At 39.7% G+C, this 71,475-nt stretch overlaps 4 protein-coding genes, 1 long non-coding RNA gene and 2 pseudogenes across 9 annotated transcripts; 3 read left to right on the forward strand and 4 right to left on the reverse strand.

The window, feature by feature from the left end:
- Positions 1–9,028: 9,028 nt before the first annotated feature.
- On the reverse strand, positions 9,029–12,732 carry LOC133735054 (uncharacterized). Of its 2 annotated transcripts, XR_009858756.1 has the most exons (5): positions 12,173–12,732; positions 11,162–11,555; positions 10,789–10,847; positions 9,766–9,966; positions 9,029–9,649 (listed from the first exon to the last, which is right to left on the reverse strand). It is a non-coding gene; the product is annotated as an uncharacterized LOC133735054 (long non-coding RNA). The 2 variants fall into 2 exon arrangements; XR_009858755.1 differs by lacking the exon at positions 12,173–12,732 and having other exon boundaries at positions 11,162–11,909.
- Positions 12,733–16,214: 3,482 nt separating this feature from the next.
- On the reverse strand, positions 16,215–21,991 carry LOC133724603 (dolichol kinase EVAN). The gene is made up of 14 exons (XM_062151362.1): positions 21,585–21,991; positions 21,387–21,499; positions 19,904–20,110; positions 19,696–19,800; positions 19,219–19,289; positions 19,050–19,124; positions 18,761–18,975; positions 18,026–18,215; positions 17,863–17,928; positions 17,532–17,620; positions 17,324–17,438; positions 17,185–17,236; positions 16,999–17,099; positions 16,215–16,756 (listed from the first exon to the last, which is right to left on the reverse strand). The coding sequence occupies exons 1-14, from the start codon at positions 21,764–21,766 to the stop codon at positions 16,643–16,645; spliced, it is 1,695 nt and encodes a 564-aa protein (XP_062007346.1). The 5' UTR covers positions 21,767–21,991; the 3' UTR covers positions 16,215–16,642.
- A 2,173-nt stretch (positions 21,992–24,164) lies between these two features.
- Positions 24,165–26,827, forward strand: LOC133725860 (flowering time control protein FY-like; annotated as a pseudogene).
- Positions 26,828–35,177: 8,350 nt separating this feature from the next.
- LOC133724604 (uncharacterized) lies at positions 35,178–36,677 on the forward strand. Of its 2 annotated transcripts, none has more exons than XM_062151363.1 (2): positions 35,178–36,193; positions 36,299–36,677. In XM_062151363.1, the coding sequence occupies exons 1-2, from the start codon at positions 35,657–35,659 to the stop codon at positions 36,512–36,514; spliced, it is 753 nt and encodes a 250-aa protein (XP_062007347.1). In that variant the 5' UTR covers positions 35,178–35,656; the 3' UTR covers positions 36,515–36,677. The 2 variants fall into 2 exon arrangements, with proteins under 2 accessions (XP_062007347.1, XP_062007349.1); XM_062151365.1 differs by having other exon boundaries at positions 35,179–36,198.
- Positions 36,678–36,918: 241 nt separating this feature from the next.
- On the reverse strand, positions 36,919–48,643 carry LOC133725868 (uncharacterized; annotated as a pseudogene).
- Positions 48,644–56,229: 7,586 nt separating this feature from the next.
- On the reverse strand, positions 56,230–61,127 carry LOC133735070 (probable disease resistance protein At5g66900). 3 transcript variants are annotated; one of them, XM_062162541.1, is made up of 7 exons: positions 60,879–61,127; positions 60,604–60,703; positions 59,438–60,494; positions 58,310–58,707; positions 57,713–58,065; positions 57,367–57,578; positions 56,230–57,235 (listed from the first exon to the last, which is right to left on the reverse strand). In XM_062162541.1, exons 3-7 carry the CDS (start codon positions 60,114–60,116, stop codon positions 56,439–56,441), a joined length of 2,439 nt encoding a protein of 812 aa, XP_062018525.1. In that variant the 5' UTR covers positions 60,117–60,494; positions 60,604–60,703; positions 60,879–61,127; the 3' UTR covers positions 56,230–56,438. The 3 variants fall into 3 exon arrangements, with proteins under 3 accessions (XP_062018525.1, XP_062018524.1, XP_062018526.1); XM_062162540.1 differs by having other exon boundaries at positions 60,604–60,707; XM_062162542.1 differs by lacking the exon at positions 60,604–60,703.
- Positions 61,128–61,754: 627 nt separating this feature from the next.
- On the forward strand, positions 61,755–64,093 carry LOC133735106 (senescence-associated carboxylesterase 101-like). The gene is made up of 4 exons (XM_062162543.1): positions 61,755–61,956; positions 62,043–62,382; positions 62,547–63,077; positions 63,166–64,093. Exons 1-4 carry the CDS (start codon positions 61,943–61,945, stop codon positions 64,000–64,002), a joined length of 1,722 nt encoding a protein of 573 aa, XP_062018527.1. The 5' UTR covers positions 61,755–61,942; the 3' UTR covers positions 64,003–64,093.
- The last annotated feature ends 7,382 nt before the right edge of the window (positions 64,094–71,475 follow it).

The following is a 71,475-nucleotide window of genomic DNA, read 5'->3' on the forward strand; positions in this document are numbered from 1 at the left end:
AACGAAAAGCACTTTGTGAATATAATTTTTTTTTTTTTTTTTTTAAAAGATCTCATGAAGGATGTCAACTACTTGCACGAATGGACCCAAGCCATAGGTTCAACTCTTGTAACTCATCTCCACATCAAAGGCTGTCCCATCTTAAGGATCAAGAAGGTCCTCTCAAAGGTTGTAATGGGGCTAAGGCTCAAGGTTTAAAGAAATGAAAGGTAAGGATTATCAAAGTGTCCTAAAAACCTAGTAGAGCTCATATGAATGTAGAGATCTCGAAATATTTCACCAAGGCATTGCAAAAACGTCACTTCCCCATAGAGGTAATATAAGAGGGCCAAATGTCTTCATGTTGGGCCCAATCTTCAATATAAACTTCCCTTGAACTCTAGTGAAATGGACAAAGGCCAAATTTTTCTGTAGTGGGCCTTCAATTCAAAACAAACTCCAAAATCACTAAGTATGGGGGATGAAAGTCCATAAACATATATATATATTTTTTTCTTTTTCTTTTTAGCCGTACACAATTTTTCTCTTTTCTTTTCATTTTTCACGGCTTCAACATATCTTTTTCTTTATGGACAAGTCTATCCCCACACTTGAACTTTCACCTCTTCTCAATCTTCATCCTTAGCACCAAACCCATGTAGTATGTCTCAAAAGATAGCTCCACTAAGTCCTTAGAACAAAGGGTAGGGTTGTAACTATACTAAGCTTCATGGTTAAGGATTTTAAGGGTGATGAACGAAAAGGCTCAAAGTAGGCTCAAAGGGGCTTATCTAGGGGGGTCCCACGACGGGCACAAATGGGGACACAAGTTTATTTGGCAATGGTGGTAATTCCTAGAGAACCTCTATCCCTTCCAGAATCAGGGCCATGTATTGATATCACGTCTCAACAAGCACAAGAGCGAATTCTAGCATTCTCTAGTCCATTAAACTTAATCTATGGCAAGCAGTCAATCAAGATGAAAGAATAATGAGATCATCAAAACATCGCCAAGAAATTAAGAATATATTTTTCATTTCACTCCAAGAAAAAGGGACATGGTTCAATTATCTCACATGGCTTTATGAATCACAACTCATCTTAACATGCTCATATTCTGTACCAAGGTCATGCAATCCATATCCACTACAAGGCACACATTTTTCATATATCTCAATTAACCAAAGAATACCATGTTTAAAATCATCTCTTCTCAATGTTGTGATCCTCTTTTAGTCATGATTTCAGAGATATAGAATCATCCCAGACAGTTGAAAGGCATCCTAAGACTCAAAACAAAAACAAAAGCAACGAAATTTTTTATATTTTTGACATTTTTCGATTTTTTTGTTTTGTTTTCTTTTTATGACAAAAACTAACTACAAGCATTAATCCTTCCCCCCACACTTAAATCATACATTGTCCTCAATGTTAAACAAGTTAGAGCATGCAATGAACAATTATCATGTGAATGGGATGATTAACTCAAGAAAACCTAAAAACAAAAACTAAAAACGCAAATAACAAAGATACAATCAGAAAATAGTAATAGAGGAGATAGAGTTTAAGAGAGCAAATCTGCGTTGATGGCTCCTCCACAGCTACGGTTGAAATGGGTTGCCTCCCATGCAGCGCTTAATGTTTAAAGTCTTTCAGCCTAGACTTGTACCTCCATTTACTCCTTTGGAGGAGCGGTATGCGGGCGAGTGGCAGCCTTCTTGCTGGTTTCAGCCTTCGGAGGAGGGTTCTGATGGAGTGACATAAATAAAAAAAAACGGGGGAGGCAAGGTTCGAAACCTTAACCTGCTACACGAAACCTTTGTCCCCAACCACTGGAGCACAAGCTGTGCTTAATATAATGTGTACAAATTTTATACTTATTATGTCATAAACGAACATAATAAAAATAAACGAGAGGCGAGGTTCGAACCTCAGACCTCTTGTACACGAACTTTACACTCAACCACTCGAGCACGGCTGCTCACGTTATTATCCATACCAATCCTTTTATTTAAACCAACTGTTTCAACAATTCGGCACAAAACATCCAAGACTGTTTCAGAAACTCGGCCCAACGTATCCAAAACTGTTACAGAAATCCGGCCCAACTCATCCAAAACTGTTTCAGAAACTCGGCCCATCAGGCCTCCACCCACAGCTACAGTGATGCCTTGATTCGAGACAGGCCCAAGTACGGCCCACTTGTGTCACGGCTTATCCCTTCCGTGATTTACGGCAGTCAAATCTGCTTTCGGCTACAGCTGTCCGCCACAGCGCCTCGAGATTCCCTCGGTCCCCTTACACGCTCTCCACGCGCCAACAACTTTTCCGGGTTTCAGGGCGACTTTAATCCAACGCGTAGAATGAATCACAGGAATCGTCCATCCAACGGTGGAGATCTGCTCACCTCGCTCTATAAATAGGTGCATTCTGAGGGCGCAACTGTTCACTCCAAAGGAACGAAAATCTCTCCTGAGTTCCAGCCCCTCTCTCCCAACTCTTCAGCTTTTCCTCTTCTTTCAAAACTCAAAATATTTCTTCTTCGATTCAATCCTTCTCTTCTGATCTTCTCTCCCATCTAATTGATTCAATCCCATCTTTCCTCTGAACTTTCAGATCTCCAACACACCATCATCATCCTTAATCCCTTTAACAACAACTCCTTCAAACACTTGACAACTTTACTCTTCGATCTTCACATCCCCTCAACCCATCACCATGGAACCACGAACTCTGCAACTGATGGAGCTACAAACCCAGCAACAAATCGAGGATGGAGGAAACAACCAAGCAGCCGGGAGTAGTGCCAACACAGATTTCTGGCGAAGCCGTGCCAGGTGGGTTCCTACTCCAGATCAAATAAGGATCCTCAAGGATCTTTACTACGACAAGGGAGTTAAGCGCCCAACTACAGAGCATATTCACGAGATCTGTCTCCAGCTGAACCAGTATGGACATGTTGAGGGCAAGAACATTTATTTTTGGTTCCAGAATGTCAGGGCTCGAGAGAAGCAGATGAAGAGGTGCAATCAGGCTGCTCAAGTGCCCATGGGAACTAGTTCTCCTGGTACTGGTGGATCCATTGATCTCAATTTTGGGTCCACTGGTTCTACTGGTGCTGGTGGATCCATCGACATCAATTTTGGGCCAGCTGGTGGATCCATTGACATCAATTTTGGGTCCACTAGTTCTACTGATGATGGTAGATCCATTAATCTCAACTTTGGTTCCACCGATTCTACTGGTAATGAAGGATTTCTTGATTTAAATTTTGTTTCATATTCTTCCTCACACTTCAACACTAATACCAGTACAACTCTTTTGGCACAACAGGAGGACAAACATCCCTGCAACAACGAGGAGGAGATCACCAGGAGATTGAAACCCTTCCATTGTTCCCCATGCATGGTGAGGACATCTTGGGCATCATGAAGACTACTTCCGAGGGAGGTAGCGGTTATGGCGGTGGCTCTCACATTTCCCTTGAGCTCAGCCTCAACTCCTACAGAGATGCAGACATGGCTTAGTATAGAATATTATTATTATTATTATTATTATTTTTTTTTTATTATTATTATTATTATTATTATTATTTTTTTTTTTTTTTTTTTTTGTAAATAGCTGAAATTAATAAGACTGAATGAATGCATTTTTTTTTTTTTTTTTTTTTATTATTATTATTTTTTTAAAATTTTTTTTTTATTATTATTTTTTTTTTTTTTGTAAAAAGCTGAATTTAATAAGACTGAATGAATGCATTTTATTTTATTTTTATTTTTATTTTTATTTTATTTTTATTTTTTTTTATTTTTTTTTTATTATTATTAAAAAATATAGGACTCAAAAATATTTATAGGACACAAAATGAAAGACAAAAATATTTATAGGATTCAAAATGAAAGACAAAAATATAAATCCCTTCCCCCACACTTAAATATTGCATTATCCTCAATGTAATCAATTAAAAGCATGCAATGAAATAAGTAAGCATATAGGGATGGAATTTACGAAAATAACTACTAAAATAAAAAGAAAATGGAGGAGTAAAAGGGGAAGAGAAAGCAAATCTGATTATATTCTGAATTGGGTTGCCTCCCAAGCAGCGCTTGTATTTTACGTCTTGCAGCCAGACGGTACCTACATTAAATAAAGTTAGTAACTTAATATTAACAAAGAAATACAAAAAAAAAAAAACAAGTAACTATGAATTACAAACTACAAGTATAATTAACAAGTATTTTGTACACAAGACACAAGTTAGGTACACAAGTGAGTAAAAAAAAAACATGAAAAATATTTACACAAATGTTTTTTTTTTTTTTTTTTTTTTTTTTTTTACATTAGTGTATCACAACATTTTGTTACATTTTCTTTTGTCATAAATATTATTGATATCAAATCTAATTCCAAGCGGTAAATCAAGTGGACATGCGGCCCAAGTATAGTCGCCTAGACACAAAGTCCCTCCTACATCCGTTGGGCAACCTTACTGAAATGGCCAGGTAGGGGAGGGCGAACACAAGAGGAAAAATCCATTTTGGCATGAGCTAGGCCCATTTATAAGCACTTCTGGATTCAAAAACCCGTCATGAACGTTGTCCCCTTCCTAGACACCATCTCACATAGGATATTCTTACTAGGATGTAAAAGGTCCTAAGTGTGTTAGACAGTTCAATGAATGTTAATAAAGGCCGCCCTCAACCTTAAGGGACCTGAACTAGGTACCAATAAGGGGTTTAGGCCAATATTAATAAACACGACTTCACCTATTCCATTCAATTTACAACTTACAATTAAAACTCGTGTTCAACAATATAAAAAAAACAACCTAAGTAATTAATTAACTAAGTTTCAAACAGTTTATATACAATAATTATAAACAAAAACAAGTGATTTTTCAATTCCCCGGCAACGGCGCCAAAAATTGATACGTCCCCGGCAACGGCGCCAAAAATTGATACGCTCAAAGCAAGCGCATAATTTAACCCTGAAAACATCGTTAGTAGTATAAGCAAATAGGGATCGTTCTATTCCGGGGATTGAGGGTACACCTGTCATTGTCAAAAAACAAATAAAAAATTAAAATAATAAAGTAAAAAGTATTATGTACAAAAATAAAATAAAGAATAAAAATATATACAAGTTAATATAAAAAGGGGGGTTTTGAGATTATAGAATTGGAATTAAAATTAAATGAAATAAAGAAAGTGTAAAAACACATATACAAGGGTGGAACACAAGAAACAAAGATCAAAACTACAATCATATGAATGAAATCCAATTACAATTCCTATAGTTGATTATCTATGTCATGAGAAATAAGTTGACCATGTGAAACATTCGAAGCAAATGATTTCCCATATTTTACTTTCCTTGAATATTTAATCTAAGTGAAAGCACCTAAATTAAACCTATTGAACATGCAATCATAGTCTAGAAAACTAGCTAATCAAGAACACATTCAATGCATGAAGAACAAAGAAAGGATGTCAACCAAAGTGCACAACCTAGTATGAAAAAGTCCATCTATTTGCAATCCTCCTTAATTGATTTCGACTTTTGTCCAAAGCCTTTACTACTTAAATCTAGCACCAATTACATGCATATATCCTAAGTTGGCCATCAAAGAACACATACATATAAAAGTTTTCCATAATCCAAAATCAATTAAGCAATCTCACATAAGCAACATAAAAATCAACATAAAGAAATCACAATTTTTATTCAAACATAGAAATTGGGCTTAAACTTTGCCCTTAATGTTATTGTTAACTAGAAACAAATTCCTACGAAATTAAATAAGGAAAAAAAAAAATGAATGAATTACACCGTGAGTTGGAGATGGAGATGGAGTGCTTGAAACGTTGAAATCTTGAATCTTGGAAGCAAGCCTTCAAGGTGGACGATGGAGGATATGATATTCCCGGCTCCTTCTTCTTCTTCTTCTTCTTACTTGAAAACGCAGAATTTTGCAACTAGAGAATGGAGAGAAAAATGGAATGGAAATGGAGAGACAAAGAAGATGAAATGGATGAAGGAATATCTTTAGAGTGAGAGGAGAAGGTGTTTATATAGGGAAGAAAAAGAAGAGTAAAATGATAAATGGAAGAAAAATAATGAAAGTGGTTTGTAAAATATGGAAAAGATGGAGTAATGATGAAATGAAAGCAAGGCATGAATGTGCAGAAGTATGGAAGTGATGATGATCTATTGGAGCAGAAAAATATATCCAAGGAAAAAGAGAAAAGCATCTAGCTTTCTTCATGTGGGTAGGAAACATGAACATGTGATGTTGAGCTGTTTTTTAGATCAGTTTCTGCCCCTTTATTCCTTCAATTATTTCTCCAACAAGCATTCCCAATTTCACTATGACCTCTTCATAAAAAATGTTCCATTATGAGTGTAGATCACCCTGGTAAAATTTCAGATTTTTATTCCATGTGGTTGGGCCGAAAATGCTGCTGGACCTCTTACAGGTCCAGTTTTCCAGTTTTGCTTCTGTAGAAAATTGGGCTGATTGTTTGAAGGCCTTCCACTCAACAAAAGTTCTTGCACTCTTCATAAGAAATGATCCTTGGGCTGTCTAGAATGGATCTGGAAAGTTTCAGCTCATTTGAAGTTCATTTGGTCCGGCGGCCGCTCCTTCTTCCTTGCTTGGCTTGGTTTCTCCTAGCCGGAGTAGGAAAATGTGTAAAATTGACATTTTAGTACATTTCCATTTTTCTCCACCATTTATAGGTAAGTGTGGACCTAATGCTCATTTCACCATCATTTACTCCAATGTACCTAAGAAAATAGAAATTGAGTTAAAAATCGATTCGTTAAGGAATTAACTAAGCAAAATGTGAGGAATTAACTATTAAAATACCACATTAAAATGCTCCTATCAGCTAACAGAGAAGGCTGATTTAGGTGTGTTACCTGGCATTTCTATTTGTGATGGAGCTCCCATGGTTAATCACCTTCTCTTTGCAGATGATAGTATGTTGTATGCGAAGGCTAACTTACAGGCTTGTCAAGAAATTAGTAATGTATTGACGGTGTATGGGAAAGCCTCTGGGCAGCAAGTAAATTTTCGTAAGAGCTCTATTACGTTTAGTAAAAATGTGGACCGTGAAACTCAGAATTGGCTAGCCAGTTTTCTGGGGGTTACTGTAGTAGAGTCTCATGAGAAGTACCTTGGTTTGCCTACATATGTTGGAAGGAATAAAACTAGTACTTTTCAATATATTCAAGAGCGTTTGGATCAGAAACTTCAAGCTTGGCAGGGTCGGCTTCTTAGTGGTGCTGGCAAAGATATTTTGATCAGGGTGGTGGCTCAATCTTTACCTACATATGCTATGAGTTGTTTTCAATTAACAAAGAATTTTTGTGATGATCTTCAGCAGAAATGCGCAAGATTTTGGTGGGGGAGTACTAATGAACAAAGAAAAATTCATTGGAAATCCTGGCAATTCCTTTGTAGGCCAAGGAAAGAAGGAGGTTTAGGATTCCGAGATCTACATGCTTTTAATAGGGCTATGCTAGCTAAACAGGGCTGGAGAATTGTTCAATTTCCGAATTCATTGATTGCCAAGATGTATAAGGCTCAGTACTTTCCCGAAACTTCTTTTTGGGAGGCAGAATCTCATCCATCACCTTCCTTTTCTTGGCGGAGTATTTCTGAGGCTAGAAGCGTTTTAGTCAAAGGGGCACGTTGGCAAGTGGGAGATGGGAATGATATATGGATTGGTGATCCATGGATACCTAGAGATGCTCCATTTCGGTTATTACCTGTTCAGAGAGGTCGGGATGCTGCTTGGAAGGTTCGTAACTTGTTGAATAATGATGGCAGCTGGAATGAAACTTTAGTACAGCAGGTTTGTCATGTTGATGATATCCCCTTCATTTTGTCTATTCCTCTGAGTAGCCGAAGGGTCAAGGATCGTTGGGTGTGGCATTTTGATTCTAATGGGCGGTTTTCAGTTAAGAGTGCTTATAAACTCTTAATGGAGGAAGAGATGGTGCAAGAGGTTTCCTTGCAAACACAAGATCTATGGACGAAGCTATGGTCAACCAATGTTCCAGGTACAGCTAAAATTTTTCTATGGAAGGTGTTGAACAATTGTTTACCTACTATAGTTAGATTGTTAGAGAAACAGGTTCCTTTGGAGATTCGGCCTTGTGTTCTTTGTGGAGTGGGGGATGAGACAATTGAACATCTTTGTAGGCTATGTCCGTTTGTGAAGGGAGTGTTGGAGGCCGTGCCTGGGATAGAACACATTGCCTATTCTTCTAGTGCTAGGCAGTTGCAGTTTATGGAGTGGTTTTGGAGTTGTGCGTCTAACTTGCCTCCTAATTTATGGACAGCTTTTGTTTATAATTTGTGGGGTATTTGGAAGGAGAGAAATAATAGGGTGTGGGATAAGAAGAACATGGATGTGAATCAAGTGGTTTTGCTTTTGTCGGCTCGTCTCCAGGAGTACCAGAGACACCATGGTAAGGGCCAGGGTGGAGGAAGTCGGCGCGTAATTCCTTGGAAACCTCCAAGTGCAGGGTGGGTGAAGATTAATGTTGATGGTGCCTTCTACAAAGAAACATGTACTGGGGGGATTGGAGTCATTATTCGTGATGATATGGGGAGATGTTTAGGTGGTTATTATGCCTCAGTATCTCATGTTTCCTCTTCAGAACAGGTAGAAGCATTGGCAGGGAGGGAGGCAGTCTCACTTGCTATCCAGCGTGGCCTCTCTCCAGTTATTTTTGAGACCGATTCTCTTACTCTTTTTCATGCTACTAAGCAGAGAGTCATTCCCCATACTTCCTTCATTGGTCGTGTGTATGATGACATTACCTTTCATCTGCAGCAGATGTCGGGTTCTTATTTTACTCATGCTTATCGTCAAGCCAATGTTGTGGCTCACACTTTAGCTCGTTTTGCTTGTTCTTCTTCTAGTTCTTTATTCTGGGGCCTAGAGCCTCCAGCTTGTATTGTTGATGTACTATCCAAGGAGTTTCCCTCCTAATTTATTTACGTTGACAGTTTCTCAAAAAAAAAAAAAAAAAATCTTAGCAAGGAAAGAAACTCAATTTTTATTTCATACAACTGAAAAACCAACCAAGCACACACCTCTTCTTTTGCTGAAAGCTAAGAATTCCCCCCGCGCGAGAACCATAAAATCCCAAACAGAGCCGACCCAGAAAAAGTGATTATCATCATCGTCAAAGACTGATATTGGGGTTCGTTTTCAGAGGAACAGTGTTTCAAATCAGCTTCCCAGGTGCTAAAAATCATACCTATTTCAAGTCCACTGCTAGATAATCCCCCTCGCGCGATGCTGCGAGATCAACAAAAATGATTTTATTTGTGTATCTATTTAAAACTGTCTCCAAGCGATATTCCAACTTTGGGATATCCTCGAGATATCCTCTGGAGGCAATACATCTCAGACCTTTATCATTTGAATGTATCTCATATTCTTTGCAATAGGCTGTTGTGCAAACAATGAGATTTAACCTTAAATTTCTTCAAGATTAGTGAGGAGTTACTACAACTTCTCTCTACACTTGCTTCTTGGGTCTCCAGCCACATGAAAGCTTTAATAGAAGATCCAGTGCTGAGTGCTGACTTCTCCAAACAGGCCAACATCAGTTTCTTGAATAACTTCAAAAAGTTAATACTAAAAAGCACCTGTGTATAACCAAATAACCCAAAATCAAAACAAATACGGACCTGTGGTATGAAATTGTTGGAGATTAAAGGGGAAAACAGAGGATGAAAAAACAAATTAACACCAAGTTCTTTACCTTGCATCTAGCATTTTTGAAAATTATGGTACTTATCAAATTGCTCCAACAGTTTCTTTATGTCTACTATGGCCTTGCCAAATCCTTGTCTTGATCAGCATTAAAGAAGCATTCACAACTTTTGGCATAAAAAACCAAAGCCTTTCAAACAGAATCACTACTGCATAGAGTTCTTCCATTGCTCAAAATCCAGAATCACCACTGCATAAAAACCACCCCTTATCATAGATTCACACTTCACAATAATATCTTTCATGTAGTATGGTTTTTTGAAAATTGCAAGTAGCTATAAGACAGAAAAAATTAATAAGAAACTCTGCATATGCGTTTCATAAGTAGTAATGTTGGATCCAGTAAGCTTATTTCATAAGAAATCTGTTTCAAAGGAAAGATCCATTTAGTATCCTATTATTCTTAAGTTGGTTTGGTCTAATAAAAAGGACATTGAGATGGAGTTGCTGACTGCATCATATTGTTTGAATCTATCAGGCCATGTTGGATCCAAATCCAGTCTGCAGACCATCAGCTAAAGAGTTGGATGAAAATTCAATTTTCCACAGTTCGGTTTTTTTTTTTTTCCTTTTTCTTTTCTCAAATTTGTAGTAATGATCACAATCGTAAGCTAAAATCAATAACTGAAAAATTTGTCATTTTACACATTACAAAAGAATGCAACTCCTACTGATATTGTCTTTGCAAGTAAGTATTGACTTATATTGAAAAAGAATGCTTGCATATTTACCAACAGAAGAAATCATGTAAAGCTATAAAGCACAAAGGAGGTACATTAATTCTCTGCCACCCCCGAAAGTTTAATCTTGAAAACAATATAACATGCTTCTTTCCGCTGGGCGCTGGCAGTAGCTTAATCAACTGAGTTCTTAGCAAATTCAATCATCATCCCCTACTTAGAATTATCATTTTAATGATGGAATTAATGTGATCTCCTCAAAACATTCAAAAGTAGAGCACTACTACAGGAAGCAAAACAGTTTAAATGTACAGTAAAACGCTCTAATGTACCTTAACAATAGGAGATCATTGTTGGATTATAGTCATTGCATCAGAAGATGAGCCATAAGCTGCAAACACCAAAGTTCACTTAATAAAAGAATAAATAATATCTAAGTTTGATTTGACTCTAACCTAATCCTATTGGACAATTGTTTTATTAGAAAACATACATATGTAGTACTAATTCTATGTTGCCGCTTTTCTAGAGGAGATCTATTTATGCAGTAGTAATCAGAATATGGACATGATTAATATTCCTATGGTGTTGTCAAATCAGATTTACATTGGAGAAACAGTTGATTTCTATTTATTTATTTTTCTAGTTAAAACTGAAAGTGAGTATCTCTGATGCTCAAAAGGGTTGATAACATAAAGGTTATACCAGTTCCAAGACAATATTTACATCTCTGATGCTCCTGCAGAGAAGATGCTACTATGGGATCAACGTCACTACAACTTGACAGGAAAGCAAGTTAGTCAATGAAACTGGAAAAGACATTATTATTGTCACGCCCCGATTTTTGTACAAACAAAAACTCAATATATATAATCCCATAATTATACATGCGTGAATAATCAGTCATCAATATCAAATACCTGGAAATCTTTTTCCTTTTTAAACCAAGTACACTGATGCCCTGATACAAACTATAATACATACTCGCTCACAGAGTTATATAATACACACCTTACAAAAGCAAATGCGATAACTCAAATACTGTTACACTAAACAGCTCGATCACCACCCTGGTTCTCCTGACCTGCAGGATTACCCGCTACACAATTTGAATAGTGTACCGGGATTGCAACAACATCAAACCCGGTAAGCTTTTGACAGCTCGTATGAGTAAACAAGAATGAACTGTTGATTTATTAAAATACATTTCATTTAACTCAAGTATAGAAATGTAGAAACATCACAATCACAACGACCACCACAAAACCACTTCACTTTCTCACTCTCATATATATATATACACTTATGAGTCACTACCCGTTACCCTCATAAGATCACTCAACATTTGGCAGACAGACTAGAGCTCTAACTGATCGTAACCATCAGCTCGGTGCGAGAGCGTGGTTCACGATAATAATGCTATTAGTAACCACCTGCTGGTACAAGAGCGTGGTTCACTGATAGTATGCCATGGTCACACTCGTGACCTATTGATCTCCACAGATCAACACAATTTATTGTTCCTCAACAATAAGACTCAACACCTCTCTCAATATATTGTTTCTCAACAATAAACTCAACACAATTCAACCACAAATATAAATATCATCACATAAATATTTATACATAGACATTCACACAGGAATGTCTATTATTACCAAATCAATATGAATTACTAAATTCGGTTCGTAAATGAACCATGTGCGATTTACTCACCTCTTATCCAGCTGCGTCTTCTAAAAAGGCAAAAATCACAATTATCCAATCGCTCTTCCAATCCAACCGTTAAGTACCTAATCAGATACGATCTCAACCTAGCAAATCATAAACCACACATATACGGCAATCCAACGGTCGGATTCTAAATTAAATGATGATCCAACGGTCAGATCGAAATTAAATGATGATCCAACTGTCGGATTGAAATTAAATGATGATCCAACGGTCGGATTGAAATTAAATGATGATCCAACGGTCGGATCCTCACAAGTTATTGACATCGTTAGCTTAATATTTGTTATATTGCTTCACTTTTTACTTATACTTTTGAAATTGTTCTTTTCATAATCAGTACCGAACTTCAAAAAGCAATATAAGAACCATTGGTACAAAAGATTATCAGATGCCAAATGAAGCATTATAGAAAAATGGTTGTTCTCTAATTACATATCATTGCATATAATCTTAAAGTTTTAAGCATCGAGTTAAATACTAATAAAAGAGTAGTATTTGAAGTCCATAACAGACTACGGGCATCATCAAAATAGAAACAGAATAGTTCAGAGAGGAAACTCACCAAGGGAGACATCAATGGAATGAATGGTGTAAAGTTCAGAACATTTTCTTGCTCCTCGGTTAACATCCTGAGCTCTGCGCTTTTAATCCTCTGTTGTATCCTCAGCCTGCAAACATACGATATTGAAGTTTAAGTGAAAAACCAAAAACAGACCCTCTATAGTTTAGAATCTACACATTCATATTAGAAGCACCAAACTATAAGCCACAATTTTATCTCTCAAAATCATTGCTAAGGCGAATTTACACCAAGAAAATCAATTCATAAACTAAGCATTAAAAGAACAAAGATAATGAGAGAGCTCTCTATGCATTGAATTATGCTGGTATAAGAAACAAACAGAACCATCACAATCACTTGATTACTTTAAATTTTATGGCACAGTACTTGCTTTGAACCACCTATCATTCTCTCTCTCTCTCTCTCTCTCTCTCTCTCTTTGTTATTTTTTGTTTTTTTTTGGGTTAGTGAGAATGTTTCTGACTTTGTGGTGCTAACTGCTATTTTCTGTGTTCAAATTTGTTTTTTTCTCATGAAAATTTAGTATGAGAATTGATTTTTCTTCAATTTGCAGCAGACCAGTGATTGAGCAAAGGAGAAAAGAACAGCTTTGGGTCTGAGTTTGTGATTGAAATTATATGCCTGTTAATTCAGAGATTGAATCGACCAGTACCTCGACTTGATGTGAGCGTCAAAGTGTTCATCATTAGTAAGCAAACAAACCCGCGGCATCGCGCGGGAGGAATTGCCTAGTAGAAACAATATATATAATAATTATATATATTGTTTCTATTTCTCATTTCATCTTTTTTTTTTTTTTTTTTATAGGTTTTTGTCCATTTACCCCATTTTTAGGAATTTTTTTTCCCATTAACCCCATTAAGTTTTTTAAATTCCCTCTTACCCAATACACTCTAAGGGAGTCTTCCCTAATACCCCATTAAGATTTTTTTTTTGTTTTTAATTTTTTTTTAATACCATTTTACCCCTCACCCCTTTATTACTGAGAGCAAGGTTCTAAAAAACGCTAGGCGCTAGTCGGGCGGTGACCCAGGGACTAGTGCCTAGGGGCCTAGGCGGTTTTTTTTTTTTAATTTTTAAATTATTTTAATGACATATAAAAATATAAATGACAATATTTAAAGTCTAAAAATTAATTATAAATATAAAAATAGTCAAAATATAGAATAAATTAGGGTTTATGACCGCCTAGCCCGCCTAGTCCCCGCCTAGCACCGCCTAGTCCCCGCCTAGCCCGCCTAGGCGGCCTCCTAGTAGCCCAGCGCCTAAGGGAAACGCCTAGGCCAAAATCGGAGCGGTTCCTTGCCGCCTAGCGCCTAGGCGGCCGCCTAGGCCGTTTTTTAGAACATTGACTGAGAGAGAGAGAGAGAATGGAAGAGAGAGAAACCATAGGAGATTTCGCCGGAGCCCATCACCGGTCGCCGGATTCCGGTCACCGGCCGCCGCCCACCGGATTTTTTTGAAAACCTCTATTGCCCCCAATAGACGTTTATTGCCCTACAATAGACGTTTATTGACCCAGTAGTGTATTGCCCCCCAATATAAGGGCAAAAAAGGTCTATTGCCCCCCAATAGACATCTATTGCCTCCCAATAGACGTTTCGATTACCGAAATGGGAACCAATCTTCCTAAAATTACACAAATAAAACTTTGATTAAAGAAAAAAAACGAGGAGATTACGTCAATTCAAAACGTCTATTGCCCCCCAATAGACGTATATTGCCCCTCAATAGACCTGTATTGCCCTTGGCATAATACATTTTGTAGCTTGTTACTCCAATAATTTACATTTTATATTACCAAAATTTCTCATTAAAAGGTCAAAAAGAAGAAAAGAGAAGAAAAAAGAAAAGAAAAAAAGAAGGACCGGCTGAGCTGTTTAGAGGTACTAGTCGCCGGGGCAGGTGATGAAATTGATTTGGGCACCCTTCTGCCTTATGTGAAGTTGTGAAGTCGTGAAGCCGTACTCTATCTCACTGGAAAACCGCCTCAGGTGGGCTCGTTGGTGAACTTTCGCCGGGGGAGGGAGAGAGTGATGTCACCGTCGACCCCGCCGGAGCTCCACCACCACCCCCGCCACATCTTCGCTTATTCTCAACAAATCAGCCGAAGAATCTACTCCTTCGAAGCTGAGTCAACCAAAAGCAAACTCCAAAACAACGATCGCCGTCGTCGGCGATCCCAATCGGAAAAAATATGGACGAAAATCTGACGAATCCTCAGGATGCTAGCGCAGACCTCAGAGAGCTCGGCCTCGACCTTGGATCTGTACTCCTTGACGAGTGCCACGTCCTCCTCGTTCTTGCGGCCCTCCTTCTTCTGCTTGATGCGCTCCTCGACTGTGATCTCCGACGCCGTGGTTGACCCATCTCCTCGTAGCGTTCTGCCTGCTCGGCGAGCTTGGCCAAGTAGACGTGCTGGTCTCTGGTTAGGTTATCGGGGATGGAGGACGCCATTGAAGAGAGAGAGAGAGAGAGAGAGAGAGAGAGAGAGAGAGAGAGGGATGAGAGAGATTGATGTTTGAGTGGCATGATGGTAGTTTGTTAATTAGATTAAGGGTAAAATGGTCATTTGATTTTAAATTGGGTTAGTGGGAACAAAAATATGTTGCTGGGGTAAGTGGGATAATTTTGGCTTATTTTGGTGCTATTGGTCAAGAACCCTTTTTTTTTTTGGAAGGGAATGAAAGAAATTTTCATTGACTTAAGGGTTATCAGGGATCATGATGGTTCTCCCCTTTTTGCTGGTGCGAGAGCTATTGGTCATGCTTCTGTCCCCATTGCTGCAGGAAGTGTTGTTCGTGATGGTCTCTATCATGCCCTCCTCCTTAACTGTCGAAAGCTTTATGTCAAAGGTGACTCCAAGTTAATTATAGACTCTATCAACAAAAAATGTGCTCCTCCTTGGCGTCTTCGTACTCTTGTGAAAGACATCCTGAGTCTGGCTAGCAATTTCGAAGCTGTTTTCTTCTCTTATGTTCCCAGGGAAGCCAACTTCGTTGCTGATGCTGTTACAAATATGGGTCATAGATCATCTACTCCTATCACTTGGGACCAAAAGTTGCCGTTCTCAGCTTTGTCTGCTTTTAATTTTGATCAGTTTAGTTCTGGTTGTAGTAGGGGCTTCAAGTTGTAATTTATTTTCCTCCTCAAAAAAAAAAAAAAAAAAAACAATATATATAATTTTGCTGTAATTTGTTTGAGAAACATTAATTAACGTGAGCATTAATTTTACTTTATTTTGCTAGTTTCTCTATAAGTATTTTAGAGCAGTAGTGTTTATTGTACAAGGATAATAGAGCTTGGACATAGACTTGCATTGATAGACTACTTTATATATTAGAAGTACGTAGGCAAAGGATTTCAACCAATTAATGCAGCCTCATCTATGTTATTTATTATCTATGGGGAAAACTAAAGAACTACGAAAGGGGGGAAAAATCAAAATCAAAACCAAGTTTAGTTCAAAGATACATTCATACATAGGTTCTTTACAACAACAAATGGTGTCAGTATTCATACAGAAATCTGCTACGTCGTCTCTACAATGTGACTCTCTCCCTAACCAACCTCAGGCCTCCTTTCTCTGACGGAAGATGAAACTAAAAATTACAGTGTGGTTTCTTGTATGCTACATGTAGAGGCACAATCAGTGAAGTGCCCTTTATATGTATTCCTAAAGTCTAAAACAAAAACTATTTCAACCTGATTATGGGTACAACAGGCTGCTTGTATCCTACATCAGTAGATTAGTTGTATCTACAAAAAGTTGCTCCCAGGAAGCAGATAAATGTAAAAGATGACTGTATGCAACTGTCTTCGCTGCAATTTGTATTCTGATATCTTCCTCCAAGGAGTTGGAGCAGCACTTACAAACAGAGAAGGCTGTAGAAAATGAGTGGTATGAAAGCATTGTCAAGTTGTGCTGTGTAAGCCTCCAGCAAACCACTTACAGTCCCAGCTACTAGAATAGAGATCCAATGCTGCAAAATGCGGCATCAAACTCATAAATAAACGTGATTTAATATTACAGTTACCACAATTTATGTATCATATGTTAAATTACTTGCACGTGACTTTACTTCCTATTCATGAACCAATCTAATTGGTGATTCCTTGTTCAAAGCAATTTAACTAAACAACCAGTTCAGCTATCCAAGTAATAGGTTCCATGAGCAACAATGGTCCTGTGCCAATTTGGCAGTGTCAGAATAGAGATGCATACCTCGGTAACAATATATCCAGTAGATGCTAGAAGGGGAAGCAACACAGAGCAAGCAGCTAGGACAGATGTTATACCAGCTGCAGTCCCTTCGACGGTTTTCTCTACCAATAGAAAAAAATTGCACACCAATAAGCAAACTAATGGGAAAACCTTCTCCGGTAAAATAAAATCAATACAAATACGTACTTCCAGTTTTGCTCCACCTGAGTACCCCGTACTTGTGCCCAACAACTGATGCCTGGAAATACAGGTAAAACCATTACAAGAGAGTATGCTATGTGTAAACTCCTGTCCCGTTCTGTTCATCAAGTGTAAGCAGACTCACCATTGTATCTCCAATTCCAAGACTTAAAATTCCAGAAAAAGGGGATAGAGGTCGATCATTATACCCAGAAGACATCCAAATAGGAAGAGCGCATCCCAACAAGAGTGAAAAGTGGCTGAAGAAAGCATACGACATGAAATATTGGGAGTTCCTTATATCATACTAATGTTTAAAAAGCTTTGATCAATCAGAAGAAGCCATGCCATACCTGACAATAAGAAAATCTGAGTCGCGATGATCGGTGAAAGCACTCATGAATTTATGTATAAATTGTCCCAGTGGCCAAATTCTCCATACCTTGTCACAAAGATATGGTCAAGCAAAATGAAATAAGACACATATAGACTTCAAAATGACTCATTCTTTTTCAACACTAATTCCCAACATTCGAATACAATATTTTAATTTAGCAATCTTTTCTCCTCAGCACATGCATTTTGCTTCTCACAAATACTATTCTTATGATAATGGATCTGAAAATTTGTGTAATACAATTAAATTTACAAATATGGATTAAACTGGCCATTCTGACAACTTACTCGAACAATTTCCAATGCCAAAAAAACTGCCAAAGCTGCACCAAATGCTAGATCAAGAAACTCTGGCTGGAAAAGAAACATAGAATAAGCATATGCACACCACAACAAGAAAGAAGAAGCTGAATATGTACCAAGATGACAGTTTATCATTAGTCTAAATCACCTGGAAGATAAGAGCAGGCACAAACATTAACACAGCCATCAAATGGTAGTATTTTCGGAGTAGAATTCTCTCGATCTTACTATTCTTTGAAATGTTGTAGAACCTCAAAACAGACACACATATCACACAAACCCAGTAGCCACACAGAGATAATCTCTTGAGTGGTTCCGAAAAAATAAATGACAGTACCCTGCAAAAATAAATTTGACGCTGATTAAGATGGTCATCTGGCATGGAATAGCTTATGTACTTTGGTAAATAGAATCAAAAAAATTATTCTATTGTTATTTATATTTTGTAATCAAAGTACTATTACCGATACAGAAAAATCAAGCTATGCATTAAAATGAGAATGCTCAAGTATCTCATACAAGTGTTTAAGGAATTCAACTCATGCATATTCAAAATTATCTTCATGATTTGATACGTAGAAAATATAGGAAAAAATATTCAAGGTTGTCACTCTGACAATGCCATTATGTCACACATTTGTCAAATACGAATTCTCCGTTTAGCAGCGTAATAGTGGATACCCACAAGGAATCAGAGGCAAGTTATGCCATAGAGTTACAAACTGCAGCACCCCTCAGAACTGCAATCTGGTTAACACATCCCAATACATGGTACTTCTGGGATCCAGTTTTCCAAAACTGGAATCTGAAATACCATCACATATGGGAAGAAATAGTAGATAAATGTCTATATTAAAGAACATTTGAGAACAGAAGATGTTACCATAAGAACGGATGCATATGAAAATCCTGAACAAACTGCATCCACGCTGGAATGATCACAATCAAGATAAATCCGAGAGACGAAAAGAATATAACTGATCTCCAAGTTTCATTGTTTGTCCTCACTTCAGAGCGGGCCGTACTGAAAGAGCATTCCCACATTCGGAGAACAAGTTTAAAGACCACTGGAAAAAGAAGAAGGCCAAGCAGCAAACCCTGCATAAAATAGAACAACCTTTGGCATCCAGCCAGAATACTTGCAATCAATTTCATCTCTTAAAGAAACATACCTGTATAATAATATTTATCTCGTTTGTTTTACTTCCATATTGTACCATATCTGATTTAATTGAGCAGCCAGACACCTGTTTGAGCAATGTTACAAAATTAAGATGCAAGTATAAAGCCAGTGTTTCTAAAGAAACAAAAAGGAGCTATCAAAAGCAGAAAAAAAATAACCTTTGCAATAGTATATGCCAACATGTCACCAAAATAGAGAACAAGACCTGAAGCCACTAGACATGCTTCCCCTGCAAAAATGAGAGAAGTTATTAATAATAAATGATCAAGAAATTATTGCTTAAACTGAGTTAAACATAAGAATTCTGAAGATGAAAGGCCAGAAAACAAGATAAAATGACACCCACACACACATAGAGAGAAAGATATCTAATCATTTGCGGGAGCTAATGATAAAGCAATTCAACTTCAGGTACTCACAGTCAATTGGGACATTTATTGAACAGAAGAATATAAAAATCTGCCGCAACATATCAACTCAACTAATCATGTTTTCTTCGTTGATTGGTTGAAGCTAAGCCAATCATTTTGGTTTAGCAGTTACATTTTTTACTAGTTCTTCAAACTATTAGAAAAATTCAATTGCATTTTAAAAGAAAGAATAGGTGAAAACAGAAGAAGTGGCATGGCACATACCAATCGAAGCACAAGATGGAAAAGTTCTGAAAACATGTTGAATTAATTTTACAACTGCCAATCCATGACAGAGCATCCACAATAACTTCAACGCAGCCTCAGAGCCTGAAAACAATTAGAAATGACACTCAGTTGTACAACAATCAATTGACTCGATCGGAAGCAGAAAACACTTCACAAGTTTGTAATTCAAGTGAAGAAAACTTACTTGTAAGAGATGATGTGCCAAGAGTTACACAACACACTGCTGTGTGCAATACTATGCAACTTAAGCTTAAAATTGCATGCCAAACACTGCGTAAAGAAGGGGGAGGCTTATTCCCAGGTGCACACCATATAGTGATGCAGAGGAATATAAGTACACTCAAGGAACTGGCAGAAATGGCCCAGTATTGCATTGTCAAAGATTCAAGCTCTGTGCAGTAAAATATAGAAAAAATCACCAAACAATTAGAGATGTGAAGCATGAAATCCTCCCAATACAGCTTATAAAGAATTGAGAATAACGGCTGAACAGTAAACCAGTTAACAGAAAAAGTTACCAAAACCCACATTAAAATAGGAAGGAAAAAAAAAAAGGAAAGAGAAAAGGAGCGTCATAATCTCGAAGAGAGAGAAGAAACATTCTGCTATAAGAAGATACTGACCAAGCTAACAAAAGAAGTCTACCCAAATGAATTTCCTAGAACTCAAGTGAATGTGGAGAAAGGAGTCACAACTCATATTTTAGCTGTTAATGAACATTGGAAAAGACAAAGAAACGTAGAAAATGTCATCTGCTTCTCTTCATCTTCAAATGTCAACTATATCCTTTCCTCTTACTATAATTTTTTTTTATATTTAATAAGAAGCATTCTTTTAGTAAGAAATATATAAACAACAGCACAGGTGACAAGATGTCCATCGAAAGTGCTGGCTATATGTTCTAGCTTACATCTCAAAATAGCAGCAAATAACAAAAAAAATAAAACTCAGAATATCTAAACCAAAGCAGCATTCTAATTCTAAAGATTCGCGTGGCCTGAACCATAGTTGAATTCTGAGGAAGCCGATGCCCATCAAGATCCCCAGAATTGAACCCTTTCCCACAAAAACGTCCAGCTGCTCCCCCCTTATATTATCAAAATTGCTCTTATTCTCTTCATCCAAATGTCCCACAATGCAGCTATTGCAGTGATCTGTCCAGCATTAGCCCATCTTTTTATCCCTCCCTAAAACTTGTACCAATCACGCAACAATGCCACACAATCTACTGGATTGTGCCAACTAAGCTTAGACTCCTAAACCCTATTCCAGAGAGGTAATTCGACTGGACATTATAAAAAACTGGTACAGACGGTCAGATAGTCAAATCCATCTATGCACATTACCGAAAAAATGAGGAAAAAGACAAACAGTTCATCTTCTCCTCTTAACGATGTCCCGGATATTTACCTCTCCATGAGCAATGACACACGTCTCAACCTCACTTAGGTGGAACTCTAGCTTCCAACTTTACAGAAGAGAAAGGACTAACAATTTTAACTCAATGAAGCTTACGTTTATCATGAGTCTTATAGCAAATTTCGAAAATTTCGAAAATTGCAGTCCTCAATAATTCATGAATATAACAGGTCTACTCAGGTCTGAACTATTTCAGCTCAGATGATACGATAACGATGGAATTAACGATCAAAAAGTATATGAGGTACCTTGATATGCAACATGATTGAGTGAGAAAGGTCGTGAGAGCTGTATCATTTTGGAGATCATGACAGTGGGCAACGTGACGGCGCCCAATAATATACCTGAGGAAGCACCGGGCCTGAAACATTGAAATTTTTCAATGAGGAACCCTAGAAATTCAATGTTGAAGAGAATGAGCAAAATTTAGGAGGTGAGGAGGAGACCTGGTGTTGAATTGGGAGAGGAGAGTGGTGGAGGAGTCGGCGAGGACGTCGAGGACGACAGCGGAGATTGCGAGGAGGGAGAGAGCGAGGCCGTGGGGGAGGAGAGAGAGCGGGAGAGAGAAGAGGACGCGGCCGACGAACAGCGCCACGACGGCTCTCTCTCCGTTCAGCAACGAAGCCATGGCCGCCGCCGGCGTTTTCGATTCTTTCGGAGACGACGTCGTAGAGGCGGCGGTGGCGGTGTTTTTCGCGGGAATTGGAGTGTCGTGTGGAAAACTTCTGCCCCGCCCAACGCAGAATATGCTGTTGGGTTTGGGTGTGCCGTTGGGACTTTCGTAATCTGGGGACCAAAACAACGCGCTACATTTCACCAAACTAGTATTTTTTTTGGTCAGCTTCGCCAAACTACGTGACTTTCCTTTTCAGTCTCGAGACTTGATCAAAAAAAAAAAAAAACACCCTTTGGTCTATGTCAAAGGCTTACGAGTTACGACCGTGTGGAATCGTCGTTGACTCGTTTCTTGAAGCCATCTTTTTCAAAATGGGTTTTTTTTTTTTTTTTAACAAATTACATAACCCTTTTTTTTTAACAAATTACATATAAGTTATTGACAAAATATGACTTAATAAATACATCATTTAAAGATTGAATTAAACATATAAGGACTAAATCTTACAAATAAGGACAATGTGTTCTCCACTTGGGATTTGTTGTTATCAATGAATTATTAGAAGTATGTAATGGGAAAAGGCAATTGTTATACATTTCTGGAGATTGTTTAGAAACGTAACTGTTTGTGTACATAAGAATATCGTTGATTTCATAACATTACATAGAATAATTTTCATTACACAAGAAATCAAACTTTGGTGTGTGAATAAGTCTAGGATAAGACTTAATTAAGATTTTAAGAAGGATAAGATAAGAGATCGAAGCTGTGTGAACAAAAAAATGCATAAGACCTAGCCGTCTCTGCTAGGGTTTCTCGGTGTATCTCCTACATCGACAAAAATTCCAAAACCTCTTCTTTCTCGTCCATTTCAATGGTAGAAGCGATGGATCACCTCGCAGTTGATCTGCCACACTCTGATTCGTCGTTGGTCTCGTTGGGAGCAGCCGGTGCCGCTGCATTTCAAGATGATCACTGGTACATGGTCGGCCGTTTATTGGCTCCGAAGGCAAAACTACCGGGATTCAAGGGCACGATCTCTACCATTTGGCATCTCAGATCTGGGCTTTCTATTCAGGATGTGGGGGAGCGCTTTGTGTTCCAGTTCGATAGCGAGACCGTGCGTAACCGGATCTTGCATGGAGGACCGTGGTTTTATCGAAACACCATGCTTGTGGTTGGGGAGTATGATGGGCTGAGTCCGGTGGCAGATGTGCCATTGTATAGGATGGAAACCTGGGTTGCCGTGAAGGGGCTCCTAGTGGCTCTGAGGAACAAAGTGGCTATCTCTTTTGTGGGCTCATCGCTAGGGCATGTACTACGTTTTGATCAGAATGCGTTGAAGCGAAAGGAGGTAGAACAGCGAATCAAACTTGAATTCGATGTCCGTCGTCTGATCCGAACATGGAAGGTGTTTGAGTTCCCTGCTGCTGTGAAACCTGAGTTGGTGTTTATCTTTGAAAAGGTAAAAGGGTTTTGTCGTGACTGTGGTTTTTTTGTTCATGATGCTTTGGGTTGTGACAAGTTGCTGGTTAAGGAGAAGGAAGAGCTTCACACTAAGTCTCCTGAGGCCGCAATGGCTGGTCTTTCTCTGAACTCGGAGACGGCATACTCTTCAGGTGACTCTGGCAGGTCTGGGAGTCGGAGTGTTGTGCCAGATCACCGCAACAAGGCTATGGGATCTGGAGGGCAAGAGTTGGATTTTTCTGATGGCTGTGTCGGAGATCTCAATAGTGAGAAGGAAGATCAAGCTGTAGATGTTCCTCATAGACTGGTTGGGTCCGTGCATATGGGCAGCCCCATAATTTTTCCTACTAGGGAGCCTTTTTTAGGTGAAGTAAATCCGACATCTTTGGCAATGGTACCTGTGTACCTGTGTTGGCCAAGGCTAGAAAGGCTGCTACTCGGGTGGAGTTCTCTTCCATGCAAGTGGCTCCAGTTGGGAAAAAAAGAAAAGAGCTAAACAATTTGGAGAGGTTTGGGAAGAAGGTCTTAGCTTTTCCGGATTCCATGCTTCAGGTGGAGGAGAATGTTTCCTTAGTCCTGCAGCACAAGAATGGGAAGCTGATGATTTCACCAAAAAAGAAGAAGATTGGGCGTCCTAAGGGAAGCAAGAACAGAGTTAAAGTTGCAGATGACATAGAAGTGAAAAAGCTTCGTAAGTATAAGCGTAGGGGTAAGGTTTTGCAAAATGATCCTAACTTTGCCGGATCTGATGCGGAAAAGGATGGTAAGGGGAAGACTGTGTCTATGGTGGAGAATGCGGCTGTGCAGATGGTGGAGTCGGCTGCTGCAGAGGATAATGTGGAGGGTGTTGCGTCACCTTCTACTACTAGTTTAATTTAATTATGTTTGAGGTCGCAAAAGCCATTGCCTTAGTTGAACCAATTTATGTCTTCTTCGAGGTTTAATGGCTTTTGTTCGAATAAAGGTGCGTGGACTTCCTAAAAGGTGGGTGTACTGGGGACTTGTTGGGTTTTTATTCATATAGAATAGGGATAACAAGAGGTTCTGAGGAAAGATTCTTTCTGTCGACCCCATAGGGGTGTTTCGTTTTTGTACTGTTTGCTGAACTTAATCAAAGGGCCGACCTATTTCTCTAAAAAAAAAATGTGTTCTCCACTTGCCACATGTCATGAGTTAATTTACTTTTTACCCTTAACTACTTCTTTTGACTTCTAATCCCTTTATAAGGATTAAATCTTACTAATAAGGACAATCTGCTCTCACTTGCCACATGTCATAAATTAATTTACTTTTTTACCCTTAATTACTTCTTTTGACTTCTAATCCCTTTATGTTACTTTTTTTTTATAGAAAATTACATAGTAGCACATGACCAAAGATGTAAACACAGAAAACCCACTTTAAAAAAGATTTATACAAATAAGGACATGAGCCTAGGCCCAAAAGTCAAATGATGCAAGCCTGACTCCCAAATTTAATGAAAAATGACCAAAATATTCGACTTTCATCACAATTTACAGGCATTGCCACTGACTCCTATCTTCTGATGCCGTTTCGCTTAGAAGGACAATTGATTACACCAGCTCTGTCGTCCGATATACACAGAATCGAAAGTGGCAGCGTAATGCGAGGGAACCAATCGATCTGTTGCCGCTGGCTACCTGTTCAGATAACCCATTTGCCGCACAGTTTGTGCACTCTTGTACAAATTACAAAGCCCGTGCTTCTTCAATTAATCGAGTTTTATGGACACCTTCTGGGAGGCGTCTTATCACAGGCTCCCAAAATGGGGAGTTCACTTTTTGGAACGGTCAGTCATTTAACCATGAATTGAGGATTCAGGCTTATGATCATCCAATCAAGTCTATGGCGTGGAGTTTTCAGGATGAAGATTGGATCTCTGGTGATGATGCAGGCACAATCAGGTATTTGAAGAGTAACATGAATGATGTGCTTGTCAATGAATCTGCTCACCAAGAATCGATTCGGGACATGAGCCTCTGTAGGAGTAATTTGAAGTTTTGTTCATGTTCGGATGATACTACTGTTAAAATCTGGGATTTTGAATGTTTCCAACAAGAGCAGACATTGACCGGCCATGGTTGGAATGTCAAAGAGTGTTGACTGGCACCCCACAAAGTCTCTACTAGCTTCGGGTGGGAAAGATAGTGTTATCTAAGTGTGGGACGCTAGGTCAGGAAGAGAACTCAGTTCATTTTATGATCACAAAAATTGGGTGCTATCTATTAAGTGGAACCAAAATGGTAAATGGCTGCTAACTGCTTCCAAGGATCAAGTCATTAAGCTTTACGACTTGAGGGCTATGAAGGAACTTGAATCTTTCCGGGGGCATAAGAACCAAGTGACTGCTCTAGCTTGGCATCCTCTTAGTGAAGAATATTTTGTAAGTGGGAGTAGTGATGGATCCCTTTTCCATTGGCTTGTGGGGAATGAAACTCCCAGGTTGAAATTCCTAATGCACACAGTAACAATAAATATAATAGTGTGTGGGATCTCTAGTGGCATCCTATTGATCATATGATTTGTAGTGGTAGCAATGATCGCACGACAAAGTTTTGGTGCTGGTTAGGAGATAAATCTAAAATCAGTCAGAATCAAAGTATTGGTAATCAAAATTCTGCTTTTGCTGGTCACATGAACAGTAATTTTCCTTTTCCATTTCATGGACCACCAACTACTTGAGACGAAGGAACCATTGGTTTGGTGTCTCTATGGTAACAGGTGTCTTGTTGATTTGGAGAAGCATCTTGAAGAGAGTGTTCTGTTGAAATTGCCCAATAACTATCAGTCTATATTCAAGCAATCCATGATCAGTTAAGAGAATGACATAGGTACTCATATTATCTTCTTTCCACATTTCATACATCTCTGTGTTTTCTGTTTCGCATATGTGTGTGTGTGTGTTTTGGTATTTGTCAACTTCGTTTTTCTAAAAATATTATGGTCAGTGCTCTAGTCAATGCTTAGATTCATTTTGCTCTGAGATATCTGGTTCTGTGGTAGCCTTTCTCTTGTTGATTCGGTTATGCAACTTAGGTGACTAGCTATTGTTTGGTGAACCGAGTTTTATCTGTTTTTATGCATCATTGTGCATGTTTGCACCCAATACCCCATTGCTACTTCATTTGGCAAACTAAAAACTATTATTCACCTCTTGGTACCACATGTAGTGGCTAATGCAATTTTCTATGGACACGATGATCTGAAGAACTTTATGCTACTGTGTGTAGGTACAAAAGGTTGATCTTGCAACTGGATTGGTAATCTTGCTGTGGGAATAATGTGATTTTCTATGTTTTTAATTTCATTCATGGATTGACAGATCTAATTGCTACTGCTACTGCTCCGGCTTTTGTTACTGCTACTACTACTGCTACTGCTCCTGCTCTTGCTCCTACTACTAGTCCTGCTACTTCTACTGCTATTGCAAATGAAGCTGCTACTGAACCAATGACACGTTCAGCAATAAAGAAGAAAAAGAACCCTGCTACTACTCATGCTCCTGCTCATGCTATTGCAAATGAAGTTGCTACTGAACCAAGGACACGTTCAGCAATAAAGAAGAAAAAGAAGTTTGACCAATAGCTCTGAAATTCTCTCTCTTAGCAAAGTGTAAAAGGAAGAGATTTTTTTTTTTTTTTTTGCTTTTGAGATGTAACATAAAGGGATTATTCTCAGGAAAAAATGTAACATAAACGGATTATTCTCATGAAAAAAAAGTAACATAAATGGATTATTCTCATAAAAAAAAAGTAACATAAAGGGATTAGAAGTCAAAAGAAGTAATTAAGGGTAAAAAAGTAAATTAATTTATGACATGTGGCAAGTGAGAGCAGATTGTCCTTATTTGTAAGATTTAATCATTATAAAAGGATTAGAAGTCAAAAGAAGTAGTTAAGGGTAAAAAAGTAAATTAACTCATGACATGTGGCAAGTGGAGAACACATTGTCCTTATTTGTAAGATTTAGTCCTTATATGTTTAATTCAATCTTTAAATGATGTATTTGTTAAGTCATTTTTTGTCAATAACTATGTAATTGTTTTAGGGAATCAGAAATTGAGAGAAAATCGCTGTGTATTCTCATTGATAATAGGGGCCTCTTTATATAGAGGATTACAATGCATAGAATCCGAATCATACAAGGAAAGGTAATCATACATTGAATAGGAATATCTAGATTCTTCTAATTAAACCCTATTACCACTAGGTCAAGTAACCTAGAGTTTAGGCCAGACACACAAATACGGATTTACTTGAACACTCCCCCTTGTGTCACCCAAACGCGGTACTTCTCTCGTTGCCTCGCTAAAAACCTTGCCGAGTAATAAAAACTCAGTGGGACAAAAATAACCTCGGTCAAAGGGGAAAAAGAGCACCACACACCCTTCACGTTTCGAGACCTTACATGTAGACATCTCCCCCTGATGTCTGCATCTCCCCCTGATGACTACGGTCATGGGAGTTCAGATAACTTCCGCAAACGATGCTACCAACATGTTTCCCGAAAGTGGAATTTAGGCAATGACTTAGTGAGCAAGTCTGCCATACTGTCCTCAGATTGGACCTAGTTCACTTTGATCTTAAGGAGAGTCTGTTGTTGCTGATTACCCTTGGTGTTGTCGCTTTTGATGTAGCCTTTGCTTTATTTGTTCAAAACAAGCAGCATTATCCTAAATGCTCGTAGGCTCATTTGTGGTAGACTTCAAACCACAATTTTTCGAACATGCATAATTATGGATCCAATCCATATACATTCAAGAACCACTTCATGAAGAGCAATGATCTCTGCATTGTTCGAATATATAGCGACTAGGGTCTGTTATGTAGACCTCCAAGATATCATGGTGTTTACCCATGGTGAACACTTAACCAGTTTGGGAATGACCTTTGTATGGGTCAGAGAGATACCCAATATCAGCAAAACCTTCCAAAACACATGTCGTTTTGGGATGGGGATAATGGACGCAGGCTAGTGTTGGCGGCGTTCCTGGTGTGTGATGGGTCCGAATCCATCATCTTTCTGTAGGTATAGAACAAGCCCATATCAATCGTACATCTCAAGTATTGAAAGATATCTTTTACACCAATCCAATGGTGTCGCGTTGGCGCGAAGCTATATCTAGCTAACAAGTTCACTGCAAATGAGATGTCCGGTCTTGTGCATTGAGCTAAGTACAATAATGCGCCTATTGTACTTAACTAGGGCATTTCTGCCCCTAGTGCATCTTCGTCATCATCCTTCGAACGAAGAGGATCCTTTTCAGAATCAAGACTACGGACGATCATAGGGGTGCTTGAAGGCTTGACCTTGTCAAAATGTCTAAGCATCTATCAACACGATGCTCAAGTTCCAAACCGAGACATAATCGTGTTCTCCCATAATCCTTCATCTCAAAATCGGATTTCAAGTGTTCAGCGGTTTTCCTTAACTCTTTAAGGGCTTCCAATGAAGATCATGTCCAACATGAACCGCGATAGAATCCGGAACTTGTTATGAAAAAGCGCGGGCATATCCCCTCCCAATCAAGTAGTCATCTTAGTGAGCGTTTCAACCTTATTATAAACGTGCTCCGTGGTCTAGAGCCACTTGACTTGGGTAAATGAAGTTCACCATGAACCTTCATGTACATTCCATATCTAGATCCCCATAGAGATACATAGTGACCACATTTGTAAGCTGCATATTCAGTTATTCGGAAACTACCAAACTGACAGGGTAGTGGAGTGCAATGACATCCATTACGAGAGAATATGTTTCATCGTAGTCGATTCCAGGGCGTTTTGTGAGAAGCCTTGTGCCATAAGACGAGATTGCCATCTCTTTTTCTCATCACGCTTTCTAACAAAGACCCATTAGTCAACAGGTTTTATGTTAGGAGGTGTTGGCATCATTGGCTCAAAAAACCTTCCTCTTCATTAGAGAATCCATCTTAACCTGGATCGAATCTTTCCATTTAGGCCAAATTTCTCTACGTTGGCATTCATTCATCAACAGACTGTGGTTCGATGTCATCAGACTCAACAAACTCATGCGCAACGAAATGCGCAACTACATCATCAATTATGATGGAGTTTCTATCCCACGTCTCATGTACACTAGTGTAAGTTTCATAGAGCTCTATATTCTCAGGAATAGGTTCTGACGTTGAGGCGTCCCCCGACGATAACCATAACCCGGAAGATACTCATGAGACGGATTTTGAGTGTCGATGATCAAAGGATTGGAATGTGTCAAAGTATCATTCGAACTCATGGGCCTCCCACGCATCCTTGCTGAGGCCATGACCTGTAACGCCAAAGTGCCACTCTCTTTGGCGTTGGCGCCATGCCTATCTCCGTGTAGGGTGGCGCTACGTCCTCTCGTAGGGACGTACTTCCTTGCAGGCATGTTTGCAGCATATTTGTGTGATATCGTCACTTTAACAGGGATCGAGATGAGACATAGTGGGAACAGGCCACGACAATTCCTGTCGTTCCTGCTGAACATCTGTGTTCTTATCTCCCCCTAACGATGGGAAGACTGTCTCATCAGAGTGACATCCGCAAATCTAGCGGTAAGGAGATCGCCTAGCAAGGGCATGAAGTGGCGGACGATTGGTGGAGTCTCAAATCCAACTAAGTTGCCCATTCGTCTGTAATGACCCATTATAGAGCGCTATGGCGGCGCAATTGGCACATAAAGGCACACTCAAATATGCGTAAGTACGATACTTGTACCTAGTCACTAGCTGTAACGCAGAGCTAGGTTGAGTGGCGGTGGGTCGTAGACGAATTAGCATAGCTGCATGCGATATTGCATCACCCCAAGCGGATATAAGGAAATTAGTGTGCATTACCAATGTCCGGACAACCATCGTAGTCGTTTCCGCGAGACTAATTGGGTGTGTTTATGAGAATATAATGTCCAACATTAGTCCCAATGCAATAACCATCGAAAGTCTTCGATGTAAACTCTCTAACATTGTCAAGTCCAATTGACGGAAGAGGATGATCTGGGGAGTGAGCCCGTTGTCATATGATATGTGCTAGAAGTGTAGCATAAGCAGCATTTACAGGTGGACAATGGCACAACACGTGACCAGCGTGTTTGCGTATCAACCAATATCATGAGATATTCAAACGTCCGCAAGTTGGTTGAACTAGTCCACAGAATCCCCACCGATTCTATGTAAGAACAGAATGAGTATTTTTATATCCTTTGCATAGGACAGTCTCAGTCCTAATTTCCCTAAGGAACGGGCTTTGTAAACCGAGCGAGAGGCTTTAAAAGCAACCAATGAGGATTTTGGTTGGGCCTGAGTGTCTGAAACGCTATTTGAAGCAAGTTGGTGATTGCAGCATCACCTGGGGCGCCATCACTATGATGGACACTATCCATGATGTCATGGATTGGGACTGTGCCAGCCCTAGGCTGGTGGTGGACGGAAGCGGTGCCCTAGGCAGCAGCGTCGGTCACACTTAGTCCAGAAATCAACTTTTGATTCATGCTTCATTTCGCTCGATAGAAAAGATGTCCACGTGAAGTCTTGAGTAGATGGATCATCATATCATGACCAGGATGACCTATCCTGTCGTGACAAAGCCAATATGTGTCTAAATCCAAGAGATCTTCTCTCATAACTTTATTGGATTTAATAGCTCGAATAGTGACATAGAGTCCACTAGAGAGACACATAAACTTCTCTAAGATGCTCCTTTGTTCGCAATCATTAGAGGTATTGCAAAGGAACTCATTTCCATTCTCTACATGCGTTTTCGCATGAAATCCGTTGGCTACTCATAGGTGCGATTTGCTCTAGGAGCGTAGAGAGTTTTTGCGACAGTAATCAAGGTGCCTTTTGGCAAGGGGAACTTGGGCTATTCCATGTCCTTGAATTAATACTGATGGCCCAGCCATCGTAGTCACAAAGTCATATGCTCAGAATCAAAATGGAGTCATAATGAAAAGAACTCGAAATTTTATTCATAAGCCAACGGAGTTACATCATTGTCTCTTTGACCAAAGAAAATCTAATCCAAAATGCTATCTAATGCAAAACAATGGTAGTCGTCTAACTTCTTTCGGTAATTCTAAAATAAATGTGACCAGGTGAGTAGAGAGATGTCGGTGGAGCAAGGCTCGCTTAAGTACCACTAATCTCAGAACCTTCCTAGACATCACACTTACTTTGGGTGAGCCTACTTTGAAGAAAGACCAAACCATTGGCATTTACTACAAAAATATATGGCAATTGCCTATTACATCTCTTGGAAAAATAAAGACTTAAACAGAATTGGCGATCTATTGATCCCAGCCAGATTTGTAGTCTTCAACCCTTCACTCTAGATCATCTTTTTGATCTTCTTGTTCCACATAGTAAGCTTCTCTTGCTTCACAATATGCTTTGTAGGCGGTGACAATTTCTTCACAAGCTCTACAAATGTATGCCCAATGATCAGACACTCCACATCGAGAACATATGTCTCTTTGCTCAAACTCCATTGATTGAGGCGCTTTGAAAGCGTAATTTAGATGGCTCTTAGTGTTGGTGGCGCCACCAACATGGCCAGAGGCGTTGCCTCCCTCTCTCTTTCCATGTTGACCTCTTCGGTTCCGTGTTCGCCTATTTTGGCGATTACCTTCCCAAATAGAGCGATTATATGGACCAGAAAGTCCAGAAGTATCCCTAAGGTTAGGGTTTCGCTCTTGGCGCCTTCTCTTAGGGGCGCGACTATAATTGGATTCCGGAATATGCTCTATTTCCACGGATCTCGAATTATAGTTCTTCACAAGGATGTTGTCATGCTTTTCAGCGACATTCATAGCTCCAATGAGCTCATGAAACCTTGTGATCCGTCTTGCAGTAACATCAATTCGATAGTTCTTAGCAACCATCAATGCAGAGACGGGGAAGGTAGAGAGAGTCTTCTCAATCAACATCGCATTTGTGATCTCTTTACCACAGAATTCCATTAAGGATTTAATGAGAAGTGCTTCCGAGTTGTAGTCAAGAACTGACTTGAAATCACAGAAGCGGAGGCTATGCCATCTCACTTCTAGGTCAGGAAGCAGGGAGTCATGGACGTTGTCAAATCTTTCTTCGAGTGAGACCCACAGTCTTCTGGGGTCTTCTTCATTCATACACTCGTACTGGAGCGAATCATCCATATGACGAGTCATTAGGATGATGGCTTTCACCTTATTTGCCTCTAAGGCTGCTCTATTTGCTTTCAAAGCTTGAGCTTGATCAACAGTTAGCACGTCCTGGCTAGGCTCGAGAATCATATCCAAGATTCCATCGGCTTTGAGATGCTGGCGGACATCACGAACCCACCTGTGATATCCAGAGCTAGTTGTTCCCAATGGAGCAAAGTCCAATTTGTTCAGGTTACTCATCCTGAAAGAGAACAAGAAAAATGGTTAGTTTCGGAGCGGAAAAAGCTACCACGAAAACATATAAAATTTCTGAGCGTAGTCGCTTCCAAGAAATTAGGAATCTCTGAGCGTAATCGCTTCCAAGAAATTCAATTCCAAGAGGTATTGGATTAGATCGAAACAATGACGTAAGTGGTCGATAATAAATTCTCTACAAACTCTAAGTTTGGAGATCTCAACAAGCTCCAAGCTTGGAGTGAGCACGAACCCCCACAGTTCGGCTTAATTAGGTCTCCCCTATGATGAAGAAATGGGGGTAGAAGAAGGGAGGTTGCAAGTCCCCGAAAAAGAAGAGAAATTGAATTTAAAAACTCTAAAAACGGGAACGTTAAGTAAAAAATACCTTGAAATAGGTCGCCGGAAAATTTGGCAGGAAAAAAGTCGCCGGAAAATGGTCAGAAAAGTGCTCGGAAAAGTCGTCGGTGGCGGCCGGAATAGTGGCCGGAAAGTTGACCGGAAACGATCAACGGGCGTTGACCGGTGCTGACGTGGCGCTGGGTCCGTGCTGACGTGGCAGACGTTCGGTTGCTGACGTGGCGGTGCCTCTGCTGACTGGCTTGCAAACGTGTCAGGCTGACGTGGCAGTGGCTTGGGCTCCTGAGCTGCGGCTTGGGCTTGGGTTGCGGCTTGGGCCTATCCTTCTGGCTTCTGGGTTGCAGCTTGGGCCTATCTTTCCTCTGGGTTGCTTCTTTCTTTTCTTCCTTTTCTTTCTTCTTTCTTTTCTTCTGCCGGTTTTTCTGCCGGAAGCTCAATCAACCGGTTCAGCAAGTTTTGCTCCGGTTTTTGGAATTTTTCTTCCGGTTCCAATATCTTGGGATATCAAAGGGCTGCTGCTATCAAAATTTGGCGGAAATTGGATATCCCGAAGATGGTGAACCGGTGAAATATTTACTGTAGGTTGTATGGAGCTTCCTGTGGCCGGTTCGGTAGGTTTCCGGCCGGTTCTGGTGATTCTGCCGCCGGTTCTGGATTCCTGGGGTCGAGAGCTTCAAGTTGTGTGGCGGTGGCAGAAAAGGCTTCAAGGTTTTGTATTCAAATTTGGGGTTTTTAGCTTCTTGAATCAGGGTTTGGCTATTTGTTTCAGGGTTAGGGCTTCGTGCTGATAACGTGTTTTAGGGAATCAGAAATTGAGAGAAAATCGCTGTGTATTCTCATTGATAATAGGGGCCTCTTTATATAGAGGATTACAATGCATAGAATCCGAATCATACAAGGAAATGTAATCATACATTGAATAGGAATATCTAGATTCTTCTAATTAAACTCTATTACCACTAGGTCAAGTAACATAGAGTTTGGACCAGACACACAAATAAGGATTTACTTGAACAGTAATTTGTTATTTAGAATTTAGGGAGGTGATACCACGGTGCGTTTGGCGCATTTTCCTTTTGAATCACATGACGGATTGTGGATTGTTTAAAGCTAGGGTCTTAAAAACCAATAGTTCAATAATTTGCTTGGTGAAAGATCGAGTGTTGCTCATATCCGATGAAATCTTGATTAAATGTGTTAAGTATTGTGGTGTAGGTTCGTTATATGATGATAGTCATAATTATACTCTTTTAGACTTTTGATGGGCTAGGGATTGTAGGTCTCGACTAGTCTACAAAACATGATTTGTTACCAGTAATCTGATTATGTAGTTGTTAATGTAACTTTTGTCCACCTTAATTTTAAACTCTCGAAGCATTTTAATTTGGTTACCCTTCTTGAATTTAACCTAGTTATCATTAAGAGTTCAAAAGTTCCACACGGCTGTATATGTCCCCATCACCCCATCGCATCTGATTCCATGCATGCCATCTCATGCCACCCTTTTTGTGTCGTTAAATCCAAAAGAGCGGTGCTCTGTTTGCAATTTATGAGCGCATTATGGGCTGGACTTAGTCAACTCAACTCACCAAATGACATGTTCATTACTCGGAAAAAATTATTCACTTGCATCAACTCTCCTACAAAGACAAAAGTGTCGGTCAAAGGTTGAAAGGTTGAAACTTTTTTACACTTTGTCCAACAGTAATATCCTAAAGTTGACATTTCAAAAAAAAAAAAAAATTTCCTAAAGTTGAAAATTTTCCTTCCTTTGCTGTTGTCTTACTGTAACCCTTGGGCCTTTGCCTTTGCCTTTTCAGAGAAAGGCCGGAGAAGGAAAAAAAAAAAAAAAAAAAAAAAACGGGTTGAAACGGATATCGGTTTAAGATATACCGCAGATAGTAATCAATTTAACATCTTTTTTTTTGAAAGGATCAATTTAACATATTATGTCCCTAGAGTTTCAACACTTTGCGCTAAAAAAGTTAGGCAAACCAAAGGGTCGGTGAAATTAGAGAGTTGGATGAGGTTGGGTTGCTGTAGAGAAATGCAGATGCATGTGCAAAAGCTGGGTTTGTTCCTGTGTTTAGCTACATTCCTAATTGCTGATGGTGTTGGCCATCTCTAAGCTAACAGCTCATTCCTACTGATCTAGACATTGATACAGCTACATCTTTACTAAGCATTCAATCCCAATTAATGGACCCATTTTTTATCCCACAAATTATTTGCAAGAATTAAACTTTATTTATGCATAAACAAAGCAAACTAGAAGAAACACCAAATACAGAAAGCATTAATCGTCTAAAAAAATACAGAAAGCATTACAACAAAGAAAAAGCACCACACAAGATACATATTTTCATGTTCTATTGGCACACACCTCATACTTTGGATCATAATTCAGATGAAGTTTCCTTCCTTGTACGCCTCGTAATTGCGATCCTTCATGAATTCCAGCAGCAATGAGGAGTAGGGCTGCTCAACAACTCCCTTATACTCCTTCCACCACTGCATAAAGCTGCTCTTGTCCAAGAAAATCTCAGGAGACAATGCATACTTCTTAATGGCATCGTACACATCCGCCTCAAACTTTCTCAATTCTTTTATGGCAGCTTCTTTCCCTTCACTAGTAATTGCTTCATTCTTTAGCAGTTTGCATCGGATGCGAGCTTCTTCAACATGCGCCCAAAAACACGAATCCTCATTCAAACTAGACCCCACGCAACGAATTTTCTTCTCATTCCGTTGTGCTCTATATCTCATACAACAATCCTCGATCTCGTCCCCATGGGAAATCAAAATTTCAAATCATTTTTCATTGATCATTCTGATCATTTGGCCTTGGTGATAGTGTTCAATCAACATAATCGACCAAATCAATCTAATCGGCAAAATGGTTCCTCCTGTTGCAGTCCTCTCTCCGAGCAACAACTTCAACAAGTTTTGGCTATTTTGAATCACAAAGTTTCTGATGATTCTTCTAGTCCTCATTCACAAGCCAATGCTGCTATAACTAAACCAGGTTTATCTAAGATCGCTTCCCGTAGCTGGATCATTGACAGCAGGGCGACAGATCACATCTCTTCATCTCCTAAATTATTTTCGCATAAGAGTAAAAATTGTTCATTGCCTCCTGTGTTATTACCTAGCGGAGAGAAGGCTAATATTGTTGCAAAAGGATCATTGCCTCTGAATTCTGTGTATTACCTGCGTGATGTATTGTGTGTGCCTACATTCAAAGTTGATCTGTTATCGGTCAGTCGTCTGACAAGGGGCTTGAATTGTTCAGTGACATTTTTCCCATATTGGTGTATTTTGCAGGATCTGGTTTCGAAGAGAACGATTGGTTTGGGTAAGCAACGTGACGGTCTCTACTATTTGGTGGCATTAGCGACGGAGAAAACCACATCCAAACCACATCACTCATCACCCATTCAACATGCCTGTCACCTCACCATGTCCTCTACCAACCTTTGGCATCGTCGTTTGGGCCATGTTTCATCTCCTCCTCTAGGCATGTTTCATCTCCTCCTCTAGATTATATTGCTAAATATTTCTTAAATATTTCTCTTAATTCGAATCATGCTTGCGATGTTTGTCCATTAGCAAAGAAGAGTCGTCTTTCTTTTGGTGCTAGTTCTATCTCATCTGTTAAACCTTTTGATCTTATTCATTGTGATATCTGGGGTCCTTATAAACATTCTTCTCTTTCTGGTGCCCATTATTTTCTTAATATTGTGGATGATTATTCTCGTTTTACTTGGGTTTTTTTAATGCAACATAAACATGAAACTCAATCTTTAGTAAAACAATTTTTTGCTTTTGCATGTACTCAATTCTCATCTCAGATAAAAAGTTTTCGCAGTGATAATGGGGCTGAGTTCCTTTTTCTTCAAAAATTTTTCCAAGATAATGGAGTCCTTTTTCAGCATTCTTGTGTTTATACGCCCCAACAAAATGGGGTAGTGGAACGCAAGCATCGCCATATCCTCCAGGTTGCACGCGCTTTTAAATTTCAGGCTAATCTTCCTCCAAAATTTTGGGGAGAATGTGTACTTACTACTGTGCATGTTATTAATCGTTTACCCACTTCACTTCTCTCTTTTAAAACACCTTTTGAGCGTACGTCTTTATTCCAAACCTCCACTAGGCCAAAAAAGCTAACAGACAACGGACCAAATTCGTTGTGTGATTTGGACGATCTCCGTTGTGTATCGGAGCGTTGTGTGATGAAAAATGGCACAACGGTGGAAACCCGTTGTGTGAATCACAAACAGTCAACAATTATTTGTTAAAACTGTTGTGCCTTCTTTCGGCAGATGGCAGCCAAAGTTGCCGTGCAGTCATGCTGCACATGTCATTGGCATCATTCACACAACGAAAGTTGTTTCCGAGACGTTGTATGAAAGGCGAATCAGACAACAGCATTTTATTTTTTTTGTTGTATGAGTTATCCTCACACTTCACTTTTGGAAATTTTATTGTTGTGTGTTAGTTTTTAGATAACGTATTCTAGTTATTACAGTTGTGTGATTGTAAATAAGACAACGTATGTTTGTTAGAACCGTTGCATGGTTATATAAGAATTCATTGTGTGAACATCAAAATTGTTACTTCAGACAACATTATTAACATTAGAAATTCTGTTGTGTGATAATCGTCTTTTCTGGATTTTGTGCATTGATAATAATGCTCCATTTTACCTAATAAACAGTGACTAATTGTAAAGAAAAGACACTGGAATCTATGAAATGAGTAATTCAACTCATACTATTTGAAGAAAAGCATTCAAATGTTAAAAGGGAGGATTTCTCATTCATCCAAACCAACATTGAAAGAAGAAAAACATTCAACTGCATGCCCATCTACTTGGGACATCAAAAGCTGATACAAATACAAACCATTTGTTACAAAACATGCCACACAGTACATGAATATTGTACCAGCAGAGAAGCACAAAAATGATGCTTTCCTTCAGCAACAACCTACTTCCTCTTATGCTTTCCTTTAGCTCCTACACATACGCCTTCACGACATACTTTGCCCATTCATTTCGCATCATATATATCTATATCTGCTTGAGTATATTGACTGTTGCCTCTCCTCTCCCATTGAATCAATTTATTATATGAAAGTGAGGCATGGACATAAAAGAGTCAATATAAACAGAGTTAAACAGACTACATTTATAAACTACACTTGTTTACCAAAAGAAGTCAAATTTCTCAAGCAAGGCTTCCCAAAACATGCAATTGTTTACCAAAATTGAAATATGGTAAATATGTTGTGAACATGGAAGACAACCAAACTTCAAAACCTATCAACAACAAAGACTACAACCACACAAAGAATCAGACGAACCCCAATTTCAAGAGACTAAACAACAGCTGCACTGCAATATCCTCAATAGATAAAAAAATAGGTGCAACAAAAACATGTACAACTAGTAGCAAAAACACTCACCCATTATCTTAAAGCCCCGATTCCACTGTCAAAAGCAATCACTACAAAACAAAATCCAATTATTCTTTCAGTGACTCATTCACAGACATCTAGCTACCTTTAGAGCAATAAATATTATATAGCTTTTCAATGACCTTCCTATGTATGATGCTATCATCCACAAATATAGAACTAAAAAGGCATGGGAACTAAAACATCAATTAACAAATGATTCAACCATTCTGCAATTTCAAATAGGCATTCTGCAATTTGTGGTTTGTGCACCATATGCATCGCCGAAAGTTACAAAGTCATAACTCAGCTCATCTAATCCGGGTGTCTTTGCCTGCTCGATTTGACATATGTAATATATGTCTTCATTCCACCCACATATTTACCATATTATATAGCAAGATGGTTTGTAATTCTAGCTTACCAATCATATGTATACATATATAGGGGGTTCAACATCTCCACAGATTTGCAATATATATATATATATATATGCAGATTATGCTCTAGCTGTACATTCTGACCTTCTAATTTATTTTCAGCTCAAACATGCACCATATGCATGTAACACAAACCCCTTATGCAAATAACCAAACTCAAAAGGTTTCAAACAAAAAATATGAACTAAAAAAGCTAAAAACAAATTCAAGAGTAAAAAAAAAAATTAGAAAGCAACTCACCCAAATAGGCAAAGAAGAGCCAATCGATGCATGCAGAGCGAACAACAAAACCAGAAAGCAGTAACAGCAACGGGAAGAGAATGAACAACAAAAGCATAAACAAAGTTTAAAAAAAAATGATTAGACCTGAATCCACCAAAATCAAAACAAAAAGAATATCATTCCAATACAAAATGGAACACCAACTACTCACCGTAATCAGCAAATAGGAAGCCCCAAGAACCAAAAAAGAAGAGATTCTAGACAGAAGACAAATCGAATAGACTTCCAGTTGTAAACTTGAATCAAGATGCATCAATCCATTAACATTGCAAAATATAGACAATGGCATATCAATTTCACTACTGACTACAATAAAATTTTCTATCTTTAAGCCCAAATTAGTATCACTAAATGTGAAAGAAGCATTCAATTTAGGCACCATGTAGTTCAGTACTTCCTACTTATTTACTACTAAGACTAGAAACTAGCAGATCATGTTTAATTACAAGAACCCACACAGATATGCAATCGCTGCTTTTCCAATTCCACCCCAGCCCCAAATCCCCAATACATGCGAAACATCATCCTATCAAAAATGGGTTCGGAACCTCAACATATTGTAATAAAACATTCAATCCTATCAAATTTTTTGCAGTGTTTATGAACCCAAATCAGAAGCAAAACCAAAATAGAGAAAGAAATTCTTAACCTCCTTTGCAAATGCTCAGCTCGTCCAAGCACCAAAGAGCATTAATAGAACACTGCAAAAATCACAAAGAGACATGGCTATCTTGTCAAGTTCTCCCATGGCTTTGGGCCTATATCTAACTGGTGCGGTGACTTTATATGGTAAAAGCAGCAATAAGGTTAATTCTTACCATTGTTGATCTTCTTTCACTTAAAGAGGGAGCAATTGTTGCCAAGTTTGGATCATCCCTGTGCTTGCCCCAAGCTGCTTCGAACTGCAGACCCTTGCATCTAGGAATTAAAATAAGTATTTGAGATACAGAACTGGTAATCACAAAGAAGGTTCATATATGAGTAGAATGTATAATCCTTACTAATGGAGCAAGATTAGTATACGAATAACAAGATTTCGAATTTCTTCACGAGATCTTCTCAATGCTGCTTCTTTGTGCAAAGTAGCAAGTTCATCCACCAACCTCATGAAGCGAAGCGATGAATTAAATAATACCTATTATAAGGGAGACTTTATAAGTTAGTAGTAGTAATTGCCTATTTCATTTGGAGGCTAGTAAAAATAATTACTTCCCACATGCCACAACAACCATCTAGAAAATAATGCACAACGTGCATATGCGAGGCCCAAATCATGATTGTGTTGTTTACCTTTCCACATATGGTGTATTCCTAATCCATGTTAGCTTTATAACTGTTTCAATCTGTTTGAGAACCTGCAAAAATATGAACGTTAATACTTATTAAAATTGCAAAGTCTCAACACACAAACAGAAGGACATATGCTCACTAGTAAAACAGTCTCATCGTCATCAGCTTGCATCCACTTAAAGAAAAGAGGGAAAATGCGCCTGAAATGAGCTAGTAACACCTGACCAACACCATTAAAAAGCGGCTCTACGTAACGAAGCCATGCAACACGGCGCTCCTTGTTCCTAGGCTGGCGCTCCAAGTGACTTAACATCTCATTTAAAATTTTATCAAACCTATAGAAAATAATGAAAAAACTGATAATTGATGGGATAGGAACATGCAGTAACAAGACAATAAAAGTTTGTAAGCTGAACTCTCATGGTTGAATAGATTACAGGCTGCAGACCAGAATTTAAAGTATTTTAACAACATTGGACTGCATGACTCTGTTCAAATGAAATGGCGCATGAAATTATCAAATTGGACATGATGACCCAAAAAAAGTATCCTGACTGTACTGTAAAGTATTTGGTAAGGATTGCCAAAGTAAAAGAAACTGCAGTTTACAGGAATAAGAAAATTGTTCAAACACAAGTGGAATCTCAAAAGCAAAAACTGAATCTAGCCATTATGAGGAGATATTTCATTTTCTCATATAAATTTTTCCTTCATGCTGTCAATTTTTCTATGAAAACGTCACCGTCCAGCAGTATAACTATAAACCTCCAGAGTTAAGAAAAGAACTTGTTGCAGCTTGTGACACTAATAAAATGCTATCAAAGTGACTTAACAAGTTAGCTACATAAAAAAAAAAAAACAAAAAAAACAAATAAAAAAAAAACGCCTAAAGCACCTAATATTGCAAAGTGTTGAAGGAAAATCAAGTTTAGTGTGCCTTATCAAACTAGGAATAGGAATAGAAGAGAAAGTTCTAGATTTCCCAATCCTACACGGATTGGTATTCCTTGTAACATTAGAACTAGTACTTTGTAATCCCTATATATAGGGCTCCTATTCTCAATAATATGATTACAATTCTCTCTACAATTTCTCTCAAATCTCTTTTTCCTTAAACACGTTATCAGCACGACTCTAACCACAAAACAGAAAACCAAAACTCATTCACAAAGCAGCCCCTAGCCCGAGCTAGCCGAGCCTTCGCTGCAGCCCGCGCGCCCGTGCGTTTGCAACCTTGCACAGCAGCTCCTGCTGTCCCCTCCCTGCAGCCCTGCGTTCCAGCCTGCTGCCACCGAAGCATCCCTGCTGCGCAAACAAGCCAACGCACACCCACTGCATCTTTTTCCCGTTCCTGTGCACATCCGTCCTCCTGCAAGCCTCTAAACATCTAGTTCGGAAGCTCAGATCGAAAAACTTTCTTCATCAAAGTTGTTCGTCTCTGTCTCTTCCATCTAACCTCCGAATTTTAGCCTTATCGGAGTTATATTGAGATCTGTACACCAATCGAAGTACAAGCTGTTCAGAACAGAATCTGCTCCGAATTTTCAACAAGTAAGTTTTTAAATTAAAGTTCCTGTTTTCCGAAGTTTAAATCCTCCTTCTTTTTCTTTGGGGACTTGCAACCTCCCTTCTTCTACATCCCACCTTTCTTATAACGTGGGTTCGATTCATGAGAAAGCGGAATCGTGGGGATTCACGCAATTAACGAACTAAGAGCGTTCGTAAGACTTCGGACTAAGAGCGTTCGTAAGCATCGATTTAACGAACTAAGAGCGTTCGTAAGCTACGGACTAAGAGCGTTCGTGAGCACCTATTTTGACCATTCAAACATCATTGTTTCGGTCTAATCCAAATTTCTTGGAAATAGATTTCTTGGTAGCATTAAGGCTCGGAAATCTTAATACTAGTTTTCGTGGAAGCATTGACTCCAAAACTAATCCGTTCTTGTTTCTCCTTTTTGGATATCAAACTTGAACGAGCTCGATTTTACTCCATTGGATTCTATGGGCACGGGATATTTATTTGCCTACAATCCAAGAGCCATGTTCTAAAGGAACCGCTCAAGACTCACAAACTGAGATAGAAAATTCCAGGGCATTTACCCTGATGAAGCGCCACATGAAGATGACCCTCCAGTTTGAGTACATGAATGAGGATAACGCTAACAACCTTTGGGTTGCGCCTAGTGAACGTTTTAGTAACATTCACAACTTTCCGAACATGGAAGCACGATGGAATAATATCTGCTTCACTAAAACTTTGAAAGAGTTATGAAATATTGTTCGGAGGCTCTCTGCATTATATTATTTATGCATGATTGTGGAAAACACAAAAGAACAAATTGATTGAGAAAACCCTAACATGACTGTAGGAGTCATGACGTTGAGGGTATAGGGTTGGACACCATGGCGCCACTTTTGGCCATGATTGCACTGTTCCAACGCCATTGGTCCTAGGGACCATATGTATTGTATCAATACACCTCAATCAAGAGAGCATCCTCTTCATGGTATTTTATGGAGTACCTGATCAATGGTAATATATCGAGCTATAAAAGACTTTAAATCTGGCGATGAAGATAGAATGCCGCAGATTTTTATTTAGAATAGTCTTTTAATTTCCAAGAATTATGTAATGGCAATTATGCCTTAATCAATAAAATGACTTATTGGATTATCTCTTTTCCTCTAGGCGTACTCAATTAAGTATGATGTCTAGGAAAGTAATTGAGATTAGTGGTACTTAAGAGAGCTTTGCTCCACCGACATCTCTCTCTACTTCCCTGGTCATATTTAATTGGAATTACCGAACGAATTGAGTGACTACAATTTGTCTAATGTTTGATTTTACTTTGGATTAGATTATGGTCACGAAACTTTGATGTAATCATTGGCTATTATTAATAAAGTATCGATTTATTTTATCTCATGTCATGGACATATTTTTCGAACTTTATTACTTAAAGGATATAAGAGCCAATGGTTTTCATGTGGAAACACATTGTGAGAATGGACAAGAGTTCCTTTGCATCACCTCTAATGACTACGGACATAAACGAGTATTAGAGAAACTTATGTGTCGATCTAGTGGGTTGTATGCAACCACTATTCGAGTAATTGAATCCAATCATGTTATATGATTTATGGGATTCTGACACATATAGGCTTTGGCATGACCGTCTGGGACACCCAGGTCGTGATATGATGATCCGTATATTAAAGACTTCACACGGACATCCATTCTTCAGAACGAAGAGAAGTAAAAACCAAAAATTGGTTCGAGGAGATGCACCTGCGCCTCACGGCGCCAAGACTGTGCAAGACCGGCCACTTAGGGCCGGCGCCGTCTACCCCCTACGGCAACAACATGGCATTGACGCCATGGATCATTGTTTGACTCCTCCTTCTACTTCTAAAGTCAATTGTGACTTCATGGCTAAACCAAAATCCTCATTGGTTGTCTCTAAAGCCCATCATTCGTTCTGCAAAGCCTGCTCTTTAGCAAAATTAGGATCGAGACCATCCTATGCAAAGGACACTAAAGACAATATATACCATTCTTGCAAAGAATCCAAGGTGATATTTGTGGACCTATTCAACCACCATGCGGACCATTTAGATATTTTATGGTGTTGGTTGATGCATCGACACGCTGGTCACATGTCATGCTATTGTCCACTAGGAACGCTGCATTTGCTAAACTCCTAGCACAGATTATTAAGTTAAGGGCTCACCACCCTGATCATCCTATTAAGTCTATAAGATTAGACAATGCTGGAGAGTTTACATCAAAGACTTTTGATGATTATTGCATGTCCATTGGGATTGATGTTGAACATCCTGTTCCTCATGTTCACACCCGAAATGGTCTCGCAGAAGCCGCCATTAAAACGACTACAAATGGTCGCTAGGGCATTGGTAATGCGCACCAATCTCCCTATTTCTGCTTGGGGCTATGCAATATTGCATGCAGCTGTGCTTATTCGTTTGAGGCCCACTGCCACTCAACCCTTCTCTGCGTCCCAGATGGTTACTGGGTATGAGCCTGATGTCTCACACTTACGCATATTTGGGTGTGCAGTTTATGTGCCAATTGCGCCTCCACAGCGCACCAAAATGGGTCCTCAAAGACGATTAGGCATTTATGTTGGATATGATTCTCCAACGATTATCCGCTACATAGAACCCTTGACAGGCGATCTCTTTACCGCTAGATTTGCGGATTGTCACTTCGATGAGACAGTCTTCCCATCGTTAGGGGGAGATAAAAACATCAATGTTCAACAGGAACGACAGGAATTGTCGTGGTCTGTCCCCACTCTGTCTCATCTTGATCCCCGAACCGCACAGTCCGAAATTGAAGTGCGGAGAATTCTCGATCTTCAGAACGTAGCAGAATCGATGCCTGATGAGTTTTCTGATATCGCTAAAGTGACGAGATCACACATACCTGCTGCAAACGTGCCTACAAGGATTGATGTCCCTAAAATTAGAGGACATGACGCCATCTCAAGGTTACCAGAGCATGGCGCCAACGTCCCCACTCACAGTGATGGTGACGTTCTGGCTAGGCCCACGGCTCCTGCCAGGAAGCGCGGGAGGCCCATAGGTTCGATGGATTCTCGCCCAAGAAAGAAAGCGAGTTTGGCACAAAATAATCCATTAATCATCGATGTGAATAATCCATCTCATGAGAATATTCCGGATTATGGTTATGTCCAAGAGACATCATTGGGGGACGCTCCAATGTCAGAACCAACTCCAGAGAATAGAGAGATCTCCATAAATTACACTAGTGTACATGAGATGATGGATAGAAATTCTATGGCGATTGATGATGCATTTGCATATCATATTGCAAAAGGAATTATAGAATATGATGATATCGAACCTCGCTCTGTTGAAGAATGTCAACGAAGAGCAGATTGGCCTAAATGGAAAGATGCGATCCAGGTTGAATTGGATTCACTAACAAAGAGACAGGTATTTGGGCCTGTAACGCAGACACCCCCAAGTGTAAAACCTGTTGGCCACAAATGGGTATTTGTTAGAAAGCGTAATGAGAAAAACGAGGTGGTAAGATATAAAGTCCGCCTTGTGGCGCAAGGTTTCTCACAACGCCCTGGAATCGACTACGAGGAGACATATTCTCCCGTAATGGACGTTATAACATTCCGCTACCTTGTCAGTTTGGTAGTTTCCGAAAAACTTGACATGCAGCTTATGGATGTGGTTACAGCATATCTCTATGGGGATCTAGATTCAGAGATATATATGAAGGTTCCAGATGGACTTCAATTACCCAAATCAAGTGGCTCTAAACCACGGAGCGCGTTTTCAATAAGATTAAAACGCTCACTATATGGTATAACCGTCTAAGTGACTACTTGATTGGGAAGGGATATATTAACAATAAAATATGCCCATGCGTGTTCATTAAAAGAACAAGTTCCGGATTTGCAATTGTAGCAGTTTATGTCGATGACATGAACCTAATTGGAACTCTAGATGAGTTAAAGGAAACTGCTAATTACTTGAAATCCGAATTTGAGATGAAAGATCTTGGGAAAACACGGTTTTGTCTCGGTTTAGAACTCGAGCACCGTAGTGATGGGATTTTGATCCATCAGTCTGCATATACTCAGAAAATTCTAAGGCGCTTTAATGAAGATAAAGCAAAGCCTGCGAGTACTCCCATGATCGGCCGTAGTCTTGAGCCCGGAAAAGATCCGTTTCGTCCAAGGGATGAGGACGAAGAACCCTTAGAGGCCGAAGTGCCCTATTTGAGTGCAATAGGCGCATTATTGTACTTAGCTCAATGCACAAGACCGGATATCTCATTTGCAGTAAACTTGTTAGCTCGACATAGCTCTGCGCCAACACGCCGCCATTGGATTGGTGTAAAGACCATCTTTCGATACCTAAGAGGTACGATTGATATGGGCCTATTCTATCCCTACAGAGAGAAAAGGAATGACGGAAAGTTGGGATCGGACCCCAAAAGGCATAACGCCCCCGTCCATGGAATGGCCGCCGGCCATGTTGCCGGCGCCGCCGCCGCTCATGGTGGCCGGCGTCCTCCTATCTCCCTCCATCAAAACGACAACGATGTCTTGATGGGTTTTGCTGATGCAGGGTACCTCTCTGACCCTCACAAAGGTCGCTCCCAAACAGGTTATGTCTTTACCATGGGAAGCACTACGATATCTTGGAGGTCTACGAAACAGACCATTGTTGCTACTTCCTCAAATCATGCAGAGATTATTGCTCTGCATGAAGCTGTATGTGAATGTGTATGGCTAAGGTCTGTAATTCGACACATTCAAGGAAGTTGTGGTTTGAAGTCTACCACAGATGAACCTACATGCATTTATGAGGATAATGCAGCTTGTATTGAACAAATGAAGTTAGGTTTCATCAAGGGCGACAACACCAAGCATATATCGCCTAAGTTCTTTTATAATCAGCAACAACAATCACTTCTAAAGATTGAAGTGAATCAAATCCGATCAGAGGATAATGTAGCGGACTTATTCACTAAGTCGTTACCTAAATCCACCTTCGAGAAACATGTGAAGAGCATCGGATTGAGAAAGTTATCCGAACTCCCACGATTGTAGCAATCAGGGGGAGATATCGACATCAGGGGGAGTTATGATGTCTACATGTTCGATCTTGAAGAGTGAAGGACGTGTTGTGCTCTTTTTGTCCTTCGACCAGGGTTATTTTTATCCCACAGGGTTTTTGTTACCTGGCAAGGTTTTTAACGAGGCAACGGATGAAGCGTCACCACCAAGTTTGAGCGGCACAAGGGGGAGTGTTGAAGGAAAATCAAGTTTAGTGTGCCTTATCAAACTAGGAATAGGAATAGAAGAGAAAGTTCTAGATTTCCCAATCCTACACGGATTGGTATTCCTTGTAACATTAGAACTAGTACTTTGTAATCCCTATATATAGGGCTCCTATTCTCAATAATATGATTACAATTCTCTCTACAATTTCTCTCAAATCTCTTTTTCCTTAAACACAAAGGTTATTTTACTTGTTGCCAAAAGTTTACAAAGTCAGGTGCCAAAGTTTAAAATTAGAGAAGGGAATAAAAAAAAAAACATAGACAGATATAGAAACAGATAGACAATTACCTGACTTGCTGAAGTGCATGATCCACTTATTTCTCCACTAAAAATGCTTTAGGCTTGCTAATTCATAAGAAGCAACCAATCATAACCCCTGTTATCAAAACTCAAATACATTCACCTACTAAGAAGCAATCCAAAATGGATGCGGTATACAATGAAAAGACATATCTTGCAAAGTTGCAAATTTGCATAATAAATTTGTACCATGCAGAATGGCTTTCTTGGCTGCCTAGTATATACATAAAATCAAACCAAGTAAACAAACCAACTCACATGATAATGCAACTGAAAGTAGATATTTATCCAAATCCTTCTTAGCATATTCTGCTGCTAATGAACCTCTTATCCTCATCATGAATTGCAAAATGTGCACACCTGAATGGTCAAATTTCAAAACATTATGAAACACCTCTCAACAATACTTCATTCACAGTACTACATCAGACCTAAACAGTGAGCATACTAAACAAAACCAAAGCATTAAGAACCTCAATTTTCTTTAAAAATCCAAGCTTACATCCAGGAGTAGAACCTAAGTGTTATCCATGGTGTGCCTTAACCCCTTATCCTCTGGTGCATCAACTTCAATTTTGAAACTCCCACTTCCCTCACATCTGAATTTGGCTCACTGACCTTATTGTCCTTATTCCTTTACTGCAATTTATGTGCTTGAAAAGGATAATTTCATTGCTTTTGAAGCTTCCAGCCAAAATAATGAAGATAATTCTAGGAGTAATGCTTACCCTGCATAATATAAAAGGATAGCATAGAATCACTCAACCATTCTGATTCCACACAGAATTGCAATGAAGAACATCATTTCTAATCACAAATGAAAAACCCAAAACTAAATTGAAAAAACCATTAAGATCCAGAAACGCACCAAATGATGACGAACAACTGCTGGAGCTGTTGAGCCTCAGCGACGAGCCGATCAAACTGGGCTTCGCTGCAGAAGGGCGCGAGCTCCACTGAAACCGGTGCATAATCGAGCTCTCGTAACGACCCTTCTGGGCTTAAAGCCCTGACTGCCGTAATCGGACCCCAGCTCAAAGCCCTCATGCCACATGTTGGATATACTACTGTTCTTCCGGCCGACTCGGAATCGTTCCCCAACTCGAGGCTTCATAGCCCAAGAAGCTGCTTCTCTTCACTGCTAGGAGAACGAGAATTGAAAACTGAGAAAACCATAAACGAAATCGAAGTCAATTAATTAGTGAATTTTCGGTAATACCTTCGGCTTCAGCGATAGAGATAGTGGAGAGTTTGAATCGATCTCTGAGAAGCTCACTCACTGAGTCGGAGCAAACAGAGGCGAAGACGAGGTCGGAGAGGTGGGCTGTCCCGATTCCAGGTCAGAGACGAGCTTCAGAGTATGGTGGAGTACGAGGGGGTCGTGAATGAGTTAGAGAGAGCGAGTTAGGGTTTCGATGATTGAAGAAATTGTAGGGGGCGGGAGTTGAGAGTTTGATGATTAGGGATGTGAGAGATGCAGGTTTCAGTGGAGAGAAGGTGAAATCCACTGGACGCTCAGGCTAGGAGCTGGGTGCTTCGGTTGGATGCTGAATTAGCTTTTGAGTCAGACGCGAAGATTGGCTGTGGACGAAGAGGTAATCAGTGACTTGTGTTTCGGGGAGAGAAGAAGACTGTGGGAGACATGGTCTTACAAAATGGCAAGGTGTATTGAGTTTGCCCTGATGCGAGACATGGTTTGTCTTCTATTTTTTATAATAAAATCAGAACACACAAAAATGATGGTGCGTTTTGTGATTGTCTACACTTTAAACTTTCAGCTGAGGGACACAAAATGAAAACTCCCGCCTACTATGTGTAACAAGCTCATTTTTGGCGCTCAGATGGCTTTCCCATTCACACAACAGACAAAAGTCATTCCGTTGTATGAGCTTGCAAATCATTTGCCAAAATTTGGTCATTTTGGGGGGAATGAAACTCATTTTGGGGCACATTAATCTTTTCAATGTTATCTCCCTCAATTGGACAATACAATGAATATACATGTTGTGTGACAATTTCTAAGTTTCGATCCTACAACACATATAAGTATTCTGTTGTGCAAAGTAGTACTTTGGTAGTGCATTTGAGTCAGAAATTGGAGCCAAATATGAGTAAAGGTAGGGGGGAAATGTCCCGCTATTTTTTTTTCATTCATACAACATAACATTCTTTATAACTGTTGTGCAATATTGCTCTATATGAAAATTTTTGAACTGTAGCATCTTTGTACAACCAAAGTTTCTTAAATGTGTTGTATGAAGCAATTTCCATCAACACACAACGGAATTTTTTTTTTCGTTGTGTAAAAAGTGTTGTATATTGAGGTTATTGGCCTAGTGCTCCTTCCTTTCATCACCTTCGTGTTTTTGGTTGTCTAGCTTATGCTACTAATGTCAATATCACACACAAATTTGCTCCTAGAGCCGTCAAGTGCATCTTCATTGGTTATCCCATTGGTCAAAAGACCTATAAACTCTACGATCTCTCTAGTCACAAAGTTTTTACCAGTCGTGATGTAGTTTTTCATGAAACTATTTTTCCATATAATTCTATTGATCTCGAGCCCAATTCCCATCACATTCGTCCTTTGGCCCAAATCACAGCTTCAACGTCTGCACCCCAGTCAACCCATTCAGCCCAACAACCCACAAGCCCACAACCCAGTCAACCTGCACAGTTCGTTGACTCCATTCCCAATTTCCCGTCAACCAGCACAGACCCACAACCATGTCTACCTGACAACCCAGAAACGGCGAACCCGCCTTCCACCACGCGCACACCTCCGCCTCAACCAAGTCTTCCGCCGCAGCCGCAACCATCTATTCCTTCTTCACCTGGTTCGCCCCACTTCCACCCGAGTCCATCCGGTCCCAATCTGCCCGGTTCCCCTCCGTCACCAATTCCAAATTCCGTCGCTCCATTCCAGGCGCAACCACCGTCCCCTATTGTACCTCAGCCTAAACCTCAGCCACCCATCCCAGAGCCACCGCCACCCAACCCAGAACCCCAACCTCTTCGTCGTTCTGCCCGACAATCCACTTCTTCAGTCCGGTTACGTGATTTTTTCTGCTCACAGGTCACATCCAACTTCCCAAACTCGTCATCTTCTTCCTTTCCAAGTCCTGTCAAAGTTAAAGGTACGAGATATCATCTTTGCAATTATCTCTCCTGTCACCGTTATACTCCTTCGCATTGCTCATTTATTGCTCAGATTAGTGCGGTCAGTGAGCCACGTACTTATGCCAAAGCTGCTCCTCATCCCGAATGGCAAGAAGCAATGCGTTGTGAATTGCAAGCCTTGGACGACAACAACACTTGGACTCTCACTCCTTTACCGGCTGGAAAGACACCTATTGGTTGCTGGTGGGTTTACAAGATCAAACATCGATAAGATGGTTCTATTGAAAGGTATAAAGCCCGTTTGGTCGCGAAAGGCTTCACTCAGATGGAAGGTGTTGATTATCATGACACTTTCTCACCTACTGCCAAGATTATTTATGTTCGATGCTTATTATCTTTGGCTGCTGCTCAACATTGGTCCATTCATCAGTTAGATGTTAATAATGCTTTTTTGCATGGTGATCTTGATGAGGAAATTTTCATGTCTCCTCCTCCTGGTCTTCGGCGATAGGGGGAGAACTTAGTTTGTCGCCTCAACAAGTCTTTATATGGTCTAAAACAAGCTTCTCGGCAATGGTTTGCAAAATTCTCTTATGCTATTCGATCGGCTGGCTTTATTCAATCTAAGGCAGACTACTCATTATTCACTTGCAAAAAGGGGAAGTCATTCACTGCTTTATTGATATATGTTGATGACATATTAATCACTGGTAATGATCCCATCGCAATTTTTGCTTTAAACAATTTTCTGAACAGCCATTTTCGTATTAAGGACCTTGGTGATTTAAAGTATTTTCTTGGCATAGAAGTTTCCCGTTCCAAGAGTGGAATTTATATTTCTCAAAGAAAGTATGCATTAGAAATTATCAGTGATGCAGGTTTATTGGGAGCAGCTCCCGTTGATACTCCTATGGAACGTGGTTTGAAATTATCAAACAAAGGTGATCTACTTAAGGATGCTTCACGTTACAGGAGATTGGTTGGCAGATTGATCTATCTCACCATCTCAAGGCCTGATATAACATACTCAGTGCATGTGTTGAGCCGGTTTATGCATGAGCCACGTAAACCTCATATGGAAGCAGCTTTATGAGTTGTTCGATATCTCAAGAACACGCCAGGGCAAGGTTTGTTCTTTTCTTCACAAAGTGATTTCAGACTTCGTGCTTATTGTGATTCAGATTGGGCTGGTTGTCCCATGACTCGAAGATCCACTACGGGTTATTGTGTCTTTTTCGGTTCTTCATTAATTTCTTGGAGGTCAAAAAGACAAAATACAGTTTCGCTCTCTTCAGCTGAGGCAGAATATAGAGCAATGACAGGAGCTTGTTGTGAGTTGACATGGTTGAGAAGTCTTCTCAAAGATCTGAATATTCTCCATTCAAAGCCTGCTCTGTTGTATTGTGACAATAGGGCAACTTTACATATTGCAGCTAATCATGTCTTTCATGAAAGAACCAGACATATAGAAATGGACTGTCACTATATCAGGGACAAGATTCAAGATGGTTCAGTAGCTACAAAGCATGTGAGTTCTTCTTTTCAATTAGCTAATGTTTTCACGAAGGCCTTGGGAAAAGAAGTGTTTATTCCTTTGATTCGCAAGTTGGGAGCTCACGACATTCACTCTCCAACTTGAGGGGGAGTGTAGAAAAATATTATGTATCAGAATTGTAATTGAATTAGGATTCAGAATATTTCTTTAGAAGATTACATAGATTACTTACCTTATTAGAATTCCTAGATTGTAGTAGTAGCAGTAAGAGTCTAGCACATTTAGGCTATGTTTGTTTCACCGGACTGTCATACCTCGCCTTAATTTCTATAAGGGCACGTTTACTTACTTGGAATGGAATGGAATGTAATGGAATGATTACGGAGTAAAAACACCCCTGTGTTTACTAACACATAAAGGAATCGGAATAATTTCAGGTAAAAGAATTCCTGTGTTTACTAACACATGAAAGAATCAGAATTGGTGTAGGTCCCACCTATTTATCAGGAATCGATTCCTGAATACTCAGGAATTCGATTACGAAGGGGGGAGATGGGTTTAGGAATCATTCCTCCGGAATCAATACCGATTCCTTTCTTCTCTCATTCCACTTGTCTCCGATTCATGATTATTTTCCATTCCAAGTAAGTAAACGTGCTATAAGAGTCATAGACTCCTCAAGCCTGGATTATGCTATGTAATTCCCTAACCCATGTTTGGTCAGTTAGGACTAAAACTAGAGCCAACACCATCGACCTGAAGACCCGCGAAGCTCCAAACGGCAGCCGATCGGAACTCTGCCATCAGGCCACCTCCGGCAGGCGCACCAGCTGGGTTTGATCCATCTCGTCGTCGCCGACGTTTCTCTTTCCTCGGCTGGTCTGGTTGCTGGTTGTGGAGAGAGAATCGGACCTCGAAAATCTTGGGTTCTCCTGCAGTTTCTGTACAAATTCTGGAGGCTCCGGCAATGTTTTGAGGTGCATAAGGTATGAAAGTTGATCTGGTCTTCGTGTTCTACATGCTAGTATACATGGTTTTTGAATTTGATAAAATTTTGGAAGATTTGATTTCTGGGTATTCGGCCACCGTCGCTACAACCTTCTGTGGCAGTGATTCTGGGTTCAATTGGGGATAGAAAATGAGGTGTGTAGCAAACGTCTTGTGGTGGTCCAAAACGACGACGTTGGGGACCTCGGCAGAGACCTCCTGGACAAACCCAGGTGGGCCGACGAAGTCGAGGAGGTAGAGGTCGCCGATGTCAGAAAGAGGGAGGCTTTGGGTCGTGACGGGGCTGTAGAAGGCGTTAGGGAAGAACAAGGGTTCGATGGACTTGGCTGAGAAATAGAGGTGCGCCGCCAGAGCAGCAAATGCGCCGTCCGGGCAAGGATAGTGTTTAATCTCAGAATTGGTGAAAGTTGCTGAGAAGGAGAGCAGAACGAGAATATTCAGTAGAAGGTGAGAAGGAGAGCTTCCATAATCCCATGGTTTTTGGGGGGTTTATGGTAGAAGGTGTTTATGAGAATTTGGGACTCTAGAGTCTCATTTAAAACAGTCATTGCTGTTGCCAAACATGGGATTAGTGTAACACAAGCCGATAATGATGTCCAATCCGATCCAATCCCATGAAACAAACATAGCCTTAGACCTCTCTTGTATAAAAATGTTCTTTGTATCTATCAATGAAATTACCTTCAACCAATATTCTTTTTCTCAGTATGTGCCCAAATATATTTCGATGTGTGAGTGTGTTCTCATATATGCTAAAGGTCTTGCGGCCGACCTGGAGGCTATTCCATGTCCACGTCTTGCCTGGCATCGGCCGACATGGACGTTGGTGAACTATGATGCTCGATGTTGGGAACTTCAGCGTACATCTGGTTAGTCAGGAGGCGGTTTTCGATGGCTATTGAGCCATGTGCTTTCTGTGTTTGCGCTTGGTACGCATGTGGTATAAACAGGGTCAGTTTCTCTGCAACTCTCTTGTCCTTTGACTTTGATTTTTATTTTTAAAGAATGAAGTTGGAATTGCTTCTAGAGTCTCTATGCAATAATTTGAGAAGTTTATGATGTTCATGTTTGTATGGGCTCTTTGGAGCAATAGAAATGCAGCTTTGTGGGAAGATCAACCGAGATTACCAGCTGATATTGCTATAGAAACAATGGGATGGTTTGAGGAATATAAGCTGGTACATGCTTCTGAGGTACCTGGGGTTAGAGTGGTACAGCAATGGACTTGTGCTGATGAACGTTTTCTCAAATGTAGTGTTGATGGTAGCTATAAATATGAGAGCATGCGAGGTGAAATTGGTTGTGTAATCTAGACCATGTTGGAGATTTTAAGACAGCAATGTTGCTAACTATAGCAACAGCGTCTTCTGCCTTCCAAGTTGAGCTGCTAGAGCTCAAGGCAGCAGTGCAGTTTGCTATTTCATTGCAGCACCAGTAGGTACGCTTTGAGTCAGATTGCTTTCAGCTGGTTCAAGCTATCAGCTCCCAAGATGAAGATGGTTAGGTACTTAGGTTATGGGTAATGTTATAGAGGAGGTTAGATTTTTCTTTACAAGCTATCATAAGTTCATAACTATCTTCTTTCTAATGTAAACTGTTGAGCAAATAGTGTAGCTCATAATCTTGCATAGACGGCTCTTAACTCTGATCTGTCTCATTATTAATTTTTGTATGCTCCTGAATTTATAAGGAATGCCCTCTTAAGCGATACCAATCGCTAGTTCAATGAAATTTTCTTTTTCAAAAAATAAAATACTTGGACTTTATGTTACAAGCATCTTCTATTACCTGAGCCTTAACCCAAAAGAGAGTATAAAAGTCGGTTGTCCACATTTAAATACAATTGAACATTTTAAATTAAAATCGAGTACTTAAACCACTCCGGTCACCAAGTAAAACTAAGCAAATCTGATTTGTTAGCTGAACTGATGTCTTCCCAAGTTGCCTCATTACAACGCAGTTGCCCAAGCCTGCGATCAGTTTGTGCGCCCATAAAAGGAAGGATTAACACCATTTCTCCTTTCACAGAGACAAAGGCTATACCTTTTTTTTTTTTTTTGGAATAAGAGACAAAGGCTATCTTAACTTAGCACCCTATCTCCAAAACGCCTTTTCACTCCTCACACATTTTTGTGAAGGAAACCAACATGTTTTTGCAAATTTTGGTCTTTCTTCGGTACTCGGTAGGTCTAGCTTGGTTGGATTTGCCTCCTGATTTTGTTTCATCATTGTGCAATAGAGAATATTTGGGTCTTCGGTCTTCCCAATTTTCTTTTTATTAGTTGGTGTTTGAGTTAGTTTTGATTTTTCATTTTGTCTTTGAAGATCGAAGCTACAAACACTTCCCCATTACCTTATCCAAAAGAATCAGGCTGTTTACAATATCAAATACAATAGACGAGGAGCAGCTATAGGACTGTAGATCAGGACACATCGGAACACCGATCAATTTCGAAAATCACATGTATCCATATTTGAAGCTAGAGGGAGACAGACAGTTTTGGTTGACGTTTTATTTGGCGACCTCGATGCCGATGTTGTTGTCACAGGTTGAGAGTTGAGACGTTTACATCAATGTTTTGTATCCTCATCACATAACATTTCCTCAAATTGCTTAAGATCCAACATTGATAGGGGAAGCTCTTTGAATCTTCGCCAACATCTAATGTCGGGATTTGTTAAACTGCTAAAATCACCATTGCCTTTTGGCAACTCCTTAATACTGTAGCTACCAGACAGGTCAAGAAATTCAACTTCTTGAGGTTCTTCATTGAGTCTGGCAAATCAAACAATTCTATACAAGTCCTCAGCCTCAATTCCATAAATGAAGATATCCAATGGATGGATCTTGATTTAGAGCAATGTGAGAGTTGGATCTCAAAGCAAGAACAACGTGGCATAACAGGGATGCTTAAAAAGGCTTATAAGCACCACACGGATTTTGGCTTAGAAGACATTTAGGTGTAGGGACTTTGTTGCAAGAAGCAGAAATCCATGTTATATTTGTAATAACATTTTTCTCACTATCATAATCCTACTTTTATTCAACGCCATTAGCATTCAATTACAATAAACAAGCATGAAGATACAAAGCTACACAGACCCCTTCAAACATCAAAACGTAGACATAACATAAGGAACAGCTATAGGATTAGGACACAGCAAAACACCAATTTAATTAGAAAAATCACACTCGTAGAGAGACAATTGAAGTTGATTTCATTTGGTGACTACGATGCGAACATTTTTGCGACCAGGAGAGAAGCGTCCACATAATTGTTTTGTATCCTCATCACATATCACTTCCTCAAGCTGCGTAAGATCCAGAATTGATACGGGAAGCTCTTCGAATCTTCTGCAACATCTTATGTCAAGCTTTCTTAGACTGCTCATTTCACCAATGTCTTTGGGCAACTCCTTAATGCTGAAGCTACCAGAGAGGTCAAGAAAGTATAACATTTTGAGGTTCCCCAATGAGTCAGGGAGCTCTTTCAAGTCTGTACAATGTCTCAGCCTCAATACTTCCAAATTTACCAAATCCCTGATCCTTTCAGGCAAGATAGATAACCAAAAACAGTTGGTGATACAGAGCTTCTTTAGATGAACCAGATCACAGATCTCGGCAGGCAATTCTCCGAAGTCATTTTCAATGTTCATTTCCTGCAGATTTGAAAATGCATCTGACATTCTGATGGAACCATTGCCAAAAGCGTGACGAATGTTACAATTGCATAAGGATATCTTCTTAACACTGCTCAGTTGTGTGGGATTCATGGTTATGAAAGGAATACTTGATATGCGCTCCAGTCTGATTCTCTTTAGATTTGACAACCAACCGAGTAGCTGAAAATTACTTAATTCGGCACGTGAAAAACCATCATTTGTGACTATTAATACCTTCAGTTTTTTCATTTTTTTCAGAGACTGGGGTAAGGCATATTTCTTGGTCTGAAAGTTCAAGACTAGAACCTCTGCATCTGGTAGTTGAATGTCCGGCCATGTAGTGAACTTCTCATCTACAAATAACATGCAATTTCAAGTGAGTATGGCGAGAAATTACATGTGAATTATAGTACTATTCGATCAAGTCTTAATATGTGAATGTAACTACTAACAGATGGAGACATAGAGATTGAGATGGGAGTACCGGTTGAGATGGATAATAGACGAGCCTTGATAGGTTGATACTTTTGTTTCTTCCACCAGTTGGGAAGATTGTTTCCGCACATCTCTATTATTAGTCTTTTACTGTCCTCTGCATCGTCTAGTCTCGAGTGGTAGATGGTCAGCTCTCTCAACAAATCATGTTGGGTAACAAAGTGCTCATTGTAGTACCATTCCCCCTCCATCTTCTTCTTCCTGGTTATGATAAAATTGAACCATGTTCTTAAAAAGTGACTTCTTCAGCATACATTATATTATGGTAGCATGTTCTGCTAGCTACTACAGTGAAAATATCATGCAAGTGAGACACAGAAGCTCGTAGAGCATACCTTGTATCTACAAGATTAGCTAGACTCCGATTGTTGAGTTCCTGGAGTTTTGCAATGCACAGAGCATCTTCATCTAGATAAAATGACTCCGCCCACATGTCCATGAGCGCAGCAACTGGGATCTGTTTGTCTTCAGGAAATGAACCTAGGTCTAGAAAACATTCCTTGAGTTCTTCATCCAAGGCATCTAAGCTGCTTTGGAGACAAAAAAGCAATTCTGTTTCTGAATCAAGAATTAAAGAACCTTTCGACCATTCAATTTCTTTTTTTTTCCACATCTCTATGGGTTGTCCAGCAAGTGATCTGCCCACCACTGTAATTGCAAGTGGAAATCCTTTACACTGCTCTACTATCTGCACCCAATAAAATTCTCCATTTAGCATCAAAGGAGAGCTCAAACATAAGGATTTGTGGAAAGAGGATGCTTTGTGTACGCTATATAAGCATCTCATCCATTTACACACAAACATATACATTTACATTTAAAAAAATAAATGACTTAGCCAGATTATTCCTCGAAAGCAGTCAGATATATTAGCGTACACACAAACACTTATATATACAAAATCTATACTAAACACAACTAAGAAACCTCACCGTTTTTATGATATCTTCTGAAATAGGAGAGCTCCGATCTCCTAAGGATGCTGTGTGATGGAAAAGATCCATTGCATCCTTATCATCCAACATTCGTAAATGATATGAAGAACCAAATCTACGAAATTCAGATCTTGATGTCACCAAAATCTTGAAATTTGATGTTTTGAATCGATTAAATTTGTCAAGAATGGATTCTGATCCAGACCAAACATCATCTAGCACTAACAAAGAAGGATTATGTACTTCCTTCAATATTGTTTGCAGCAACTGAATTGAATATACTTCATTTACGAAAGTAGGAACACGACCCGTGTATTCACATAAGCGTTGCACAATAAGGTCCAAATTTCCCTTTTGTGAAACAGTGATGAAGAAGATATTGCAGCCGAATTTTTCTAGCAAAATAATATACAAGAAATTAGTTGTCATTGATCAAGCTATTATTAAAGGCAATTGTACGTAATTATAGAAGGAAAAAAGAAATCAACTCATGGATATTTTTCCTCTTTTATCCTTTTCTCTATTCATTATATTTCTCTCTTCCCAATTGCCGCCCTGCCCTCTCTCTTCGCCCTTGCATGATTAGTGATTCTAGTGTAATACATCAATTTTATATACTAGAATACAAATTTAGATATTTTAAAAACATTTTAGCAGCTAACTACAAAGTTACAGCCTTATAACATTTGTACAACCTTCATCAAACAACAATCATAAACCAATTATGATGGCCATTGCCTAGAATTGAACAAATGCAAAATGAATTGTAAATAGAACACAAAGCTCAAAATTTTCAATTTATTTACCTTCTAGCAATCTTTAGTAATTTGATATATAGATCTTAGATTGAAGAATCATAATTGGAAAAGAAGGAGGTTCGGAGCTACAAAGCTTTTTCTTTTTCTTTTTTACGTTTATACAAAAAAAAAAGTAGTATGTGTATTTAACAAATGGCCAGAGATGCGTATATATAACTACTCTTTAATCTTTTTTTTTTTTTTTTTTTGTAATTTAAGTGTTGATTTATATGTAGTACTATGTACCCGTTTGAGTAAGATTGAGTTCAATTTTTGGAAAAAAAAAATTAAAAAATCATGTTGATCTATATATCTACAAGTACGATACCTTTGACTTGTTCATCTTCACAGAACATTGTGGCCAGAGTAGTTTTTCCACATCCTCCTGGAGCAGTCAGTACAAGCATCGACACTCCATGATCCGTAAGAAGCATTTTCTTCAATTCCATCAGAGGAGTATCCAATCCAACTATATGCTGTGGAAGCTTTGGAGGTTGAAGAGCTGTAATACTAATACTTGAACTTGTTGCGGCTTTATTCAGTATCACATGCTTCTCTATATTCTTTACTGAAAACAGCACACTATCTACCGATACAGCAGTCTTCTCAACCGTAGACGCAGTCTTCTCAACCATAGACGCGGTGTTCTTCCCTTCCCTTAATTGGTGTATCCTTAATTGGTGTTTAAGGAAATCATTCCATTCCAAAAGCTTGACGGCGAAGTAGTACTTCGCAAACAGGTTCCACTCACTAACTTCTTTGCAATCGGAGACAAGCTTTTCTCCCATCTTTCTCACTTCTTCTAAACCTTCCAGCTTCTTTGCTGGATTTGGCTCATCAGTATCTGGGACCAGTGAATCCAAGGCAATTAGCGTGGATTGTATGCTTTTGAAGAGAGGCTCAAACATGGCAGCCTTGCTTATCAGCTCCTGAACGCCACTGGTCAGTATACTAAATGCTGATCCTAGACCAGCCCCTCCAACAAACTCCGCCACATTAATCGGCATTTTGCGGGGATTAGATGTGAACCAAAATAAACCGGAAAATGATTGAGGCCGTTGATGAGTCTAAGCTTGAAGAAAGAAGAAATGGGGCAGATATATAGAGCACTACTATGCGAAACTCAATTAAACTAACCCTCTAAACAAGTGGGAACAATATGCCAAAAGAAAAATGACGAATTCTGCTATGCACCGATAGCAACTTGTACTGAACTGGAATTGTACACATGAAGCCAATACTCAAAAACTATTGATGCACATCTCCTGATCCATCCTCTGGAAAGTCGAAAAGGCTAACCTTTGTATTTCCCTTAGCTCATTCAGTAAGTCAAGCTCAGCAACATCTTCATCAGAGGCTAATAAAATTTGCAAGATCCACAGACCCTGAAAAGTAGTATTCATCAAAACAACGATACTAATATGAAAAACATCAACACTAATAAAACAAATTAAACATGTCATATAATAGAAAACAGAGAAGTTAAAGCCAAACCCAAATAGATCTGTAGGAGCAAGGAGGCAACTCGGCCCCATCAATAGTGATGCTTATATGCAAAGATAACTTTATGAGAGGCCATCCAAAAGTTCTTCGCCTTCCTTGAGAAATCAAATAAAATAGACAATCAGATCTATGGTAGCAGTTATCATGAATAAACCATAACCCATCAAGATTTAACTCTCTCTTTTATCCCTTTAAATTTTTTTTTTTTTAATTTATAATCATGTTATACCCACTTAAACATTAGTTATGGGAGGAAAACTCTTAACCTTTTGAAGGAGGGTTGGAATTCTCAGAGATCGGTGCTTCAGATGATGCCGATTTGTAAATTATCTCCAATTATTGCACGTGACTATGAAGGGAGATTCAAGAGTTCTTCACATACGTACACCGGCTAAAAGAGATCCCTTTTCAAGTTTACCACAAATTCGTGTTTCAGTTAAAAAGGTTTATGAAAGAAGAATGAACAATGAAGCTTACATACAAAGAAAGAAGGGGTCAAATGATAGAGAGGAAAAAATTCAATCTGGGAGGCAGAAGGGAGGAAGAGAGAGAGGAAAAAAAAGGCGAATGGCAGCGTTGTGAAAAAATAAAAAATGGGGGCAAAAAGGTCATTTCAATTAAACTGAGTGCTAAGCTACTCATTTGATCAGCAACATTTAAAAATCATTGATCAAACGCTGAACTAGGGTAATTCTCATTTGGGCTTTTACATCATGGGTAATTCTCAGTTGTCACTCAGTTGTCAATGGGAAATTCACGTTGTGTCTCATAGTTTTAAATCATTGTTTTGTAGGGTTGATCATCCCTGATGCTTGCTCATGCAATCACTCACCTCGAGTGTGAGATACTTAGAGTTGAGAAATTCTTAGGTGGGGTTTCCCCACCACATGGCTTTAGAGCCACCCAATCAGAACAAAGAAAATTTGTCCTCTTTTCCAAAATTGCCCCTCCTCCCTAAATGTACAATACCCAAAAGACCCCCCTGCTAGACAGTGATTGGTCTGCCGCATTGCCACGTGGTTCGGGTGCCCCACGCAAGTCTTTCTCCTTAGAGTTTCACACTTCCGTCATGGCCCAACTGCTCACTTGTTTATTAATAGGATATTCAGCTGAAGTCGTGTGGCATAGAGCAGAAACCACATTCAATTTTCAGTTACACAACCACCAAACTTGTAGTCTGAATTCTAGCTTCGGTCAAACTGAACTAGGATGTCAATTTTGGGAGCATAACCATGTATTGAATATTCATTGTTTTCGAAGACCATCTGACTGCATCTGTTTGCATAATTGCTCTGGGTTTCTAAGCAAATTGGAGAGAAGCAGCTTGAAGATGAGCAACAACCAGTAAGTAGAGTCGACCTGTTGTTCTTCCCTGATTTTGTGATTCTGCTTTGTTTGCTTGCGTTGACTTATGTTCTTGATGATGGTAGATTCAGCAGTGGTTTGGAATCGGCCAACTTTGTATTGACCTCTGATCCAGTTCACCAAGCTTGGAATGCGATCGGCAAACAAAAACAGATCAATCCAAATGCAGAGCCATCTTTGTTCAATGAAATCCAACCAGAAAATCCTACCATCATAGCTTTTGGAACTCCACCTAGCTCTCTTCAAGGACAAGAAGGCTTGGTTTCATCATCAAATCTCAAAGAAGACAACTTTGATCACTTTGAGTTTTTGTGCAACAAAAGCAACCCAAATTTCTCCCTCAATCAAGCAGCCATCGAACTCTTCAAGTCACAATACCATGAGCTCCTTCGCCTGAAAGAGAAGGTTAGTTGTAAGAAGCTAACACCTAAATTGAAATCATCATCAGCTTTGACAAGTATATAATAACTCTACGGATTAATTCAACACTTATTTCTTGGACTTCTTGTTCTTCGTTATTGTTGTTACTAGCTTAACTTAATTGTAAGTAACTTTGTATAATGTTTCAGCTGGTAGGGAATAGCAAAAGCAAAACCCCTTCATTAGTAATCATCACTGGACAATCTGTGGGAGGTAGTGTGGCTACACTCTTCACTTTGTGGCTGCTACAAGGCTTCAACTTGTCGAGAGCCAATAAACGCCCCCTTTGCGTTACTTTCGGTTCGCCCCTTGTTGGAGATGAACACCTCCGACAATGTGTGTTACAGTTCTCAACCTTGAAGTCTTGCTTCTTGCATGTTGTATCTAACCAAGATCCTACACCTCAACTCTTTATATCCCGAAATCCTGGTGCTTATAAGCCATTTGGGACATTCCTATTATGCTCGGCTTCAGGTTGTGCTTGCTTTGAGGACCCAGATATCATTTTGGAACAGTTGGTGAAAACCAACTCTCAAAATCAAGAGTGCCATTATGGAAAAATTTTGGGAGATCTCAAGTGCAAGGCATTGTGTAATGTGCTCAAGTCTACTGAAGCTGAAAGAGATTCACTTCAAGCAAGCCTTATCACACAACTTCAAGCAATTGAAATTCTCTCGCAGGTAGCTAAGTTTCTATATATTCATGATATGACTACAATATTTGTCTGCTTGTTCCTTAAATTATATCTGCATTGAATTATTGCAACAGAAACAGCCAAGTACAGAGATCCACAATCTGATTCAAAGGATGAAGAAACATGAAGCGACGTTACTAATTCAGATGAAGAAAAATTCGAATTTGGAATCGCACGAGGATTTGAATGAAATGAAACTGCTCATGGCCTTCTTGGAGTGGTACAAGAAGGAAGGCATACGTAGGAAAACTGGAGACTATGACACGTACAAAAACCAGTGGGACCCAACTGACAAGAAAAATGTGGAGTATAAGGAGAAGCTTATGAATTACTGGGAGGACATTGTCACAGAAGTAGAGAACAGGCCCCAAATAGAAGGAGCTCATTTTCGGGTTCGTTTTCTTTATGCAGGCACAACGTACAGAAGGTTGCTTGAACCACTTCACATTGCAGAATACTACAAGGATGGCGGGAAAAACTACCAAACTGAAGAGGGAAAAAGGCCCAAACATTTCATTCTTTTGGAGGAGTGGTTGAAGAAAGTAGTCAAACCTAAAGCTACCCCAAGCAAATCGAAAAAAGAGAACGCGGGATCTAATCTCAATGAGGATTCTTGTTTTTGGGCATATGTTGAGGAAGCACTCATCTCTTGCAATACGCTGAAGGATGAAGAATCAAGTAGTGAAGAGAGAGAATCTTCGCTGCAAAAATTGAAAGAATTTGAGGGATATGTGCTGGATTCCCTCAAGAATTATGCCGTAAACCCTGAGATTTTCTTGGAGCAGAGCAGTTTCATGCAATGGTGGAATAAATATCAGGTAATTATGGGAAGTTACTATTCCTCATCACTCACGAAACTCATGAAGAATGGCACTTACCTCCTGTTTAACGAAGGAAGACTGGATTTGTGATCCAATAAATAAGAATGCCAGCTATTTTTTCTTTTTTCTTTGAGTGAAAAGTATTAATTGGATGTAAATTTGTTTGAATTAAGAGTACGTACTGCTACTTAAACATTGATCTAGACTTTCCTTTATTGTTTTGATTGAATTTTCATCACATACAGGATCTATGTTCTGTTCAATCAGACACATTGGGTCTAGTTCATAGAATAACTCATGCCGGCGTCTATGAAATATATTAGGAACTATTTTCTTATTGTCAGACTTTTTGAGAATCTATGTCCAATTTTCCACCCATTTCACACTTATTTGCATATTTTTAATTCAATAATAGACTGGACATAGGCTTAGCCTCCTAACTAACCTGGATTGCAAACTCTTTTAAAAAAGAAAAAGAGCAAAAAAGAGAACCATGTTTAAAGAAAACTGAAATTGGGAGAGAATTGGGTTATGCTTTCATTGATAATAGGGGCCTCTTTATATAGAGGATTACAAGACATAGAATCAGAGTTGTACAAAGAAAGTTAATCGTACAATTAATCGGATATCTATGAATACCTCCGAGAATATCTCTAATTCCTAACCATATTACAACTAGGTTAAGTAACCTAGAGTTTGGGCCAGACACATATTTTGGATTTGAACACTCCCCCTTGTGTCGCCCAAACGTGGTGCTTCTCTCGTTACCTCATTAAAAACTTTGCCGAATAACAAAAACCCTGTGGGACAAAAATAACCTCGGCCGAAGGGGAAAAAGAGCATAACACACCCTTCACGTTTTGAGACCCTACATGTAGACATCTCCCCCTGATGTCTGCATCTCCCCTTGATGACTACGGTCATGGGAGTTCGGATAACTTCCGCAAACGATGCTACCAACATGTTTCTCAAAAGTGGAATTTAGGCAATGACTTAGTGAGCAAGCCTGCCATACTATCCTCAGATCGAACCTAGTTCACTTTGATTTTGAGGAGAGTCTGTTGTTGCTGATTATCTTTGGTGTTGTCGCTTTTGATGTAGCCTTGCTTCATTTGTTCAAAACAAGCAGCATTATCCTAAATGCTCGTAGGCTCATCTATGGTAGACTTCAAACCACAATTGTTCGAACAAGCGTAATTATGGATCCAACCCATATACATTCACGAACCACTTCGTGAAGAGCAATGTTTTCTGCATGGTTCGAAGATATAGCGACTAGGGTCTGTTATGTAGACCTCCAAGATATCATGGTCTTTACCCATGGTGAACACTTCACCAGTTTGGGAATGACCTTTGTGTGGGTCAAAGAGATACCAAACATCAGCAAAACCTTCCAAAACACTTATGTCGTTTTGGGATGGGGATAAAGGACGCAGGCCAGTGTTGGCGGCGTTCCTAGTGTGTGATGGGTCCGAATCCATCGTCTCTCTGTAGGGATAGAACAAGCTCATATCAATCGTACATCTCAAGTACCGAAATATATCTTTTACACCAATCTAATGGCGTCACGTTGGCGCAGAGCTATACCTTAGCTAACAAGTTCACTGCAAATGAGATGTCCGGTCTTGTGCATTGAGCTAAGTACAATAATGCGCCTATTGTACTTAAGTAAGGCACTTCTGCCTCTAGCACATCTTTGTCAACATCCTTTGGACGAAGAGGATCCTTTTCAGGATCAAGACTATGGACGATCATGGGGGTGCTTGAAGGTTTGACCTTGTCAAAATGCCTAAGCATCTATCAACACGATGCTCAAGTTCCAAACTGAGACATAATCGTGTTCTCCCAAAATCCTTCATCTCAAACTAGGATTTCAAGTGTTCAGCAGTTTCCCTTAACTCTTTAAGGGCTTCCAATGAAGATCATGTCCAACATGAACCGCGATAGAATCCGAAACTTGTTATGGAAACGCGCCGGCATATCCTTTCCCAATCAAATAGTCACTTTAGTGAGCATTTCAACCTTATTGTAAACGCGCTTCGTGGTCTAGAGCCACTTGACTTGGGTAAATGAAGTTCACCATGAACCTTCATGTTTATTCTGTATCTAGATCCCTATAGAGATACGTAGTGACCACATTCGTAAGCTGCATGTTCAGTTATTCGGAAACTACCAAACTGACAAGGTAGTGGAGTGCAATGACATCCATTACGAGAGAATATGTCTCATCGTAGTCGATTCCAGGGCGTTTTGTGAGAAGCCATGCGCCATAAGGCGAGATTACTATCTCTTTTTCTCAACATGCTTTCTAATGAAGACCCATTAGTCAATAGGTTTTATGTTAGGAGGTGTTGGCATCACTGGCTCAAAAACCTTCATCTTCGTTAGAGAATCCATCTTAACCTGGATCGCATCTTTCCATTTAGGCCAAATTTCTTTACGTTGACATTCATTCATCAACGGAGCGTGGTTCGATATCATCGGACTCAACAGACTCATGCGCAACTACATCATCAATTATGATGGAGTTTCTATGCCACGTCTCATGTACACTAGTGTAATTTTCAAAGAGCTCTATATTCTCAGGAATAGGTTCTGACGTTGAGGCGTCCTCCAACGATAACCATAACCTGGAAGATTCTCATGAGACGGATTTTGAGTCTTGATGATCAAAGGATAGGAATGTGACAAAGTATCCTCTGAATCCACGGGCATCCCACGCATCCTAGCTGGGGCCAAGGCCTATAAGGCCAGAGTGCCACTTTCTTTGGTGTTGGCGTCATGCCTACCTCCATGTAGGGTGGCGCTACGTCCTCTCGTAGGGACGTCCTTCCTTGCAGGCATGTTTGCAGCAGATATGTATGATCTCGTCACTTTATTGGGGATCGAGATGAGACATAGTGGGACAGGCCACGACAATTCCTGTCGTTCCTGCTGAACATCTGTGTTCTTATCTCCCCCTAACGACGGGAAGACTGTCTCATCAAAGTGATAACCCGCAAATCTAGCGGTAAGGAAATCGCCTTGCAAGGGCATTAAGTGGCAGACGATTGTTGGAGTCTCAAATCCAATGTAGTTTCGCATTCGTCTGTAAAGACCCATCATAGAGCGCTGTGGTGGGGCAATTGGCACATAAATGGCACACTCAAAGATGCGTAAGTACGATACTTGTACCCAGTCACTAGCTGTAACGCAGAGTAGATGAATTAGCATAGCTGCATGCGATATTGCATCACCCCAAGTGGATATAAGGAGATTGGTGCGCATTACCAATGTCCGGGCTACCCTCGTAGTCGTTTCCGCGAGACCATTGGGTTTGTTCATGGGAATATGATGTCCAACATCAGTCCCAATGCAATAACCATCGAAAGTCTTCGATGTAAACTCTCTAGCATTGTCAATTCCAATTGACTGAATAGGATGATCCGGGGAGTGAGCCCGTTGTTATATGGTATGTGCTAGGAGTGTAGTATAAGTAGCATTTACAAATGGACAATGGCACAACACGTGACCAGCGTGTTTGCTTGTCAACCAACATCGTGAGATATTTAAACGTTCGCAAGTTGGTTGAACTAGTCCACAGAATCCCTACGAATTCTATGTAAGAACAGAATGAGTATTTTCATATCCTTTGCATAGGACGGTCTCAGTCCTAACTTCCTTAAGGAACAGGCTTTGTAAAATGAGCGAGAGGCTTTAGAAGCAACCAATGATGATTTTGGTTGGGCCTGAGCGTCTAAAGAGCTATTTGAAGCAAAGTTGGTGATTGCAGCATCACCTAGGGCGCCATCATCATGATGGACGCCATCCATGGCGTCATGGATAGGGACTGTGCCAGCCCTAGGCTGGTGGTGGACGGCGGCGGTCACACTTAGTCCAGGAATCAACTTTTGATTCATGCTTCGTTTCGCTCTAGAGAAAGGATGTCCATGTGAAGTCTTTAGTAAATGAATCATCATATCATGATTAGGATGACCTATCCTGTCGTGACAAAGCCAATATGTGTCTAAATCTAAGAGATCTTCTCTCATAACTTTAATGGATTTAATAGCTCGAATAGTGATATAAAGTCCACTAGAGAGACACATAAACTTCTCTAAGATGAGTCTATGTTCGCAATCGTTAGAGGCATTGCAAAGGAACTCATTTCCGTTCTCTACATGCGTTTTCGCATGGAATCCGTTGGCTATTCATAGGTGCGATTTGCCCTAGGAGCGTAGAGAGATTCTGTGACAGTAATCAAGATGCCATTTGGCAAGGGGAACTTGGGCTATTCCATGTCCTTGAATTAATACTGATGGCCCAGCCATCGTAGTCACAAAGTAATATGCTCAGAATAAAAATGAATTCATAATGAAAAGAACTCGAAATTTTATTCATAAGCCAACGGAGCACATCATTGTCTCTTAACCATTAGGAGAATCTAATCCAAATGCTAGCTAATGCAAAACAATAGTAGTCGTTTGACTTCTTTCGGTAACTCCAAAATAAATATGACCAGGTGAGTAGAGATATGTCGGTGGAGCAAAGCTCGCTTAAGTACCACTTATCTCAAAACCTTCCTAGACATCATACTCACTTTGGATGAGTCTATGTGAAGAAAAACTAAACCAATAGCATTTACTACAAAGTATATGGCAATTGCCAATTACATCTCTTGGAAAAATAAAGACTTAAACAAAATTGGCGATCTATTGATCCCAGCTAGATTTGTAGTCTTCAACCCTTCACTCTAGATCATCTTCTCGATCTTCTTGTTCCACATAGTGAGCTTCTCTTGCTTCACAATATGCTTTGTAGGCGGTGAAAAATTCTTCACGAGCTCTACAAATGTGTGCCTAATGACCGGATACTCCACATTGAGAACATACATCTCTCTGCTCAGACTCCATTGATTGAGGCGCTTTGAAAGCGTCATTTAGATGGCTCTTAGTGTTGGTGGCGCCACCAACATGGCCAGAGGCGTTGCCTCCCTCTCTCTTTCCACGTTGACCTCTTCGGTTCCGTGTTCGCCTATTTTGGCGGTTACCTTCCCAAGTAAAGCGATTATATGGACCAGAACGTCCAGAAGTATCCCTAAGATTAGGGTTTCGCTCTTGGCGCCCTCTCTTAGGGGCGCGACTATAATTGGATTGGAATATGCTTTGTTTCCACGGATCTCGAATTATAGTTCTTCACAAGGATGTTGTCATGCTTTTCAGCGACATTCATAGCTCCAATGAGCTCATGAAACCTTGTGATCCATCTTGCAGTAACATCAATTCGATAGTTCTTAGCAACCATCAATGCAGAGACGGGGAAGGTAGAGAGAGTCTTCTCAATCAACATCGCATTTGTGATCTCTTTACCACAGAATTCCAGTAAGGATTTAATGCGAAGTGCTTCCAAGTTGTAGTCAAGAATTGACTTGAAATCACAGAAGCGGAGGCTATGCCATCTCACTTCTAGGTCAGGAAGCAGGGAGTCACGGACGTTGCCAAATCTTTCTTCGAGTGAGACCCACAGCCTTCTGGGGTCTTCTTCATTCATACACTCGTACCGGAGCGAATCATCTATATGACGAGTCATTAGGATAATGGCTTTAACCTTTTTTGCTGCTCTATTTGCTTTCAAAGCTTGAGCTTGCTCAACAGTTAGCACGTCCTGGCTAGGCTCGAGAATCGTATCCAGGATTCCATCGGCCTTGAGATGCTGGCGGACATCACGAACCCACCTGTGATATCCAGAGCCAGTTGTTCCCAATGGAGCAAAGTCCAATTTGTTCAAGTTACTCATCCTGAAAGAGAACAAGAAAAAGGGTTAGTTTCGGAGCGGAAAAAGCTACCACGAAAACATATAAAATTTCTGAGCATAGTCGCTTCTAAGAAATTAGGAATTTCTAAGCGTAATCGCTTCCAAGAGGTATTGGATTAGATCGAAACAATGATGTAAATGGTCGATCATAAATTCTCTACAAACTCTAAGTTTGGAGATCTCAACAAGCTTCAAGCTTGGAGTGAGCACGAACCCCCACAGTTCGGCTTAATTAGGTCTCCCCTATGATGAAGAAAGGGGGGGTAGAAGAAGGGAGTTTGCAAGTCCCCAAGAAAAAGAAGAGAAAAATAATAAAAACTTCAAAAATGGGAACCTTTAGTAAAACATACCTCTTAGGATTACAGAGAGTATTCGATCCTCGTTGTAGGATTGTAGACGAGCTTCAGTCCTAGGCGAACAGACTTGTAGGATTGTAGACAAACTTCAGTCCTAGTGTAGGCGAACCGATTTGTAGGATTGCAGTGTAGTTTCGATCCTTGTTATAGGATTGCAAACTGCTATCAATCCTAGTTGATGAAACTGACAGACGAAAGGCGCGCGGGGCTGCTGTTGGCAGGTTGCGCGCTGGGCAGGTGCGGTGTGCTGCTTGCTGGCTTGCGACGTTGGGTTGCAGAGATGTGTTATTGATCCTAAGCTAGGATTGCAACTGGTTTGCAATCCTGGTCGAAGCCGGTGCTAGGTGGATGCGGTGTTGCAGGGGCATGGGAGTAGCGGCAGAGGCTTGCAGCAGGAGTAGTCGCACGGGCGCGTATGAGAGGTGCACAGCGAATGGCAGCGAACGGGAAGAAGGATTTTTGGGTTTTTGTCTTCTAGAAACTAGGGTTAGAGCTCGTGCTGATAACGTGTTTAAGGAAAACTAAAATTGGGAGAGAATTGAGTTATGCTTTCATTGATAATAGGGGCCTCTTTATATAGAGGATTATAAGACATAGAATCAGAGTTGTACAAGGAAAGTTAATCGTACAATTAATCGGATATCTATGAATATCTCCGAGAATATCTCTAATTCCTAACCCTATTACAACTAGGTTAAGTAACCTAGAGTTTGGGCTAGACACATATTCTGGATTTTCTTGAACAAACCACTATTAATCTGCTTTTTTTTAATGGTCATCAGCGTATGAAGAAGCCGACCAGAAGGTATATTAGCGTGCAACATGTGTAATTGAAGCTTACGTTAGTGAAAAAGTACAAAATATCTTCCATGCGCGAACAGTGAAAATCCTCAAACTCAAGTGAGCGTGTGTGAGCCACACTCAGACAAGTGTCAGTTTCTCATTGCTTTCTACTATTAAATTAAACAATAACAATAGAAGCTATTTTAACTTTTTTTTTTTCCATCTCTACGCCTGTTTTGGAAAAGGGAGAGACTCCTCCTTCTACTTTCCACTCCCGCCATAAGCCATAACTGGCTTCAGTGTTTGCCGCCATGAGGCTTAATTACCTCAAAGTAGACTTTTGATATCCCTGATTTAGAAAAGAAACACGAACAAGCTTCTGAGATGCAAAGGTAAGATTCTTATGAAATTTATGTGATTTTTGTGTTGGTACTGATATTTACCAATTAAATCGATACTCTGTTGCGAGGTACTTCTCACTCTTATACACATGATTTCCTGTTTTATTTAACGAATTGTAAAGAATCAGTAGCTTGATTGTAGGGAATCTTTTATATATATGGTCTGTTTTGTAGGGAATCGGTAGCTTGATTGTTTCCTTATTTATATATAAATATGTGGTTGTTTGTTT

Source organism: Rosa rugosa, chromosome 1, assembly GCF_958449725.1.
Source record: "Rosa rugosa chromosome 1, drRosRugo1.1, whole genome shotgun sequence".
In the NCBI taxonomy this organism is placed as follows: Eukaryota; Viridiplantae; Streptophyta; class Magnoliopsida; order Rosales; family Rosaceae; genus Rosa; species Rosa rugosa.

Bases quoted from the DNA above. Each gene is read 5' to 3' on its own strand.
- LOC133724603 (XM_062151362.1), bottom strand. From the start codon at position 21,766: ATGGCTTCGTTGCTGAACGGAGAGAGAGCCGTCGTGGCGCTGTTCGTC. The intron at 17,929-18,025 runs GTGATTTAGACT...TTTCTTTTCCAG, and splicing joins TGCCTGCTCTTATCTTCCAG to CCAGAGTTTCTTGATCTAGC. The intron at 16,757-16,998 runs GTATGCATCTCT...CGCATTTTGCAG, and splicing joins CTGGATATATTGTTACCGAG to CATTGGATCTCTATTCTAGT.
- LOC133724604 (XM_062151363.1), top strand. From the start codon at position 35,657: ATGCGCCCAAAAACACGAATCCTCATTCAAACTAGACCCCACGCAACG. The intron at 36,194-36,298 runs GTATTGTGTGTG...TGTATTTTGCAG, and splicing joins CTGTGTATTACCTGCGTGAT to GATCTGGTTTCGAAGAGAAC.
- LOC133735070 (XM_062162542.1), bottom strand. From the start codon at position 60,116: ATGCCGATTAATGTGGCGGAGTTTGTTGGAGGGGCTGGTCTAGGATCA. The intron at 58,708-59,437 runs GTATCGTACTTG...TTATTTTGCTAG, and splicing joins TGAAGATGAACAAGTCAAAG to AAAAATTCGGCTGCAATATC. The intron at 57,579-57,712 runs GTATGCTCTACG...TATCATAACCAG, and splicing joins GCTAATCTTGTAGATACAAG to GAAGAAGAAGATGGAGGGGG.
- LOC133735106 (XM_062162543.1), top strand. The intron at 62,383-62,546 runs GTTAGTTGTAAG...ATAATGTTTCAG, and splicing joins TCCTTCGCCTGAAAGAGAAG to CTGGTAGGGAATAGCAAAAG. The intron at 63,078-63,165 runs GTAGCTAAGTTT...TTATTGCAACAG, and splicing joins CAATTGAAATTCTCTCGCAG to AAACAGCCAAGTACAGAGAT.